Genomic DNA, 72089 nt, shown 5'->3' with positions numbered 1-72089 from the left:
GGGCTGTCTGTACCAAGAAGCATGAAAGTGTCCAGTTCCTACTTGGCAGAGGGCATCACACAGAGCTTGTCCTCTCCACAGTCTCCATAGCATCTCCCTACCATCCTGCAAACCCAAAGCTCTGCCACTGCTGTGAACAGATCATCTACTCCTCTGGCCTGTGGAGAGGCAGAAACACTCCCTGCCAAATGCAGAAATTCACCATAGCACTGCCAGAAACACTCCACAGTACATCCAGGCACTTTGCAGTAGCAAAAGTTCTTCAAATTAACCTTACCCGAAAGCTGGTTGCCTGGCCTTTTAAATAGGTCTAGTGTTGGGCCCCTTTTTTTAAATGAACACTTGACTGTTAGTGAACGATATATGAATTTGAACCTTGGTGGTCCAAATTAGGACAGTGGGTGTCACATACAAACATATGAACAAGGAGCAGGAGTAGGCCATTCGGCCCCTCAAGCCTGCTCCACCATTCAATAAGATCATGGCTGATCTGATAGCAAACTCAAATCTGCATCCCATCTACCCCCAATAACCTATCACTCCCTCGCTTACCAAGAATCTATCCACCTCTGCCTTAAGAATATTCAAAGACTCTGCTTCCACAGTCTTTTCAGAGTTCCAAAGACTCACAACCCCCTGAGAGAAAAATTTTCACCTCATCTTTGTTTTAAATCGGAGACCCCTTATTTTTAAACAATAACCCCTAGTCCTAGATTCTCCCACAAGAGAAAACATCCTCTCCACATCCACCCATCAAGACCCCTCAGGATCTTATATGTTTCAATCAAGTCACCTCTTACTCTTCTAAACTCAAACAAGCCTAGTCTGTCCAACCTTTCCTCATAAGACAACCCACCCATCCCAGATATTAGTCTGGTAAACCTTCTCTGAACTGCTTCCAACACATTTACATTCTTCCATAAATAAGGTGACCAATACTGTACACAGTATTCCAGATGTGGTCTCACTAGTGTCCTGTATAACTGAAGCATAACCGCCCTACTTTTGTATTCAATTCCCTTTGCAGTAGATTATAACATTCTATCAGCTTTCCTAATTATTGCTGTACCTGCATACTAGCCTTTGCAATTTGTGCACTAAGGCACAGAGATCACTCTGCATCTTGGAGCTCTGCAACCTCTCACCATTTAGATAATATGCCCCTCTTTTATTCTTCCTGCCAAAATGGACAATTCCACACTTTCCCACATTATACTCCATTTGCCAGATCTCTGCCCACTCACTTAACCTATCTATATCTTTTTGTAACCTCCTTATGTCCTCTTCACAACTCACTTTCCCAACTATTTTTGTGTCATCAGCAAATTTGGCAACCATCCCATCCATCAATTTATCCAAGTCATTTGAGATCCCAGCACTGATCCCTGTGGCACACCACTCATTACATCTTGTCAACCTGAAAAAGAACCATTTATGCCAACTCTCTGCTTCCTGTTAGTCAGCCAATCTTCTATCCATGCCAATATTTTACCCCCTGTATCATGAGCTTTTATATTCCACAATAACCTTTGATGTGACACTTTATCAAATGCCTTCTGGACATTTAAGTACAGTACATCCACCAGTTCCCCTTTATCCACAGCACATGTGACTCCTTCAAAGAGCTCCAATAAGTTGGTTAAACATGATTTTACTTTCCCAAAACCATGTTGACTCTGCCTGATTACGTTGAACTTATCCAAATGCCCTGCTATAAGCTTCTTTAATAATAGCAGCTAACATTTTCCCTATGACAGGTGCTAAGCTAACTGTCTCCCTCCCTTTTTGAATAAAGGAATAAAATTTGCCATCTTCCAATCTAATGGCACCTTCCCCAAATCAAAGGAGTTTTGGAAAATTATCCAGTAGGGCTGTATGATGTCAGGATAGCACCAGTTCAGCTGCTTCCAGTGCTCACAGTGGTTTCCCATGTGGGCACCCTTCTCAAGATTGCACACTGTAAGTGTGTGGTGGCACAGCATGCACCCTCAGAAGGTGGTTGCCTTCCCAAAGCTACAGAAATAAATTTTGCACCCAATCACCCTTATGAGTAAAAGGAACATTTTGGTTAGCAAAGATGAGATGAGTGGAGTTCCGCAGGGGTCTGTTGCAGGACCATTCCCAATTACTACGCATGCACAAATGATCTGGAGCTGAAAATTGAGAGAAAAATCACAATTAGTTGTCGACACCAAATTTGATGAAGGGGTGGGAGGGTGGGTGGTGAATGGAGTGGTGTGAGTACACAAATTGTGATGGGATTATGGAAGCTACAATGTGGGCAGATAGATGATACAGTTCAATATGGAAAACAGTGAGATAATACATTTTTGGAAGTAGGAGTATGGGAAGGATCTTAAATCTAAAGAATTTACATAAAGTAGAGGAGAACAGGGATTTCAGTGTATAGATTGGGCAAATAGATAATTGCTTAGAGAAGATGAACATAATCTTTTGTTTTTATGTCTCAGAGCAAAGGCATGAAGATTAAGGTTGAACTGGAACAGGCCTTAGTTAGGTTACGATGGGAGCACCCTGTCTAGTTTTGGGCATTCATTACAGTAAAGATATGAAAACAATAGAAAATGTTCAACACAGCTGAGGACTTACAGGTACAAAAAGATATGAGAAATTAGGGCTTTTTCGTTTGAGCTGAGATGGTAAAGAGGTAACCTCTTAGAAGTCTTGAAGATTGTTTCCACTAAATGGCAAGAGGTCTGAAATAGGCTACGCGCTGGGAGCAGATGCACCAGAAATCAAAGTCCTGAGGTGCACCAAATTTGGACATAATGCCAATGAGCCACAGACTCCAATTACACACACAGAGGCAACTCATGGCTCCCACAAGGATAAAAAGCTGGTCTGGTTGCCCCTCCACCCCCAGCAATGGCTCTCAAGTAACTAGAAGGGTGGATAGGGGCAGGAGATTAGGGGACTGAGCAAAAGTCAGCAATGGTCTTCAGGATTGCTGAGGAGCAGCAGCATGCTGCCTGGCTCCACATTCAGGTTGTTACCTTTTTAAAAAAAGTTCCTTCTGTTGGCAGCTTCCAGCAGTACCTTCAACAACCTCGGATTCAGCCACATCTCGACACGATTAGCCTGTCTAGCACTGACTGCAAACAGGACTGCCCCAAGTTTGAGAAGCAGCTTCAAGTCAGGCCTGCTTTTCCAGGGTCTAATATTTCAACCATGAATGCCGAACAGCAATACTGGAGACTTGAGCAATACAGTGCACAGCTCACCTCTGGCACAAAATGAGTGCAAATACATTACGCGTCACATCAGAAGCTTAAATTTTATGTCTCTAAATTGGGTGGAGCATCAATAAATTCATAGGCCATTGCCGCTCTAATCTGCGTACCACACTCTGATCTAAAGCAGGGGAAGCTTTTTAAAATTACATGATTACATTAGTTTAAGATAACTTACAGGTAATTACACAAGTTAAAGTGAGTACCTCCATAACAAGCAATATCTCCGGACTAGCTCATAACTTATTAATATCACCTGGCTATACAAGTCTTGCAAGTTATCTGAATAGCACAATGTAAAACTGAGGTTATGATTCCCTAGAGTTTCTCCTGGGCAATTAAGAAGACTCAGGGACATTCATTTTTAACCAGTCCCTCAAGTCCTCTGCTTCCATACCTTTCAAGTCAGTCCCCATCTTTTGACACAACATGAAATGATCTTTCATTTATTTTTAAACATTGAGATTGGGGAAAATGTGAGATTTTGTTAGTTTCTGTCGTCAAAATTCTTTGATAAGGGAAAAAGAAAGTGAAAAATCTTACTTTGTGTCAGGATCCATGAAATCCTAAATTAAAGAAATAATGTTATTATTCACTGCATTACATTTTCCAGTTTTTATGGATTTGCAGAGGGAATGAAAGGATTTCTTTTTATGCACTACCTTTCATCTTAAAGCATTTGCAACCAATGAATTAAAACAGCAGACAAATGCAGCAGCCAAATTGTGCACAGTCAGACCTCTCTGAGGGAAAAAACTGCCTAAATGATTGGCAAGATAATCTATTTCTGGTGTAGTTGATGGTCAGGAAACTGGGAGAATTTCTTCATGGAATATTTTTTTATTACTCATTCATGGGATGTGGGCATTGCCAGCTAGGCCAGCATTTATTGCCTATCCCTAATTGCTCTTGTTCAGAGGGCAATTAAGAGTGGACCTCATTGCTGTGGGTCAGAAGGCACATGAAGGCCAGCAGATTTCCTTTCCTAAGAGACATGAGTGAACCAGACAGATTTTTACGACAATCAGCAATGGTTTCATGGTCGTCATCAGATTTATTGCCAAATTTTTATTGAATTCAAATTTCACCATCTGCTGAGCATTACCTTAGGTCCCTGGAATACTAGTCAGTGACAATGCCACTATACCACACCTCCTCCTAGCCATGAGATTGTTTACAGCCAATTGAGAAGGCAGGCATGACCCAACAGAATCAAGGAATTTTACAGCCCTATAAACCTTTTTGACTAACAGTGCCTGTGTCGGCTTGTTTTGCCAGCATGACGATATAAAACCAATCATTTTAGTAAATTTACAGAGGTGGAGAAGAGATAGTCCACACATGCTTTGGACCATGCAATGATCCATGAAAAGCACCACAAAGGATGTCAATGGAGAATTAAACCTTCAGTCTCCTGTAGTGGAAGCACATGATGATTCTGAGTTTCGAGTTATACTACTGACTAAATTGCAAGCATTTTATCTGTAACACCGTTGTGTTTTAATGTCACTAAAACCAATTTTTAGAAAAGTTTAAAAGCTTTGGCTTATTTAACTCTGGATTATGCTAAAGAGTCAAGAGGAAGTTAAAGAAAAACAGTCCCCTCCTTGGCCTGGACACCCTTCCTGAAGTAGAGCCCTAAAACAGGACATAACATTCTAACTGAGTTTAACTAATGATTTGTATATAGTTCACATTACCTCTTTGCATTTGCACTCCATTTCCCGATTTATAAAACCTATCACCCATCTGCACTATTTTGTTCTACAGCTTTATGTCCATTCACTCTCAGTATTACAGTGTCCCTACTCCTTTTAAAGTTTTCTTGCACAGTATATATTCCCTTCCCCGCTCCTTCCATCCAAAATGTATCAGATCTTTTCCACAGTAAATTTAGTCTGACTTCAACTTGCCCAATCTATTAACCTCTATTAAAGTCATTTACAGTTTTCATCACAGTTAACCACAGCCTGTCAGCAACACAGAGGTGTCAGCCTTGTTTACGTGTTTAATCCAAAGTGAGATTGCATTTACAATATCATAACTCAAAGGCAGCAGAAATTGTACTGAGCAAAATTCACATTCAAGGTTAATTATTACCCAATTAGAAGATTGAAATCCAGACGCGTCATTTATAAATAGATTTTATATTCTCCCCCATTTCCCCTGTTCCTTCTCCATCCTCCCCCAGCTATGATCATGTCACACATCATTCCTAGCTGCAAATTGGCTAGCAGGTAGCCTGTTTTCAATTCTTTGTTATGGATCCACTCTGACTGACAGTTGACAAAACTACAATAGCCTGGGTTACTACTCTTCCAATTTTCCATTTCACTTTGAAGCCAAGAGTCAAGCCTCAGCTCAAAGCTACACTAAAGTTTAGAAACTTGCTGCATGAGCAATTGCTGGCCCCAAGTGACAGTGCTGCCCTCAACACTTACAATAAATGACAGCCAGAAACATGTGGCTCACTGAGAAAAGAGTGTCCCAGAAACTGACCTCCTTCAATAGCTTGATAACAGACATGCTGTAGAACATTAATTTTCATCTTTAACACACTGATCTCACACTTGTTAAGTGTTGTGTTTAAGCCATTTTATATACTACAATGACCATCTGCATCTATAATGACTTATGCATGCCATTAGGTACAAAAAAACTACAGTTATTTTTTAAATCACTGTTTTCTATAATTTTATAGCAGCATTCTCTGATACATGTAAAACACTCAATTTGGAATGAAAATGCCTCTAATAATAGGTCTCAATGCAATATTGTGTTCTCAGTGTGGGCAACAAGCATGGAATTCATGTTTCAGCCACCAACACGCTCACAACAAAAAGGAGCCATTTTTCTTCTTGTATCTCTGAGTTTATTCTTCCCCGCAGGACAATACGATGTTATAAAGTGTGCCCAATATGAGAGATCACAGCTGTTACTCACCCTGAGGATATCAAAATATCCTTATTTAAATTAGTTCTGCTTGTTACTTACAGCCAAGTACAAATATCTGTACAGAACACAATGCAAAAACTGGCAGTTCACTTAAGTCCGGGAACTACATGGCTCCTGCTGACTTCAGTCAACTTGTATGCCTGTCCACATGACAACAGCCACTACACCATTTATTCTGTGAAGTGTATTTTGTGATTAAGGCCCAGATCTTAACTGGAGGCCAATTTAAAACAGATGAGGTGAGCAGTGGTATGAATTGGAAACTAACCCATTACTCCTGAAAGGAGACCCAGGAGATTTTAACTTCTGAACCTCAAAGTTAATTCCTCTTCCAGGAAGGAAGTCAGCAGAAAGTCTCAGTGCTTGGAGGCCAGGACAGTGAATCACAGAATCACACAGTGCAGAAGAGGCCCTTCGGCCCATCGAGTCTGCACCGACACGTGAGAAACACTGACCTACTTACCTAATCCCATTTACCAGCACTTGGCCCATAGCCTTGGATGTTTTGACGTGTCAAGTGCTCATCCAGGTACTTTTTAAAGGACGTGAGGCAACCCGCCTCCACCACCCTCCCAGGCAGTGCATTCCAGACCGTCACCACCCTCTGGATAAAAAAGTTTTTCCTCACATCACCCCTAAACCTCCTGCCCCTCACCTTGAACTTATGCCCCCTTGTGACTGACCCTTCAACTAAGGGGAACAGCTGCTCCTTAAACACCCTGTCCATGCCCCTTATAATCTTGTACACCTTGATGGAATTGGTTGTGTGGCCATCCCATAGTCATCTCCCTATTGGCAGGGCGATGATCTCATGGTCAAAGCTTTCCTTGTGGGGCCAGGTGGAGCACTCAGGTCGCTTCCCACTCACATCACCTGATCAAAGTTGCAGTCGGCTCCCAACGACATAATCAGGACCTGACGAGCTTTTCATAACAAAAGATCCTGCTGGCTTTGAGGAAGTGTCCTTGTTGCCTGTTGAGGAGAGCAGGTGAAAATCAGGACTGTCAGCTCTGAGCCTCTCCTTGGTGGTTGGGCAATTTTAACCTACCCAGCTTCTGGCAGGTAAGATTAAAATCACCCCAGAGCTGACCTACCTGAAGACTTTGCTGAAGCCACCATTGATGTGTTAATGCCAGGGGAGGTTCTTCCCACTGTCAAATTACCAAGGGCCAGCCAGAACAGTAGTCATATGTCAGCATCTGGCACTTGGTTGAATAAAAGCTTAAGAAATAGGAGCAATAGTAGGCCATACAGCCCCTCAATCCTGTCTCACTATTCAATACTACCATTTCTGATCTTCTACATTAACTCCACTTGCCAACCCTATCCTCATATCCTTTGATTCCCTTCGTGCTGAAAAGGCTATTAATCACAGTCATGAATATGCTCAACGAATGAGTGTCCACAGCTTTCTGAGATTCATAACCCTCTGAATGAAGGAATTTTCCCTCATCTTAGTCTGAAATCCTGAAACTATGTGCCAGATTTTGGCTACCAAGGCGAGTAGCTTGAGTTGGAAAATTTCCCGACTTGCTGGGCCCACCTCAGTGAAAGAAAATCCCAAAACGCGCAATTTTCACTTCGGGGAGAATGGGTGTGGGATAGAATCAAGCCCGCCAACCCAGAAACAGAGCATAAATGGCTACAGGGGCGGGCAAGTGCCAATACAGGCTGGTTAGAAGGTCCACCTCGCTTCTCTGGGACTTCATCCCACTTTTAGAAGCTGTTAGGCCCTATAGACATCACTCCTCATATGCTCTCACCCAACACCCCCCCCCCCACCCCCTCGCCACCATGGCTCTCGTACCCTTCATGCCATCTACATAACCTCTCACCCAGAATCAACCATACGCTGACCTCAGCAGCCATATGGTGATGAGAAAAATAAATTTTGAACAATGTCATACAGCTCTTACTCTTATACACTTGATTGTAAAAAATAACTCCCATTTACACAATCAAATGGAAGCTTTTAAATCTCAAGTGCTTAATCCTTTATAAAAACAAACTTCTATTTAGTAGCAACATCAACAATAGCTAATTCATGCTCAGAACCTCCTGCTGAAATAATTGTAGCTTTTCAAACTCAGCCATGCATTCATAATGCCATAATGATAGCCCTTGGGGAAATGTTAACAAAGAGCTCTATTTAAACTACAAATCCAGATTTTGCTTTTTTTCCCCTAACCAATGCCTGTCAATCAAAGCAGTCCAGCGCTGGATTTTTTTTAAAAACTTTTACTGACAGCTGCACCCTGTGTTTTTTTTAAGTTTAAAGAGTGGGGCATTAAAAAATTTCAGATCTTGACAGTTATATAGACCTTACCCATCCTTCAAGAGAATTTACATCTATTCCACCAATTCATTAGTCTCACACTGTACGTTAAGGTCTTGTATCAGAAAAAATGGGGCCTGTTTTAACTCAGCACTAAATTCAAGTGGTTCTGCTGAGTTTGGATTTCCCACCTGTGTGAATCTCGCCCCATCCCCTTTCCCCTACAGGCAAAAATTAGAGCTGTTGGAAATGGGCGAGACTTTCAGTTCCGATCCCGCCTGTCATTCTTAAAGTTCCATGGATCCAACTCTGTGAAAGTCCGGCCCTATGACTCCTAGTTCTAAACACTCCAACTGGGGGAAACAGCCTCTTAAAAGCTACCTTGTCAAGCTCTCTAATAAGTTTATAAATTTCAACAAAATTGCCTCTCATTCTTCTAGGGAGTATAGGACTATTCTACCTAATCTCTCCACATAGTACAACATTCTCACCTCAGGAATCAATCTAGCAAACCTTTGTTGCATCCCCTCTAAGGGAAACATGTCCTGCTATTGATTAACAATGTCCACAGTGTCAAGGTCAGTAAAATGCCTCATTAACTGTTCCCATTGCAAACATCAGGTCCCTCTTCACCTACACAAAAATGCCTCAACCCGAACAAACTAGTTCAAAACATCATTTCAACAGCTTAAGTTGTATGAAATTCGAAAAAAGGATAAATTTGATTTTATCTTCAGTTGCTAATGCCTCTGTTCTTTTGTTTGATTGTTACAGAACACTTTGGGCAATGTCGGTTTACAGGAGTAAGGGAAAAAACTGCAACCTCCTTCATGATACATCAGTTTCATACACATTTTGGCCACAGAAAGAGGTTGGTTCCAGTGTTTATTTGCAAAAACAAAATGCTGCAGATCTTGGGAATCTGAAACAAAAACAGAAAAAGCTGGTAATACTCAGCATGTCTGGCAGTATCTGTGGAGAGAGAAACTTAGTTAACCTGCAGGCTTTTCCCAGCTCCAGAGTAACTGGCTGGGAGATGGGGAGGGCAGAAAAATAGCAGGGAGCTGCACTGGGACAGCTATGCAACACAGTCCCGCCACCAGCAATGTCTCCCAGCAGTGGGGCCAGAGGCGGTCCAGCTGCCTACCCAACAGAGGTGGGCAACCAATTTAAATAGTTGAAGCTCTAGTAAGGAATGTTGGCAGCTCCCTGGGTTGCCAACATTTTGTCAATGGTGGAGCACCCCACACATGTTGTTCCTTTTATATTTCAGTGCAATACTGACTGGTTACCAAATTGTCAGAGGTGAAAGGCATTTGGATGAAAAGTTAAATTGAAGCCCTACCTAATTGCTCAAAACAATGTAGCAGTTGAAGAGTGGGAACTTATCTCTGTATCCTGGCTGACATTAACCCCTCCAACAAACACCATCAAAAATAGATTAACTAGATATTTATATCATTTCCATTTGTGCAACTTTGCTGTGCGCAAATTGGTGTCATGTTTACCTAAGTAACACAAGTGATTAAGCTTCACTAGTAAATTCCACTGGTTGTGAAAGGCTTTCAAAATCCAAAAGGCATGAAAAAGACCATATATATATATAAATTTTTGATTTTCACTTAATTCTTATCTGGAACTTAATTCATATGAAGGATATGATCTTGTGAACTCTAGTAGAAGTCACAACCAACAGAATGTATCAAGAACCTTAGCGGTTTTTTAATCATAGTCTGTGGAATAGATGGATATTGTTGCAGGAACCCACAATTCAACACAAACTGGCTCTAAACTGGGACACTCACATGGATGAGTGACAACAATGGCATATCTTGGAAGGTGAAATGACACACTGGGAAGTGCTATTCTATGGTTGAAACTGAAGCCAAGGCAATTGTTAAGACAATATAACAAAAAACACTGTTTCGAGCTGACTAATCACTTCCTTGGTACAGGTAAATTTGAAGTCTACAATGCATGTAAAAGATTTAAAAATGTACTGTCACGAAAACAAGCTTTATGCCAAATAATGATTTTTTTTAATCCACTGCTGGAAACCTGAATTGAACTTTTAAAAACAGAGACTTTTTAAAACAAAACAGACTTTTAAAACAGAGAAGTGTGACTTGAGCTCGCAACCAAAGATGGCTACCCAATTTGCATCATTGTATCCTCCACATTCCAATCCACATCCTAAAAGACCCATCAAAGACAATGGACAGAATTTTGCCCTTGTCGGGCGGGCTTAGCACCAGTGGGTGGTCGGGAAGCCGACTGCTGCCCATGATCAGAAAGCCGACCACCGCCCACGATCAGGGCCGGACTGTGATTTCATGCTTGCGGGCCAATTAAGGCCCACCCAGCGTGAAACGCGAGTGGCAGCGCTCAGTGCTGCTTGTGTGGGGGGGAGGAGGGCGAGCGTGCAACTTCACGCATGCGCACTGATGCATGCTTGAAAATCTCCCTGAGGCATAGAGCTGTCTCAGGGAGATGAACAGTTTTCAAAATAAAAAATAAAGATGTTAAAAATGTTATAAAACATGTCCCCTCATATGACTCTGTCACATGAGCAGGGACCTGTTATTAATTAAATTTAAAAATTTGTCTTTTATTTTTATTCGCTGTTGGAAACCTCACCCCGCCCATGGATGAAGTTTCCAAAAAAATGCAAAGGCCGCTTGGCCTTTTCGCCTACCCGCCAACCGTAAGGCCCAGCCCGACCTAACACCGCCACCACCCCCAGGCTCAACTCTCACCCCTACACCCCCAGGCCTGACCCAATCGGACATTCACCCACCGAGGCCTGACATCCCCCGAGGCCCGACTCTCACCTGCACCCCCCCAACCTCTGACCTTCACCCCCACACCTGACCTCTGACCCCCTACCTCCCATTCCTCCGACCCTCGACATCCGACCTCCTGACCTCTGACCCCAACCTCCGACCCCGACCTCCCAACCCCTGACCTCTGAGGCCCCCCACCTCCAAAACCCCCACCACTCCCCACCCCCAAAATCCTACCCACTTACCTTACACACTTACTTTCTCCCTGGCCTTAACTTACCTGGTTTACGGCAGCTATTGCCATAAAAAAGGTGCATGGCCCCCTTTCCTTAGACAGAGCTGCCCTTCAACACTAGACACAGGCATGTGCTGCAGTATTCAGATCTCGCCTGTCTTGAGGCGGAGGGCCGGGCCAGATTGGGTGGAAAAACAAATTATTGCAAAAGACCAGGAGCAGATTGGCAATCCTATCCTGAATGCCAGTCTGAGGATGTTCAGGCCCAATAAAATATGCTCGGACAGACACACACACACACATAGATTACAGAGTGGGGAAGGATAGGTTAATCAAATTAAAGCCCAGAGAAATAAACGGGGTATACGAACTATGTGGATTGGTGACTTGGTTGGATTCAAGGTTAGATTTGTGGTCTTGTGATTCGGTGGTCCCGATGCTTCTGGCGTCGTGATGATTTAAAGATGTACACGGCTGATTCGGCTGTTCTCCTGGAGACAGTAGTGCGGGGTTAAGTTTCTTCAAGAAGTCTCCGTCTGCAGCAGAGACGTCCTGGATGGTCACAGTCGGTAAACAGAGTTCGAAAGCTTGTAAATTTGGGGGGAGAGAGAAGGAAGAAGGAAAACCCCCCCTCAGGTCTTCTCTCATCAGCGTCTTAGATGCTTGTCACCTTACTGCAGAGAAAGCAGAAGTTTAAACACAAAAAGAATGGGCCTGTCACATGGCCATCACCCAGTAATTCAAACATGGTCATTATTAGTATGTTCCCCCTTGTAACTTAATCAGTTCATGTTTGGGAATCCACTGTTGAATATCCCAGATGGCTGCCTTGCTGCCTTGCGAATGGGGACAGGATATGTAACTCACTCATATTCTCCTGAAGTCATGGACTGGATGTTTAGCTCGTCGGGCAGACGCCAGACTCGACCGAGTGTAAAATGACATGTGATGACGTTGGGCGAGCATCTAGGGGTGAGAGTTGGACCTGGGGGTGGTGGTGATGTTAGGTCGGGCTGGGCCTGGGATAGAGGGGGTGAGGGTATGGCCTTGGCGGGAGTGGGTGGCGGTGTCGGGTCTCGGGTAGGAGTGTTGGGTCGGACCTAGGGGGAATAGGGGTGAGAGTTGGGCCTGGCCGGCGTGGAGAAGAGTCCCAGTGTGAATGGGGGAATCCTGTGGTTTTGGGAGTGCCTGTTGGGAGGTGTAGACCCTTGAGGGTGGGGGTAATCCCCTAGGGGCGGGTAGTCAGGAGAGTGGTGGTTGGGGGAGATCCCTGGGTGGTCAGGGGGTCAGGGAGTCCCGCGGAGGGGAGTGGTCAGGAGTGTCACAGTAGACCCGTGGGTCTCTAAAATAGTTACCACCCAGAAGTTGGAAGAGATTTTAATTGTAACTTTTTCTAGGTAACTATTGATATAACTCAATCAGATCCATCCTAAATTTGTGGTTTAAATCTCTTTTAAAACAAAGCAATTGCTCAGGGGAAGTTTGCACTTCTGAGCAATTACCATGTGAACCTTACCTGTGAAATTCCAACACCTTTGGAGTGACACCCCCCCCCCCCCACCAAATATGATGCCTCGGAGCTCGGAAATTACAGCCAAATTGACCGGGTTAAGTATGATAAAGCTCATCTTTGTAAAAACTCGAGAAAACCTGCCTGATTGAGCCTTTTTATGATCACAGCACATCGGCTGCTAAACACTCACTGAATTGGCAAGTGTATCTTTTTCTCAAAAAACCTGTTACAGTCAAACGGGGAGTGAGAAAAGAAGGGAGCCATCTGACCCCACCTCACCTGATTGTAAAAATACATTCTCAACAATGACCTGAATGAACACTAATATTAATCATGTAAAAAAAATTGAATAACTCAATGCCCAAACTTTTCCAGCATTATCAGATTCTATCTCATGGCTCAGTTGTGCATTGCAAAGTAATCAAATATCCAGGTACAGCATATAGGGGATAAATGAGTTAATCTCTTCTGCATCATGCATGACTCCTACATATCTACGGTATAAAAGGCAAAGCTATATTCTTCCTATAAAAGAGTCAACATTTTAGAACAAAAAAGGTTGCATTGTTTCTGAAAGAGCTGGTATTAATCTCCGATATGTACAAGAGTTCTGATCGTGTGTGACTCTTCAAAACACAAGGTATACCTCTCCTGAGATAATGCTGTATTTATTCAGAACCAAGGTCAGAAACCAAAAGCAGTATATATGAATTTTACATACAAAGCAGAGAATAGAATCCCATCAGCCTTGGCTACATGCAAACTGAGAGCACATAGATGGAAGAATTGTTATGATAATGTCACACATCACAACCACCACCCACCCCAACCCCTCAAAAAATCTCAGATATCATTTCCAATTAATAAGAAGCACATCCTTCACTAGTTTATTTGTGGAAGCCATGTGTTCCCGAGGCTTGCACATTCACAACCCTCCTGATTTTGGTCTCTCCATGTACTTTGATTTCCACAATCAACACATCACTACAGCCTGCATCACCACACAATCAATTCCCAAAACACAACTTTCTTTCAAGGAAACCAGTGGAACTTTTCAGTGTTTAGAAAATGTTCACATGCACAAACAGAATGGATCACCACTGACAAGAGTGCACCCTTAGTTATCAGTGGAAAGGGATATCATTATCTGCAGCAGAATCCTCCATAGCTGATTAAGGAACTGTTGAGGGCTTATAGAAAGCTTCACTTGAGTTCAGTGATGTCTCATGTGTGGTCTCTCCAGAAGGTTACTCATTTCATATGGGTATTCTAAATCTGTTATAGACTCTTTGGATGAATTGACATTTGATAATGCTAGTCATGAGTTTATGTATAATTCTTAGGGATAAGCACACAAGTGAGTCTAAGCCAATCTGTGCATGGTTCAGTTTCAATCTGATTAGCCCAGAAATAATTTTGGACTTAGAAATACTATTTTAAAATGACTTTGAAAGATACAAATGTAGAGTGGAATTTAATGCTCTCTGTCTCTGGACAGGAGGAACTGTACAATTGGGCAGGCGGATGCAGGATGGAGACCCTGTTGCTTTCTGACTCCCCCCAGTTAAGTCTGGGCAGGAAGGGTCATGGATGACCTTCTTGCATGGAGTCCAATTGAGGCCCTTAAGTATCCACTTAAGGACCTCATCCTGCTGCCACTGATATTCTACCAGCAGCAAGCAGCAGCAACCTGCTATATAAACCCTGGCGAGCATACCTGCTGTTTGTGGGGTTGTGGCGGGGGGAGCATCGTTTCTACCTTGGCAGCCTGTACCCAATGGGGAGATCCACCTGCAGCATGGGCCACCCACGTGGAAGACCCATGCCTGTCCTTTAAACTGATACCACTCCTTCCCCCACCCCTGCTCACCAGGGCCTCCCTGACTGGTTCTGGCGAGGCCACTTCACCTACCTCTCCTCCAGAGCTCCAATGATGATCCCGTTCCTAAGAGTGGCCACCAAATCCTGGAACTGGACAGCTGCCAGCCTCTGATTGGCTGGCAGCTCTCAGAGGCGGGGACATCCGCCCTGAAGACGCTGACAATCATCACCAATCAGATAAGTACTCAACTGGCAATAAATTGGGTCGGGGGTCCCAGAATGGCCGCAGCGGAGTTGCCACTAGCTCTCCAGCTGGTGGATGGGCCCACCACCATGAACATTAAATTCTGCCCTTAGAAACTTTACAACAGAGAAGAAACCCGTTCAGCCAATCATGCCTGTGTTGGTTGAAGAAAGCTATCCAGCCTAATCCCCCTTTCCAGCTTTTCATCCATAGTCTTGTAGGTTACAGCACTTCAAGTGCATATCCAAGTATTTTAAAAATGTGATGAAGGTTTCTGCATCTAACACCCTTTCAGGTAATGGGTTCCAGACCACAACCACCCTATCTAGGGGAAATAATTTCTCCTCAACTCCCCTCTAATCCTTCCGTGAATTACCTTAAATCTATGCCCCCTGGTTACTGACCACTCTGTGAAGGGAATTAGATTCTTCCCATTTGCTCTATCATAATTTTGTGCACCTTAATTAAATCTCCCCTCAGCTGCCTCTGTTCCAAAGAAAACAACACCAGTCCATCCAATCTTATCTCACAGCTAAAAATCTCCACTCCTTGCAACATCTCCATAAAAGGAAGATGATTGTGGTTGCTGAAGCCCAATTATTTCAGTACCAAGATGTCACTGAATTTCCTCAGGGTAGGCCCAACCATCTTCACCTGCTTCCTCAACGTCCTTCCCTTCATCATATGGTGAGAGTGGGGAAGTCCACTAATTATCGCATAGTGTCCAGTTCTATTCACAATCCTTCAGATAATGAAACAGTCCATGCCCCAAGCAGCAAAATATAGATAACATTCAGCCTTGGGCTGATAAGTGGCAAGTAACAAAAATGCCAGACAATAACCATATCCAACAAGAGAGAATCTAACCATCTCCTCTTGACATTCAACAGCATTACATTGAGCAAATCCCCATACAATCAACATGATGGGAGTCACCATCGATCAGAACCCTAACTGGGCCAGGCACAAAATACCGTGGTTCCAAGACTATGTCAGAAACTGGGTATACTGCTGTGGGTAACTCGGCTCCTGGCTCTCCAAAGTCTTTCCACGATCTACAAGGCACAATTAAGTCAGGAGTGTGATGGAATATCCCATGCTTGCCTGCATGAGTACAGCTGAAGGAGTTCAACACCATCCAGGAGAAAGCAGTCCACTTGATTGGCATTCATTAAACATATACTCCCTCCACCAACTGTGCACTGTGCCTACAGTATGTAGCATTTACAAGGTACACTCCAGTAACTCACCAAGGTTCCTTCGACAGCACTTCCAAATCTAACATCCAGAAGAACAAGGGCTGCTGGTACATGAGAACACCACCGCTTGCAAGTTCCCCTCCAAGTCACACATCATCTTGACTCGGAACTATATCCTCATTCCACATTGTTGCTGGGTGAAAATCCTGGAAGACCCTGTACTGTGGGTAAACCTACACCTCACAGGCTACAGTGATTCAAGAAAGCAGCTAACCATCACCTTCTCAAGGGTAATTAGGGATGATCATGCTGACCTTGGCAGCGACCAGTTCACTAATATCTTCCTGCAGTCTACAGCCTTCTTCCTCACTACCAGCCACACAGGGCCAATTTTTGTACCATCTGCAAACTTCAATAATCATGCTCCCTACTAAATCATGGATACATACCATGAAAAGCAAGTGACCCAGACTGAGCCCTACAGTGCCCCACAGGACACAGCATTCCAGGCACAAAACCTGCAGTTAACCATTACACTTTGCTTCCAGCCATTGAACTAATTTTGGATTCAAGTTGCCACTTTCCCTTGGATTGTATGGACTTTTACTTCTGTGATCAGTCTGTGCAGGATATTATTTTAAAAAATCTTCCTAAAGTACAGGTAGACTACATCAAATGCACACCCATCTCTCCTTGTTACCTCCTCAAAAATTCAAACAAGTTAGTCAGGCACAACCTTCCCTGAACAAATCCATGATGACAGTCTTTGGTTAATATGTGCCAAAACTGACGATTTATAGTGTTCCTCAGAATTTTTTCCAATAATTTGTCCACCACCAAGGTTAGCCTGACTGTCCTGATTATTAAATCTACCCCTTCCTCCCTTTTAAACAGCGATAAAGCTTAACAGTTTCTCCGGTCCTCTGACACAATGCCTGTAGGCAGAGAGGATCGGAAAATGATGGTCAGAGCCTCCACTATTTCATCCCTTGTTTCTCTTAACATATGAGATACATTTCATGTAGGCCTGGCAATTTATCTACTTTCAAAGATGTTAAACCCCTGATATTTCCTCTCACACTATGTTTATCCCATCCAATAGGCGGAATTTTCCAAGCCCGCTGGCGGCGAGCGTGATGGGTGGTGTGCGCGGAAAATATGGCAGGACCTGCTTCACGGCAGCAGGAAGGCAGGTGGTGATCGTCCACTCAGCCCACCAATGGCAGGCCACATTTCCCGTCATCGGCCAGTGGGGAGCTAATTGTAATACATCAGCATATAATTAAAAAGCCATCCCGCCAGGCTCTTGGGACCCCACCGTATTGTCCATCCATGTCGGTGGGAAAGCACGCCGACGCGTTTCACAACAGCGCGCAGGCGACGTGCACTTGGCGGCCTTCGCTTTGGGGGAACTGAGATGAGTGAGCAACAGCGTTCTCCACAGCTCGCCCGTTGTTTGCAGGCCTCAGGGACGCCAGAGGGCCTGATGCCTGGCCCCAGAGGAGACTGCTGAGTCATTGGGCAGGGGTGGGGTGTGTTGATGTCCGGGGGCAAGTGCTGGCCAGCCTCGGAGGCACCCGCTGAGGGAGGTGGGGTCAAGTGCTGCCCTGGCGTTGCATCCCGTGCACAGGCCATTGAGGTAGGGGGCAGGGTAAGCGAGGGGAGTGGCCATGCATTAGGGACACCTATATAAACTGACCATGTCTCTGCAACTAAGACAGATCAGGCGCATCCACAGTTGATATGACTGGGGCCAGGCTCTTCGCCTGCCCGCACATGCAAGCAACACGGAGGCACCAAAGGGCCATTAAGCGCTCCATACCTTACCCACCACCCCCGCACCCCATTCCCCCCCGCCCCCCCCGGCACAGACTTCGAGTCCACCACCACTTTATTGGACCGTGGAGCAGTTGGACTGCACACGTTGTACACGTTGCCGATGCCGGCCATGTAGCAGTCACCGCTGGAGGTGCTCACAGTCCCTTGCAATCTCAGCATCCCGGTTTGGACCAGTGCCCCCCATGTTGTAGGTTGACAGGGCAGCCATGCAGCATACTCATCTCTGGCCATCCGAGGGGTGACCAGCACTCTCCAGGAACCATTAAGGGGCGATCACACAGGGACCAGGAAAAGTGCTAAGTTCAGCCATGTTTACCACGTCTCTCTCTCTTTCATGATGCAGAGGGATCGTGTCAGTTCTGTTGAAGGGTCATGTTGGACTCGAAACGTCAACTCTTTTCTTCTCCACCGATGCTGCCAGACCTGCTGAGTTTTTCCCGGTAATTCTGTTTTTGTTTTGGATTTCCAGCATCCGCAGTAGCTTTTAGCTTTTTGTTTTTATCATGGATCCTGGTGGCCTAGCTGCATGCCTGATGGCCTACAGAGACGGTAGAAGATGGAGGAGAGAGCAACTGGGGCTCCTGCCTGCACAAAGGCAGGAACAGCAACCTCATGAAGAAAGGAGCTCCCGCACACGCTGCCCAGGAGTGACAGTGGTCGGCGCCTAGTGACACCCAGGGTCGACAGACACTGCCTGCCATTCCTGCAGATGATTGAGAATTAGTGTTGCTGAGGATTGCTCATGTCTAGGGACCTGGCGGCTCACATCTACTACTTACTGCAGGACTTGGCGCTAAGGGGACATGGAGGGCATCCACTGCCAGTGGCTGTGAAAGTGACCACAGTGCTCAATTTCTATGCCAATGGCTCCTTTCAGGGCTCCACAGGTGACCTCTGTGGGATTTCACAAGCTGCCACCCACAAATGCATCCATGAGGTCACAGATACCATCTTCTCCATGGCAAAACTTCCTGCGTTTTGCCCGGGACCAGAACAACCAGGATGCAAGGGCCGCTGGACGCGCCCTGATTCTGGATTCCCGCAGGTGCAGGGTGCAATTGACTGCACTCATGTGGCGCTCCGGTCTCCGTCGCTTCATCAACCGCAAGAGCTTCCACTCACTGAGTGTGCAGCTGGTATCCGACCACCATAAACGCATCCTGCAGGTGTGCGCACAGTTTCCAGGGAGTGTGCACCACACCTACATCCTGAGTCACTCGCAGATCCCCACACTTCTCCAGGGTCCACAGAGGCTGCAGGGTTGGCTCCTTGGGGACAAGGACTACCCGCAGAGGCCGTGGCTGATGACACCCATGCAGTGGCCTCAGACTACAGCAGAGCGACGCTATAATGAAACTCATGCAGCAACTCGCAACTTTGTTGAGCAGACCATCGGGATGCTGAAGATGCGGTTCTGGTGCCTGGACCGGTCAGGTGGAGCCCTGCAATACAGTCCACAGAGGGTGTCACGCATCATCGTCATCTGCTGCACCCTTTACAGCCTGGCGCTGCAATGGGGAGAGGAGCTGGGTGAGGAGGAGATGGAGAAGCTGCACGTCTCCTCCAATGAGGAGAACACCAACGGGGATGAGGGCGAGGGGGTCCTCGATGGTGATGATGACAAGGACGAGGTTCTCACACTGGCTAGACAAGGCAGACGCGCTCGGGAGGCTTTCATAGCTACCAGATATGTGGAGGATGATGACGACATGCAGTGAGGTGTCTCCATACATCCTCACATCGCAGTTGTGAAAGTTTGACTTCATCTGTCTGCAACCTTTCCCTCCTGTTGTGAGCCAGTTTGTCCTGCATGGATAGAGATGGGGAGAGTGTATCAGGATGCCTGCCGGGCCAGATGATAAGTATGCCTGGCCTGTGTAGTGAGTGGTCCCATAGATGGGATGAGGACAATGATGGTGTGTGTGAAAGAGTGAATGGTGATGTGCCTTGCACTGGCAGTGAGTGAGGGCCCTGTGGATGTGTGATAGGTTTGTGAGTGTGTGAGTTAGGAGCGATGAAAGAGTGACTTACCCTGGCGGAACGGAGGAGATCATTCATCCTTTTGTGACACAGGGTGGCTGTCCTCTTCTGAAGGGTGTTGGTGCTGACCACCGCTGCCACCTCCTCCCAAGCCGGGTTGGTGACTTTGCTGCCCATCCTGCGGCCAGAGCAGGGGTAGGGCACACCCCGGTGGGTCTCCACAGCATCCAGCAGTCGCTTGAGGGACCTGACATTGAAGCAGGGGCTGCAGTCTTTTTGCCTTTGCTGGCCATGTCTCCCAGGCAGCGGTGGTGAGCTGGTGACTATGAGCACTTTGCTGGCGGCTGCTTTTTAAAGATGGTGGCCAGTGTGATGCAACAACGGGGTGATGGCGGATGGGCGAATGAGAGCCCGCTTGCCCTGGAAATGGCGTGTTTCGCGGGAGTGAATAAATAATGAGGCGGGTTCAGGATGATGTGGCGTGAAAACCCGTCATTTTCGTCGGCGGGTTTTTATTCCATTTACTCCATTTTACCCACCTGCTACTGCACTTAGTGCAATTCTGGGAAAATTCCACCCAATATTTCACTATCCTCTTCTTTAAATACAAATTATACAATGTCTACATTGTCCCACCTTTTCTGAAGACAGGTGCCTCAAATAAATCTCTAATACGCCGACTGTTCCCTTATCCTCTTGTACTTATTGTTTTTATAAAACATTTTTGGGTTTTCCTTTCTTTTACTTCCCAAGTTTTTCTCATGTCCTCCCTTTGCTTGGGAAGGCGATGGCATAGTGGTATTGCTGCTGAACTAGTAATCTAGAGACCCAGGGTAATGCCCTGGGAACCTGGGTTTGAATCCTGCAGACCATTGCAGATTGTTGTTTAAAAAAAAACCATCTGGTTCACTAATGTCCTTTAGGGAAGGAAATCTGCCGTCCTTACCTGGTCTGGCCTTCATGTGACTCCAGACCCACAGCAATGTTGGTGACTCTTAAACGCCCTCTGAACAAGGGCAATTAGGGATGGGCAATAAATGCTGGCCTAGCCAGTGATGCCCACACCCAATGAATAATAAAAAAATATTTTTTTTAATTTCACCCCTGTTCTATTCTCCTCCATGCTTTTGCCATCTTGAGCTCTCAGTATCTGACATAAGCTTCCCTTTTTCTTCCCTTATCCTGTGCTGTATCTACTTTGACATCCATGTTGGTGATTTGACTCCCCTTTTCTTTGTAGGAAAATATTTGTTCTGAACCTTCTCTATTTCCTGCTTGAATGCCTCCAATTGTTCTGACAGTGATTTGTCTTCAAGAAGCTGCTTCCAGTCCACTTTTGTCAAATCAAACTGCAATTTAAAATGTGGAATTTAAAAAAAATCTTCCTATATAAATGCAGATTTTGACCCATTTTCCAGTCCACAACATGACTAAATGTTTCACCAACAGCAGTAAGTGCTTCTAATTTTTGACCTCATTACAGCCTTGCTACAAACATGGATAAAAGAGCTGAACTCCAGAGGTGAGGTGAGAATGAAGGCCTTTGACATCAAGACAGCATTTGACTGAGTGCTTTGAAGGAGCCCTAGCAAAACTGGAGTCAATGGGAATTAGGGGAAAAACTCTCCACTGGTTGGAGTCATACCTAGCACAAAGGAAGATGGTTATGGTTTTGGAGGTCAATTATCTCAATTCCAGGACATCCTCAGGGTAGTGTCCTCAGCCCAACCATCTTGAGCTGCTTCATCAATGACATTCCTTCCATCATAAGATCAGAACTGGGGATATTAGCTGATGATTGCACAATGTTTAAAACCATTCAGATACTGAAGCAGTCCATGTCCAAATGCAGCAAGACATGGACAATATCCAAGCTTGGGTTGATAAGTGGCAAGTAACATTCGCACCACACAAGTGATAGGAAATGACCATCTCCAATAACAGAATCTAACCATCATCCCTTGACATTCAATGGCATTACCATTGCTGAATCCCCCAGTTTCAACATTCTGGGGGTTACCATTGACCAGAAACTGAACTGGACTAGCCATATAAATACTGTGGCTACAAGAGCAGGTTAGATGCTAGGAATCCTGTGACGAGTAACTCACCCCCCTGACTCCCCAAAGCCTGTCCATCATCTATAAGGTACAAGTCAGGAGTCTGATGGAATACTCTCCACTTACCTGGATGAGTGCATCTCAAGAAACTGGACACCATCCTGGACAAAGCAGCCGCTTGATTGGCACCCCTTCCACAGGCTTTCACTCCCTCTACCGCCAACAAACAGTGGCAGCAGTGTGAACCGTCTACAAGGTGCATTGCAGCAGCTCACCAAAGGTCCTTATACAGCTCTTTCCAAACCCACAACTGCTACCACCTAGAAGGACAAGGGCAGCAGATATATGGGAACACCACCACCTGGAAGTTCCCCTCCAAGCCACACACCATCCCGACTTGGAAATATATCACTGTTCCTTCACTTTTGCTGAGTCATAATCCTGGGATTTCTACCTTAACAGCACTGTGGGTATACCTACTCCGCAGGGACTGAAGCTGTTCACAAAGGCATCTCACCACCACCTTTTCAAGGGTAACTAGAGATGGGCAATAAATGCTGGCTAGATAGTGATGCCCACATCCCATGAATGAATTAAAAAAATGCTCAGAGCCATAGACATTCACAGCCCTTTGTCATGTATCTATTCGTACAGAATTCCTTTAGGTGTTCAGGCAGCACACAAGTAGGACAAAATAATCCAGATCTGACAAGGCAAAATTTCTATCTAAAGAATTTATAAGATGCCTCTGGAATCATTTTTACCCTTGGTTAGGCTGACTTAACTCATGTTCACAGCATGGGTTTGTTAGGCTATATTAAACTATCAAGACCTACTCTAAGAATCTTCATTTAAAATAGAAATCACTTATACTTTTCCAATCATTCACTTAGTAAGATTACATCCTCTGTAAAATATTGAGTTTTGTTTAGCCCTAATGACAGAACAATATGTTGTAGAATAATATTAAGTTCATTCAACTACGCAAATTAAGCAAAGGTAACTCATACTATTCAAATCTATTACTCTCTCTAGTAGCATTTGACCCCATCGCTCAGCTAGTCATTAAGCTGTTTAGAAAGTAGTGTGGTCTTCCATTTAAGCAAATGAAATATTATGCTGCAAGATGATTTATGTCATTATACACCAAAGAGCAATCCCTCTTCTATCTGAGAAAGCATGTACAAATTAAATCAATACCGTATCATTTCCTTACTTACTAGGACTCTGAACAAGAACTCATAATTTATTGGAGAAACCAAACGCATCATGCAGACAGCGTTGGCAAGGAAACCCCGCCATTTTAAAAATCCTGGCCCACTTCTCTGTCAATATTCACATAAACCTACGTAACCAACAAGAAATTGGGATTAACAGGGCAGGAGTCAAACCAGAGTTTTCAAGTGTAAAAACGATTCAAAATATCGAATCACAAAGGCACCAACAAACCTGTAGGGTATCTGTAAAGCCAAAACAAATCATATATATATGTGTACACACACACACACACAAACACACACAAACATGTAAATAATTACATGATAAATGTTGTCAGTTAATTACAGTTAACATCTATTATTAATTGCACAGAATATACAGCACAGAAAAAGGCCATTGCACTAACTAGCCTGTACTGGTGTGCCCCCATTCCATCTACCTCATCTCAACCTTATATGTTTCTATTCGCTTTTCTCTCATATACTAATGATTTTTGCGGGGGCAGCATATCAGTTTATCATGTTATTCATGGAAATTAAAACATGGAGCATGTGACTGAGTCCACAGCAGGGATAAAGTGAGATCAAGTGACCTAATGACACAGAATGGGTGACTGCTGCAGTAAAGCTTTGCAAATTACATTGGGCACCAGGTAGAAAACTTTGGATGAGGTGGATGCAGTAATTGCATCAATTAAATATGTGATTAAAATGAAGATTAAATTTTTTAATCACAAGATGAATTGTGATTTTTTTTTTTAATTGCTTGTTGGCTCTAATATACATGTGAGGCCATCTGGGCAGACAGAGCCCACAGGAACCCAGCAAACTAAAAAGGCTGCCACTTTCAACTTTAAACCCAACAGTAATCACATATATTGACACAACTATTTGCCAAAAACTGTATAAGTGTAAGTATAGTTTATGAGGAAATTCCAGATCTTTAAATTCAGGGCTCCCAGGCAAGCACAGAACGCAACAGGGATGCCCGGTTCTAGATTCCCTTTGTCGACTGGCTACAATCGAGCAATTGAAGGACTTTGCTCAGCAGCCAGAAAAGAAAATCGTTCTAGTTAAGTAAACTGGATGGTGCCCTGATGGCGATGAGGGATATGCTTAATGGGACTAGTAAGCTACTTTGTGAACTATCACCTGAAGAGAGACAGACTGGACAGTATGCCTGTGTGGTGTTATGGCACAAAACAACAACCACAGGCCTGACAACAACAAAAAAAATGAGCCCGTGTGACATTGTTCGTCCAGAGCTGAAGAGGCAGCAGAAGGTTGCTAGCTCAATGCGGCTGAAATGCTGTGGTTAGCTCAGTGCAGCTAGGGCTCCGAGAAGCCCAGGAGCTGCAGTTACTCAGTGCAGCTGAAGAGATTGGGCCTCAGAGAGGCCCAGGAGCTGTTGTTAGCCGCAGCATGGCTGAGGAGCTGGGACCTTGCCTGTGTTTGTTCTGTGGAATGTAACCTGGCTAAAACAGTAGGACGCAGTCTCAGAAGTAGGTCAGTTCAGCTGGAAAAGACCAAGAATGCTGGATCTGGAAGCAGATCCGAGAGAGACCTACAGTAGTGTGCCTTTTGGTGAGGATTATACTCATGGAACTCAGGTGGAGTAGAACTGCTGTCAGTTGGGGATCTGACCAGCTCTTTGAAGGAGAGGAGCTGAAATTACTTGTGAGGATGACAGGGGTTTATAGGATTTTTTGTGACTCAAAGTGATCACTGACATCTGGGTGGGTTGCTGAGAAAATTTGTGGAATCTGTCTTGATGGCATCTGGCATTGAATGTGCAGTTTATAGTATGTTTGCCCACAGTTTGCCTGCTAATTCATGTTTACCTCATGTTAATTCTGTATGTTTGAGTATAAGATAGGTAATATTGACTGTTTGCTTTGTTGACTCTTGTACAGTAAAATTTCTTTATTTATTTATAAAAAAATTTATTTAAAACCATGGAATCGTGTGGCTTTATTCTCTTAGTTAAAATCTGAGATTTCAAATTTCACTATTTTAACAAAAATGTTCCCTAACCAGATCGTAACAAGTTAAAGATATTGGGCAGCCTTTTATATGATTGTACTTGGGCACATGGGCCTGAATTTTTCATTCGGCTGGCAAGCTCGGTGGGAACGTGCAGGGGCAGTCGCAGAGCCGACCACCACCCGCGATCAGCTTCATGCCGCCATTTTACGTGGGCGAGCCAATTAAGGGCCTGCCCAGCATAAGACGCGAGCAGAAGCGTTCAGCACTGCCTGTACGGGCGGGGAGAGGAGGAAGAGTCAGGGCCAGGGCACGAAAGAGCGCTTCAATCTCCCTGAGGCACGGAGCTGCCTCAGGGAGATTGAAGTGCTTTTGAAACAAATAAATAAATGGATTTAAAATTTAATTAAACATGTCCCCTCATGTGACTGTGTCACATGAGATGAGAGATGTTTTTATATTTCAGGGAATTTTAAAATTTAATTAATAAAAGCTTTAGGAAACCTCATACCACTCGTGGATGAGGTTTCCTAAAAATTATAAAGGCTGCTTGGCCTTTTCGCTTGCTCGCCAACCGTAAGGTTGGATGGGCAGCGTGAAGTTAACCTTAATTACTTCTTTAATGGCCTTAAAAGGCCATTTAAATATCGGCGGGGCGCAGCCGGCTCTGGTGCTCGCCCGCCGAACAACACATCACGAGACAGCGCGATGATGTCGGAAAGCACACCCAACATCATCGCGCATCATTTTATGTGTCGGTGTGTCAGGCCCGCCTCCGCACGCCGATTGAAAAATTCAGCCCATAGGATTGTCTTCTACAATGAGGGACACTCTGTGGATTGGCTCCAAGTGTACTATTTTCCTCGACTGAATACGCACATTGCCAAGGTGATTCAATATACCAAAGTGCAATTACCAAATCGCAATTAACAGGATGATCTGCCCAATCTGTTCCTCTGCAGTCATTCAAAGACCAGAGAAAATAAATTGCTTCTTTTTCCAAAGAAGCAACATATTCAGAAATAATTTTCATGGAAGTACAGCCCAGCCCAGAACATTGCCACAAAAATATTTAGTTAAAACAAATGAGACGCTTTGCATTCCTACTTCAGCTGCTTGTGTCATGCTTCCCAATGGTGCATTCCTTTCAAATCCCTCCATGGCCATGTCCTTCCCCATCTCTGAAACCTCCTTTACACTTACAATTCTCCGAGATCTCTTCACTTCTCTAACTTACTCTCTTGCCTACCCTCTACTTTAATCACTCCACAATTAGTGGCCATGCCTTTGGAATTCCTTCCTGAAACCTTTCTGCCCCTCCACCTCTCTTTCCCTCCTTTAAGACACTCTATCAAATCTTTGCCCAAGATTTTGGTCATCTGTCCTTTTGTAGCAAAGTGTCAAAATGTGCTTGTTAGCACTCCTGTGAAGCCTCTCAAGGTGTTTTACGTTAAGGGTGCTCTACAATTGCAAATTGATGTTGTTTTTATTTTTGTATTGGATGTAGGTGCTAGTTCAACCCAAATTATAGGTTTTGCTTTGCCTTACAGAGTGAAAGAGATTTCACAATGATCTGAAGCTTAGTGGCTGAGAGTGATAAAGCTGATCAATTATTTCTTTATTGCAAAGTATTATCATCAAGCATCGCCGTGCTAAATTGGAGGACTTGCCTGTTGAATTACAGACTAATTCCACAGAGTTGAGCAAACCACACAGCAGACGGCCAGATCAGGCCAGGGCCAAGGCAGGCAGGCTAATGTAGCTAATAGGTTGGAAAGATGAAGTCATATGAGGAAAGAGTTGGCGCCTACAGAGGCAGTGGAGTGCTTAGAAAGTGAAATGTGCATCCATGTCAGGCCACAGTTAATGAAGCCAACAGGGTGACTGGCGAGAGGACAGTTTAACAGTTGAATATATTAATCTGGAGACTGTAAAATTTCTCAGAAAACAATTCTACTTTGAAGTTAGATATACAAGAAGAAACTGCTAAAACAAGCAGGGCTACATTATACGGCACCCCCCCTCCCACCACCCCACCACCGGCAGGGAGGGGTGGCTGTAAAATTCTCTGAGTCACATTTGCATCGTCCTCCCGTCCACCCCTGGCCTGCCTGCCTAACCCCAGCTGAGATCCTTAAAGGGGCCCATTATTGGCCATTTAAGGCTATTCCCCACCTGGCCTGAATTATGAGGCTTCCAGGAGGAGATCAGGGGCCGGGCTAACCCGACAGATCACTCTGCTCGGAGGGGTGGGACGGGGGAGGGCATGGTGGAGGTCACCTCTTTCAAGGGCTTACTTTCCAGATCAGGTGCCCCCACCCCCTCCTCCCAAGCTCTGCCCTGGGTAGATGCACCCTTCCCACCTCCCCATTAAGACCCCCACCCCCTCTGGGCCTCACCTCTCCTTCCTGCCATGAGACTGCCACACTTAGTTGGACTAGGCCACCAGATCTTAGAAGCTGGGGGCTACTTGTAGTCCCAGCTCTGGTCACTGCTACCACTGGTGTTGCTGGGACTACAGAGCTTTTGGCCAATCAGATTGGTTGGCAACTCTCTGAGGCATAACTTCCACCCGAGTGCAGGTGGGAAATCCCATCTCCAGCCACAAAATGTTTGCTGGAGTATGGAGCTGTTGTTATCAGTGAGGAAGCGTTGGTTATCGACTCTTTGGGTGATGGGGGTGGGGTGGGTCACAAAACCCTGCCTTCCATAAAAACCTGTCCACAGCCAATTAGGACCCAGCTATGGCCGATGGTGTCTGCAAAGCGGGAGGGAAGTAAAATGGGCAGATGATTTTGAGTAGGAGGAAATGTTAAAATGATTCCAAACTTCAAGCACAGACTCTAAATTAATGCTAGTATTTACAAAGTAGGAATATAAATGAGAAAAGTAACAGGAGCTTTTCTAGCAGAGGCTGGCTGAGAGCTGTTTTCCAAAGCAAATAACCAGGAGATGTAAGAGAGGCGCACAGAAAAAAGAATTTGCACTTGTATAGCAACTTTCACAGCCTCGGGACTTTGCATCCAATGAAGCACTTCAGAAGTGTAATTACTGTTGTAATAATTGGGAAGTGTGGCAACCATTTTATGCACAGCAAGGCCTCACAGGCAGCAAAGGGTTAAATGGCCAGATAGTCTGTTTTTGGTGGTACTGCTCGAGGGGTATTTGTTGATCAGGGCAAACAGAAGGACTTACTCATTTGCTCTTCTCTCAAAAGTGCCATGGGATCTTTTACAAACACCTGAGAGGGCTGACAGGGCCTCAGTTTAACATCTTACCTGAAGGACAGTAGCTCTCACAGTGCAGTACTCTCTCAGTCTTTGTCAGCGTCTTTGTATAGGGCTTGAACTGATGACCTTCTGGTCCAGAGGCAAGTGTGCTACCACTGAGGCAAGGTTGTCAACTAAAAGCTAGGACAAAGCCAATTCATGCAAAAGCGATTGATCTAAAATTCTTTTAATTTTCCCAACATCTTTAAGTTGCAAATCTTATTGATAGCACTGATGCACTGTTTTTTAGTAAACTTCCTACCTGCCCCAATTTGAAAGGTTTTCTGAATCTCCCTCTGCTCAATTTTTCAGTTGGTATTATTTAACATTAGTGTTAGCCAATGGGATCCAGCACACATAGGGGGTGAATTTAATGGCAGTGTCAGTGGCCCAATCTACCAGCCCCAATGCAGCTATGTCTAGAAGCCTCAAGGGATTAAATGCAAATCAGGCAGCTATCTGCCAGCCATTGGGCTTCCTGGTGCCTTTAAAGGCAAAACCGATCAGAGGGCCGAAAGTTCTTTAGTCCCAGCAGCGCCAGGGGAGGTCCCGAACAGCAGCCATGGAGAAGGACCTGGAATTATGTAAGTTGGGTCAGGCGCACCAGGGCCGCTCAGGCAGGCAGTGGCAAGATGAGAGGTTGGGGTTGTTAGTGAGGGTAGGGAGTCCCTTTCAGCACAGGCTGCCCTTGCCTCCAGGAGGACCCTCCGTGGACTACAGGGTGTCCAATTAGGAGGGCCCCTGCAGGCCCATCTCTGGGGCTGATAGAGCACCAACAGCAGCCTGGTGAGGCCCATAAGTGACCATTAATTAGTCACTTAAGGAACTCAATTGGCTTCCAGGCAAGAAGACTGTCCTTGACCTTCCCTGCTGCTGACTTAATCAGGGGGTAGTCGGGAAGGCGATTGTGGTAATCTGATGCGATACACCTTTAAGAAGAACGTTATACTGGAAGACCACATGATCTTAGTATCCAATACCAGAGTAGCGTGGGCTACCTTAGTAATCAGTAGTCAGTAGTGAGTAGTCTAGAGTTAGCGTCTGTAATGTAGAGACAGGGTTTGAGTTGTAAGCACACAAGTGTAGCTGCTGAGTTCCTTTGTAAATAAATAGAATGTGTTCTACATAAGAACTGTCTGCTGTCCTACTCTGTCTAAGGTACCAACTCGGCCATCCAAACAAGCATGCAATCCAGATCCATTAGTCCAACTAATCTAGTGACCAGGATCCAACAAACTGGCGATGAGGAAAAAGCAAGAAAAAGCAAGGAAAGACGGAGAAGAAAGCAAGAAAAAGCAAGGAAGGAAATCAAGTGAACCGAAACTGGCCATACCTCGCATGGTAATTGTAAGTAGAATTTCTGTCCTAATTATCGAAGCAGTCCCCTCGAAGCATGCCGCAGTTTGGAAGAGCTGATTCTTTCAACCCAACTGCGACTGATTGGTCTCATTATACTATTTGCCTCACGTTCTTTTTCCAAGCTAACGACATTACGGGTGAGGAGAGAAGGCGAGCGATCCTCATATCCACGTGTGGGAGTAAGGCCTTTGGATTGATACAAAGTTTGATGGCCTGGATTCAAAAAGTTTTGATGACTTAGTGAACCTTGTGAAGATTCATTACCAGGCCAAGCGCTCGGTAACAATACAACAGTTCAAATTTAACTCAAGAAATAGAGCCCCAAGGGAGACAGTTGCTTGTTATGTGGCAAGTCTGAAACAGTTAACAGAATATTGCGAGTTTGGTACATTTATAAATGATATGCTTAGAGATCGTTATACTGCAGTATAAATGAAGATACAATTTAGAAGAGATTACTGTCTGAAACAAATTTGGATTTTCAGAAGGCTTTAGAAATAGCACTGGCCATGGAAAGCGTAGTGAGAGACTCAAAGGCCATACAGGGAGTGCAAAATGGCGCCATCCTCCACGTTGGGCAGGAAGCCCCAGCCAACAAGGGCACGAAAATGAACAGCTCTGATGAGAAGCAGGAAGCAGCCACTGCTTGCAGACAAATAAAAAATGACTTAGCAGCGAAAACATGGAATAATGGTAACAGAGGTGGAAGCAGACAACCTCATAATGAATGGAAGTTTAAAAAAATTGAACGATTTTACTGTCATCGAAACAGACACCTCATGAAACATTGCAAGGATAAAATCAGGCAGATTTTCAATCAAAAGAAAAAAACCCGTGAGATCCATAATGTAGAAAAGCCTGAAGTAACAGATTCAGATATCTATTTGTTGTATAATTTAAAGGTAGGAAGAACAGAACCTATCTATGTAACAGTGAGGGTGAATGATTGACCTATCAGAATGGAGATGGACACAAGAGCTTCCACTACAGCAATGGGTGAGTATACCTTTACATACCTGAATTATGGGGAATGTAAATTAAGTTTGCAAGAAACAGGTACCAAATTGAAAACCTACACGGGAGAAGACATCAAAATCAAAGGCATAAGCAGGGTTACTATACAGTATGGAAGTCAATCAGTAAAATTACCCTTGATGGTGGTAGGAGGTGAGGGGTCAAGCCTCCTTGGATGAAACTGCTGAAAGAAATTAAATTAGATTGGGCTGAGATCTTCCAGCTGAGAGCCAGTGGGCTACCTGAGCTACTACAAAAATATGCCTCAATTTTCCAAGATAAACTCAGGAAGATCCAGGGGCTACAAGCAAAAACTCATGTGGATCCAGGTGCTACCCCCTGATTTATGAAGGCAAGACCAGTACCTTATGCAGTGCGGGAAAAGGTAGATCCTGAATTGGTTAGATTAGAGAAACTGGGAGCTATACAACCTGTGCAGTCCTCAGAATGGGCAGCACCAATGGTCCCTGTATTTAAACCTTCAAACTGACTGTTAATAAAGTGGCTAAGTTGGACAGACACCCTATACCAAAAATTGAAGACCTGTATGCTAGGCTGGTGAGTGGAACCGCCAACACGAAGCTTGATATGAGTCATGCTTTTCAGCAATTGGAGTTAGAGAAGGCCTGCCAGAAATTTGTCACAATTAATATACATAAAGGGTTGTACCAATATACCTATTTGCCTTTTGGTGTATCCTCAGCTTGCGCCATATTCCAGAGAAGAATGGAAAGTTTACTGCAGGGGCTGCCTCACGTTGTAGATTATTTAGATGACGTTCTGATGACAGGACTCACTGAAAAGGAGCATTTAGCGAAATTGGAAGAAGTTTTGAAATGTTTCTCACAGGTGGGAGTGATTTAAAGAAAAGAAAAGTGCACGTTCCATGTGAAAGAAGTAATTTATTTAGGTTACAAGGTAGATTCACAGACCCCCCACCCAGTTAAGGAAAAAGTGAAAGCCATTAGAGAGGCATCAGTGCCAAAGAACACCTCTGGGCTCAAATCATTTTTGGAGGTGATCAATTAATTACTATGGATACTTATTGTCTAATTTTTCAACAGAACTGGCACCCCTGTATTACCTACTCAAGAAAAACTAATGTTGGTCTTGGCAAACACCATAGAAAGAAGCTTTCACAAAGGTTAAACAACTGTTGCACTCATCCACCCTATTAGTACATTTTGACCAAAGAGTTAGTTTTGGAGTGGGAGCAGTGCTCTCCCATTGAAGGGATGATGACTCAGAACGGCCTATTGGATATGTATCAAGAACGCTCAACACAGCGGAAAAGGGATACTCACAGATAGAAAAAGAAGGCCTGTCAATCAAAATTGGTGTCAAGAAATTTCACCAGTATGTACACGGTCGTCATTCTACTATCGTTTTGGACCACAAGCCTTTGCTAGGATTGTTCAGCGATGACAAGGCTATTCCACCCATAGCCTCAGCAAGAATACAGAGATGGGCATTGATCCTGGCAACGTATGAGTAAAATTTCATCCACAGGCCTGGAAATCAGATTGCAAACGCTGATGCACTTAGTCATTTGCCTTTGAAAGAAAACAATGAGGATGTTCCAGTTCCTCAAGAACTCATTTTACTATTGAGCTTAATAAAGTCAAATTTAGGGGGGAAGGTGGAAAGGAGTCAGGGAAGTCAGAAAACTGGACATGATTGGCATAGTTGTGACAAAAAATTTACCGTAGGAGAGACGGTATATGTGAAAAACTTTGCAGAAGGACCCAAATGGTTACCAGGTGTAATAAGTGCAGTGACTGGACCTCTTTCTTACCACGTGAAAGTGGAAGACCGAGTCATACAGAGACACATAGATCACATAAGGAGATGAGAAACAAAATATCAGGAAATGATTCCTCCAGCATTCATGACTGCGTCAATGTCTCCTGTTGAAAGAACTCAACTGAGTACAGATGTGTCTGAAGGATTGGCTGAACCTGCAAGAGTTGAGGAAACAGGTTTGCAGGTGCCCACCAAAGAACCTGGTGTTCGGACAACAGCAGAAAAGGAGGTTCCTGACAAAGCATCTGAGGCTGGAGAGCTGAGATGTTCCACACGCATAAGGAAACCCCCAGAAAGACTGAATTTGTAAACCACTTATCTGTGTAAATAATTTGATATTTTGAGAAAAATTGTAATTGTAGCTGTAAAATGTATTTCTGAGTAAAGAGGGAGAGATGTGGTAATCTGATGTGTAATATACCTTTAAGAAGAATGTTATAATGGGGGATCACAGGATCTTAGTACCCAATAGCAGAGTAGCGTGGGCACCTTAGTAGTTAGTAGTCAGTAGTCTAGAGTTACAGTCTGTAATGTAGAGACAGGGTTTGAGTTGTAAGCACACAAGTGTAGCTGCTGAATTCCGTTGTAAATACATAGAATGTGTTCTACATAAGAACTGTCTGCTGTCCTACTCTGTCTATGGTACCAACTCGGCCATCCCGAAACAAGCATGCAACCTGGATCCATTAGTCCAACTAAACTAATGACCAGGATCCAACAGCAATGGACACATCAACCCTCAAACCTTCCCACCTGATTCTACAGCCACCCCTCCCCCTGCCTTCCAGCCTGGTCCTGGGAGGGAATTAAATTCTGCCCATAGTAATAATGCTGACCGAAAAATCCAGGCACTTTTGTCTCCTTTCCAAGCCTGGGGGAAGTGAGTAGGCTATCAAAAAATAAACACAAATATGTTTCGCGTTGCAACAGAAATAAACTACTTTCCTTTAATGTGAGTAGATAAAGTTAGACATGCCCTGTTTGGATAAGTATTATTCTGCTTTGAGAAACTGCATTGAGAATGGAATCAAATTTAAGCCCTGGAACAAAATAAACAGGGTTCCAATGCACAGAAGCCACTTAATGTTCCAACAAACCATTACATCCATCTTTGTGTATTTTTACTTAAGCTGCACCTTTGAGGATTAATTTTAACTACCAGTGAGATTTGTGAGTGTGGGCAGGGGGTCAGGCAAGTGCAAAATGCAAGTGCAGGCTGAGATTGCAGGTCCCGGTATTTTAACGGCTGTATACCAACAGTCAGCTATCAGCTGAAACGTTTGGAAAATAGTTGCTGGCTATAAAGTTTCCAAGCCTTAAGGTGTATCCCAGGATCTCCAAGAATTAAAGAATGATCTCCCAAAATCTGCTGCATGTATGCTGGGAAAAATCCATAGAGATATTTTAAAAGAAGCTTTACCTTTTGGACCAACAAGTTAAACATTTTTGTTTCTTAGTTATAAAAATAATGAAGATGGGCAGAAAGGTTGCATTGGGTAGTTGGAGGCAGTACGTCTTGTGATTAATCCTCTAGGATTATGTATGATCCAAACTGGCCTCTAAGCAGGAAAAGATGGTCAGCAACTGGAGGATGACAAACAGCAATAAAAGAAAACAAGCAAATTAATATAAAAGCAAAATACTGGAAATCTGAAACAAAAACAAAAATAGCTGGAAAAACTCAGCAGGTCTGACAGCATCTGCGGAGAGGAACACAGTTGATGTTTCGAGTCTGTATGACTCTTCATCAGAACTAAGGAAATGGAGAAATGAGGTGAAATATAAGCTGGTAGAGGGCAATGGGACAGGTAGAGCTGGATAGAAGGAAAACAAGCAAACAGGTAAGCCGTGGGGAGAGAGTTTCAGAAAGGCTTCACTATAGAGAGAAGGGGGGAGGGATGAGAAGGAGCTTGAAGCAGAGGAGGCTGTGGCTTTCTTTCTGTAGCCTGGAGGAGCACTCCTATTGCTCTTAGCACCAAACACATTAGATTTTGGCTTACCTTGGAGGCCCTCTCTGTTCTCCTGACAACTGCTGATCTCCTTCGCCTAGTAGGAAGACTTCAGTGGTTCACGTTCTCAGGCTTAATGGGACCTCAATTTGCAAAAATTTATGAGGTTTCTATCTCAATACCTCAGTGCTTCAGACACTGAACTAGCATGAGCAGTTAAAATGGTGGTCACCAGGACAGTAGCAGGAACAGAGCTACATGGTTGAATGCTCCATTTTAAAAGCCACCACCTTGTCCCCACTGGGCAAGGGGGTTTAAATTGCCCCCCTTCTTAATTCAGCATCAGTACAGCCCATAGACTCTTTTTATCAAAGCCGCTTCAGGAAAAATTATCCAAGAAGAAGCTCCTCTGAAGAAATGCGGCAAGGTTATAAAACATCATTTCCCAATTTCCTGATTTATATCAAACGCATTTATTGCCCTTGTCATTAATGAGCCAGTTGAGAATTGGACTCATCAAAAACTGTTTCATCATTTAGGTATTATTCATTCAGGGATGGGAAATTGATACCTAATCATGATTTAAGGATCCTTGCAGAAGAATATTGATTTTATTACAAGTGGAGAATGTTCCGATTCAAAGATTGCTCCAATTAAGGCAGAACTGAAAATATTCCATGCAGTTCCATTGGATTTAGGAAAGGTGAATTTAATTGGGTTATGTGCAAAATTGTGCCCCTTTTGGAGACTGCTTAAGGCCAGAAGAGAGAACTTGCTTCAATTTAAAAAAATATGAAAGGAACAATGCATGAACTCCATTAAATTCTTTGTACCAGTTGGCAATAACACAAGGAGAGTTTCTGCATTGCTCCTCAATAGAGAAGTGGGAAATTGATAACTGCTTTACACTTTCACCTGTTATCTTTTAGAGCAGTCTGCCATCTAGTCAGCAAAGCTAACTTTGAAGAAGGAAGTGCAGATTTGTCAGGGAGTAGAGCTGAGCACCAGAGCAAGAAGAAGATGGCAGTGATCAAAATGGCTCCTGAACAGATAGTTAATTAGTGGTGACAAATGTATGGATGCGATTCTTATTCTCTATAAATGTTGCACATCCATTTGTATGGAAAAGTTTTACTGTTGGATGAAAAATAACAATTTAGAAGGAAAATAAATATGTATCTGAATATGTATTTGGATATCTAATTTAATAAATCTGGTTATTGGCCTCTGAGTGGCTTGGTAACAAGAGACACATTAAAGCAATTAGCATCCAACAATAAGGCGGCTTGGCATTGATGAAACCAAAACAGTCTATTTAAGAGTTGCGGCTGTCAAATCTTCAAGATAACAAATCACCTGTGAAAGGAGCTACAATAAATTTGGTATCCACTACTCAAGTTGATGCTGGGCAATGTATTTCAAAATGATCAGGTTGAGCTTAACTGTTCATTGCTTCCTAAAGCAGCCAGGTTTTACCCAACCCTTATTTTTCAAAAGGCCTTGGAAAAATCAGGGCTTAATTCCCAAAACAATTAGGCACATCTTTGGATCCCCAACCCTAGAATAAGATTACTCTTGACCACTGTTCACATTCTAAAGGGAGCAGGATGACACTGACGATCACTGCTTCTTTCCATAAAAAAAAACTAGGGTCCATGTGCAACAGGACCAATTTAGCACTTATACAAAAGCAAAATGCTGCGCATGCTGGAAATTTGAAATAAAAACAAAAAATGCTGGGAATACTTAGCAAGTCAGGCAGCATCTGTTCAGAGAAAAGCAGAGTTAATGCCTGGGATTTTCCAGCCCTGCCCACTGCAGGGAATGCAGTGAGCCGGCCAAAGTCCATTGACTTTCGGTGGGACCAGAAGGTCTCAGTGGCAGGCGCGGCTGGAAAATCCTGACCAATGTTTGAATTCAATGACCTTTCATTAGAACTGTGCCAGATTTCAAAGGTGGCAACTGAACCCAATTCTGATCAGCTATGCCACTTCCATGCCACCCGTATCCTCCATAGTCCCTCACCTAGTATCCACTATGTACAGTCTGCAGGAGCCATGCAATAGCAATGGGAATTATTTTAAAATCATTGGCAAAAAATAAATCTTTAACAATCTAATAAAACTCTGAAATCACACCCAATACCATTGATACTGGAAAGAAAGAAAAACCTACTCCAGTGCAAAAAACTTGAATCCTTAGAAACCACATCAAATGCATACTCTGTTATTACAGTTTCCTCAAAGTGTTAATCATTCTTAGATCAACAAGCCTGCTAAGTTGAAGCAATTAACAGCTTTTGAAACCCCACCAAGCATTAATAATGGCTACAGCTGTCACAACAAAAGCTTCCAGATGCATTGCCTGAAATTGACAGAACAGAATGGCTGTCCCATTTTCATTTGAAAGCAGAGTGCCTGTCGATCAATGGAGGCAAGCAGATGTTGAGACTTCTTCCAACTTTTAAAAGCAGGGTTTTTTTTTAAACAACTAGAGCTGCCAGTCAAATTAAACCACAGCACATGACATGATAGCAGAGGATGACAGGACTTTTTTTTGCAATTTTAATGCATTATGGCACTTCTTCAATTGAAAAAATACTGTAATGCATGACAACACATATACAATGGTGGTGAATATATGGGTCAACTTTCCAATGCAAGACAGATCCCTATGATGAATCACTGCATTAAAAATGTACCTACATTTATTATGAATTGGGAGATGATGTAGCCAGGTGGATCAAATCCACGAGGGAAACTCGACCGTGCTATCATAACGATTTTGCAATTAGTATTTATTTCGAGATGCGTGCCCTGAATTCAGAAATAATAAGTCCACCAGGACTTAGAGATTTTTTTTTAAACTAAATTAAACATTTATTAACAAAAGAAAAGATCTCAAGCACATACATAGGTCTACAAATTACCACTATAATAACTCCTAGAACCCCTAATTAACCTGGCTTCCAGTTACACCCCTGTTAAGGCAATGGTAAAAAAAAAATGATTTTAAACAGATGCCAGCAAGTTAACACAATGCCCTGGACAGCAGAATTCAAAATGGCTTTTCCCAGCTTTGGTTTCTATACACAGCATGCTTAATGCACTAATACTGGAGGCTTCTCACACTTCTGGTAGATCTTACAATGCCTCTCTTGACACATAGCCTCATTCTCCTTTATACATGTTTCTCCCTTTTAATGTAAATTCCATTGATCCCATATGAATTTGGAACTTTGCCTTTCTCATAATATAAATCTATTCATGGTGCTAATATTGTCAGTAACCTTTGGGAAAAAAATAAACACACTGCTTGGCCTAGCTTCTCTGGGTAGGTGTAAACTTCCTACCATCTCTTTGAAATTCGAACTGCCCTGATTTATCTAAAAAATGCAAATTCTCCTCACCTTACATTCTAAGACTTCAGCCACGTTTATTGTTTAGTATTTCAAACCTAGCTTCTTGTGACGAGCCAAAGCCTCCAGACCAGCTGTCTCCAATTCAATTAAATACCAACCCCCACCCCACACACACAGAAACTATCCAAACTCCATTATTAACCTACTTTTACAATAAATCACAATAATATTATGAGAATTATCATACTTCTGTGACAGTTACAAACAGCTACTAATAGTGACATTTGAAAGCGTCAAAACATTTTACCCTTACTTTTCAGAATGTTTTCAATTACTCAGCAGGCTTCCCCTAATGGTCACAAACTCTCTAAGGAGATATGGTTTTTTTTTAGGGCTTCCAAAACCCCTGACATGGAGGTCTTGTGGCACATTAGGTAGAGTCCCCACCTCTGAGCCAGAAGCTCTGGGTTCAAGTCCTGCTCCAGGACATGATGGCAATGGAAGGTGCACTCATATCGATGCCAAACAGGTTGATTGTCAACTTGCAAATTCTTCCAACATGCTTTTGGCAGGCGGTGAGAGTGGGAGAGACTCCTGGTCAACCGTGCCTGATGAAAGGTAGTGCTCCTCAAGCTATAGCCCCTGGCTTCAGGCTAATGACCAATTCCAGGGAAAACAGGCATGAGTGTGCTCTCTCTGCCTCATGCATCTCTAGATGCAGGAAGTGCTGTGTGCAAGAAGAAATGCAATTTTCCTGTGGTCCTTACAATGTGGACCTTGACCTCGGAAGAGGTATATGTTTTGCACCCAAGGCCTTCACAACCCGCGAAAAGATCACACGAAAATGGTGTGGGGTCAGAAAAAAGAGGAAAGTTATTTTTTCTCCAACAAGTAACAAAATAATGACACCTCCATTGGGAGATGAAAATCCGGCCAGTTAGCTCTGTTTCTCTCTCCACAGATGCTACTTGACCTGCTGTGTATTTCCAGCATTTTCTGCTTTTTTTTTAAGAATTAACAATTTTATTGTTTGAGTCAGAAATCAGGTATTATAAAACACCAATGTTTAAGGTTTAATGTTTTCTATCAAAATACTTCAGTTTTCCAGCTGGATCCAGAATTATCGTATCGCTTCCAGGTTTCCAACCAGCCGGGCAAACTTCACCGTGTGCGTCAGTATACTGGAATGCTTGAACTAAACGAAGCGTTTCATCGACTGAACGGCCCACTGGAAGATCATTCATTGTAATTTGTCTCAGTATTCCTTTGTCATCAATGATGAAAAGGCCTCTAAGTGTGTGCCCTTGATCCTCCAAATACACACCGTAATCCTTTGCAATTTGGTGTGTAAGATCTGAGAGTAGTGGGATCTTCATTGGTCCTAGTCCACCTTGTTTTCTTGGTGTATTTATCCATGCCAAGTGTGTAAACTGAGAGTCAACAGAACAAGCCACTATGTTAGAACCAATTTAGCCTACACTGATCACCAAAGTGGCTGAAACTGCCCAAGCCAATGAATCATGCTTTACTTAAAGGGCAGGATTTTTCGGATAGCAGGGTTTCCCCCCCCCGCCACTCAAACAGTCAGTGAGGAATGCATCCCCGCTGATATTGGCTAGCCCAAAGTAATTTAACTTTCAGCAGGACGTTAATTAACTCAGGGCAAGACTTCTGCCCCCATCTGGGGAGGAAGCCCCACTTTAGAGAGCTGCCAGCTAATTGGATGGCTGGCAGCCTTGTATTCCCGGCAGCACCAGGTTCAAGCAGTGGTCAGTGCTGGGAATATAGCCAATCCCCAAAGAAGAGAAGCTAATGGAAGCCGGGCTGAAAGTAAGTCCAGGGTATCGACAGGTCCTGGCTCAGCAATGGGGGTGAGGGGTTGGAGGGGGGGGCCGGGTTTGAGAGGCCAGGTGACGGGGGAGAGCTAAAGGGAGGTATGACCTTGGGCGGGGTGCTGTTGATGGGCACAGGGGACCTTCAAAGGAGGTAAACCCCTTTGCCTAACACCAGCCCGTGCAGCTAAAGAGGCCGGGCTACCCGCTTGGTGTGGGCTGCCCCCTGCTGTGAGTAAAGTAGCAGCAGGGCAGGATGAGGCACTTAAATGGTCATTAATTGCTCAATTAAGGGACTCATGCCCGATGCCTCCACCGACCCCTATAGCATGAGAGGCAGGTCAAGGGCAGGTAGCGGGCAGGCCAGGCGCTGCATTTTCTGAGCCCCCAACCCGTCCCACCCACCCACCGCCTTAAAAGCCGCCGGCAGGGGACTGTAAAATTCCACCTAATTTGTTTAACACATTAGATACAAGCAACTTATATAAAAAAAAGTGGATATTTACAACAAATAATATTTAGTAATTGTAAAATGTCCTTCCCGGAATACCAGGTTGGTCTGACAGTACAGTATCTGGATGCAGACAGTACCTTATGCAGTACAATTCCTTAACACTTTATTGCTTAAATGGATTACCTGTGTGGCAGCTACCAGGAATTATAATATGTGTTCGGCTCTAATGATGCAGGGCTGCTCACATTCTAACTCCCACCAAATCCAATTTAGCCAACAGCTCGCTGCTCACTGATCTACATTGACTCTCGATCCAGCAACAGCTCAGTTTTAAAACTCTCATCCTTGTTTTTAAATCCTACACAGCCTTGCTCCTCCCTATCTCTGCAACCTTCTCCAGCCCTACAAACCTCCAAGATCTTTGTGCTCCTTTAATTCTGGCCTGCAGAGCCCGATTTTCTTCGCTCCACCATTGGTGGCTGGGCCTTCAACTGCCTGGGCCCTAAGCTGTGAAATTCCTTTCTTAATGCTTTATACCTCTCTCCCCATCTTTAAGTGGCTCTTTAAAATCTACCTCTTTGACCTACGTGTTGGTCACCTGTCCTAATGTCTCTTTATATGGTTCAGAGTTAAATGTTTTTGTTTTGATAATCACCCCTGTGAAACAGCTATAAAAGCAAGTAGTTGCTGTGTATGTTTTACACTCGCATATGCGATTGAAACCATGCATTATTTCAAATGTATTGCCCTCTGGAATTGTAATTATTTTGCATTCAAAAATAAAACTTTTGTCATCGTGGCTCCAAACCCACCTACGACCCTGTTTCTCAATCAATTCAAGCATATAGCAATCAATTGCTGGCTGAGTTTGAATATATGAAATTGGCTGGAAATTGACTAAGAGACTGCTGTTCAAAATGATAAAGCAGCTTTATTACTCGGCTTTTGTAGCAGTACTTACAAAACCCCATCTCACTTTGATACAATATTATTGGACAACAATCCACTTTAATTGCTACTTTGGAAATCTGAAGGAAGAATGTTCTGCCTGGTTATTGATTTCACATTAACTTTCCCTGAATCTAAGTACAGTGAAACATCACGTAACACTTCTGCTCACATCGCGTTTGCAGTTCAAATCATATGTTTCAAGTTAAAGTGAAACAAACAGAGGTTTGCCCCAGCTAGACTTAACCAAAAAGATTTCAAAACAAGCAAGCAAATACTGTGATTTAAAACAATGTTGAAAGGTTGCCATGACATCGTAGACGGGTAGCATCTCATCAGGAATGACAGCCTTGTAGAATAACAATTTCCTCCTTCACCAGACAAATTACAACCACACCTCTGGCTTAGTCTAATGAAAGATAAACAGCTGCCTGGCTCTATAAATGTGAGTGAAATTAAGCCTTGTGCATATCTGCATTTCAGTTCAGCTTCTACAGTGATACAAGAATGAATGCCCTGCAAAGCTTAAACCATAAGGTGCACCAAACAATAGGATAAACAATTGTATAAATAACGTCAGGTAAAATACAAGAAAGCACATTGGCTACACTAAGTGAAAGGATCAACCTCACAATGATACAGTGAATTGTAGGACACAGCCACACAAAGTACACTATACATACATTAGACAACACAGGATATAGCAGAAAACAGAATGGAACCCACATGGAATATCGTCATCATCATTTTCTAAGTGTCATACTGAGTGACATAGGCTACCATGGTCTTCAAAACCTTACCATCCTAGCAACAGTGGAAGACCTTGTTGTTCAAGCTCAGGCTAAGCCAGTCTTCAATATTGTCAAGCTGCTTCCTTCGCTGTCAGCCTCCTACTCTTTTCCTGTTAATCTTTCTGGTGGTGTGATTATGTATATTAACCCTTCTGCATGAATAAGATGACCAAATAACTCCATTTGTCTCCTTTGGATATTATTTAAGGTTACATGGATTGTAATGGAGTAGAAAAGTCTACAGTAATAAATACCAGTGCACAGAGGAGGACGCAGCTCCACAAATATCTCCAACCTCAATGACAGCGCATCAGTACAAAAGACAAGGCTGAAGCATTTGCAACAATCTTCATCAGAAGTGCTAAGTGGGTGATCCATCTCTGCCTCCTTCGGAGGTCCCCAGCAGCACAGATGCCAATCTTCAGTCAATTCGATTCACTCCATGTGATATCAAGAAACGGCTGAAGGCAATGGATACTGGGCCCTGATAATATTCTGGTAATAGTATTGAAGACTTGTGCTCCAGAACTAGCCGCACCCCTAGCCAAGCTGTTCCAGTACAGCTATAACACTGGCATCTACTCAGCAATGTGGAAAATTGCCCAGCTATGTCCTGTACAAAAAAAATAGGACAAATCCAACCCAGCCAATTTACCGCCCCATCATTCCACTCTCGATCATCAGTAAAGTGATGGAAGGGGGTCATCAACAATGCTATCAAGCGGCACTTGCTTAGCAATAACCTGCTCACTGACACTCAGCTTGGGTTCCATCAGGATCACTCACCTCCTGACCTCATTACAGCCTTGGTTCAAGCATGGGCAAAAGAGCTGAACTCTAGATGCAAAGTGAGGGTGACTGCCTTGACATCAAGGCACCACTTGACTGACTGTGACATCAGGGAGCCCTAACAAAACTGGAGTCAATGGGAATCAGGGAAAAACTCTCCGCTGGTTGGAGTCATACCTACCACAAATAAATTGACCAGTTAAAAAGTCATTCGTCAATGGCAAGGATCTGAAGTTGATCAAGGCTATCCCCAGGTTTCTCCTTCATCAACATTTTGATGGATTCGACCCCATGTTCTGCTTCACTATTCGTCTGTGGATGGTGTGGTGAACTGGTAACATCATGGAAGCCATATTGTGCTGCGACTAGACAGAAATGATCGTTCACAAACTGTGGATCATTGTCCACCACTATCCCCATCTCAGATGCCACTGACTTTTTGCCGGCTGATTTATTGATGGGCAGAAGGCTAAAAACACAACTTCCTTCACTCCAACACCAATTCAGACCCATTATCACTTTACAAGACCATGATCGAATAAGATGCCATGAGCAAATGCTCAAAGAGGAGCAATCCACTTGGTATAACTGCTGACATAGGGCATGAACACTGCCCACTCTGGCACTAGGACAGAAGGTCTGGATCAGTGGCTGTCAGGCGCAGGTGCATTTCAGAGCTTTCACCATCACTTCTACGGTTGTGGCATGGAGTCTGCTGATTTCCAACTGTGAAAATAATAGTCCATGACTAGAAGGTAGACCTTTCTTCCGAAGTCAAAGAGATCCATGCCAAGCCTTTGCCAGGACCATGAGGGGAATGGTGAAGGTAACAACAATCAGTTGGTTCTTGCTGTTAATGGCACAAGTATGGCACATGGAAATAAATGATTCGATAGATTTTGAAATTCCCGGTATTGTCTCAATGCCTGGTTGCTAGGGGCATACTCAGGCCAGCCTTCACGGCAGTATGTTCAGACCTGGCAGCATTCTATGTCCTTCAGCTGGGCATTCCTGATCTCCGGTGTCTGTTCAGAGAGGCCAGTAGGATGCCTGTAATTGATGAGAAATATGCTTCCACCTCGAAGGCAAGTGTCATTTGATACTCTGTGGCCTGGTCGGCTGTAGCTCTCAACAGTGTATTCTGACTTTTGCCTGGCACATACTCCATGGTATAGTCGAAGCGCATGAGTCTTAGCAAAAATGCTGTATCCTTGGTGGCATCTTAGAAATCTTCTTAGAGCTTAGAAGGGTGACCAGAGATTTACGATCCATCCCATTTTTAAATTGCAAGCCTATGAAATAATCGGAGAATTTTTCACAGTCCCATGTTGCAGCCAATGCCTCCTTCCCAATGGTTGTACAATGCTGTTCCATTTCTGCTAATGATCGAGAAGCATAGTAACTGGTTTTCTCCTGTCATCCTCCTGGATCTGTAGCAGAACTGCCCCAAAGCCAGTCGCTGATGCATTGACCACTACTATCAGCGGCCGCTTTGGGTTGTAAATGTTGGAAATGCTCAGCAGGTCAGGCAGTATTCGTGGGGAGAAAAACAGAATTAATGTTTCAGGTCAAAGATCAGTTAATTAATTTACCTAACCCTAATTTGTCAGCCACCTAATCAATTTGGCTGAAAATCAATCAGTCAGAATATTTTCTAGTTATCCAAATGACAAGTCAATGTTTAGGGATAAGCAGATGGACTGAGGGGTAAAGGTCTCGACAATTCCTCTATATATTGAAAGGGATTTAAACATAGATTAAAACAACAGCACTAATCAATTGGCTTTGCTAACAATGGGCAGGGTTTGCCTTTTAGTTTACCAACTGAGGATGCAGATTTATTGTGAGATTGTGCTTTTCTTGGAACTATTATGAATTTCAACATCCCCAATAAGGTATACAGAGCACAATGGAGAATACATTGGCATAAAGTCTATTATTTTCAACAGCTCATTTACACATTGCAGATGGCAATCAGTACTAAAGAACAAATAGTTTTGGATTTCTCACGGCTTTTATAATCTCTATGCAGGGATTTGAGTTTCCAAGTCAATAAATGATGCTGGTGGAGAGGCTACTGTGTAGCCTTAGAAACATATAGAAAATAGGAGCAGGAGTAGTTCATTCAGCCCTTCGAGCCTGTTCCATCATTCAATATGATCACAGCTGATCCTCTATCTCAATGCTCTCTCCCCATACCCCTTGACACACTTAGAGTCTGCAAATCTATTTCCTTCTTGAATATATTCAGTGACTTGGCCTCCACAGCCCTCAGTGGTAGAGAATTCCACAGGTTCACCACCCTCTGAGTGAAGACATTTCTCTTCATCTCAGTCCTAAGTGGCCTACCCTGTATCCTGAGACTGTGACCCATTGTTCTAGGCCATCCAGCAAGAGAAAACATCATCCCTGCTTCCAGTCTGTCAGAGTTTTATACGTTTCAATGAGATGCCCTCTCAATCGTGTAAAGTCCGGTGAATATAGGCCTCGTCAATGCAATCCCTCCTTATACGACAATCCTGCCATCCCAGGAATCAGTCTGGTGAACCTTCGCTGCACTCCCTCAATGGCAAGTATATCCTTTCTCATGTAAGGAGACCAAAATTGCACACAATACTCCATATATGCTTGCTCCTGTACTCAAGTCCTCTTGCAATGAAGGCCAACATACCATTTGCCTTCTTAACTGCTTGCTGCACCTGCGTGCTTGCTTTCAGTAATTGGTGTACAAGGACACCTAGGTCCCTTTGTACATCAACATTTCCCAATCTATCACCATTTAAATAATACTCTGCCATTCTTTTTTTCTTACCAAAGTGGACAACTTCACACTTATCCACGTTATACTGCATCTGCCATGTATTTGCCCACTCACTCAACTTGTCTAAATCGCCCTGAAGCCTCTTCACATCCTCCTCACCATTCACATTCCCACTAATTTTCATGTCATCAGCAAACTAGGAAATATTACATTTGGTCCCCTCATCCAAATCATTGACAAATATTGTGAATAGCTGGGGCCCAAGCACTGATCCCTGCGGTACCTTACTAGTCACCGCCTGCCATTCCAAAAGAGGCCCATTTATTCCTACTCCTGTTTCCTATTGTTTGCTAACCAATTCACAACCCATGGTAATATATTACCCCCAATCCTATGTGCTTTAATTTTGCACACTAATCTCTTATGTGGGACTTTATCAAAAGCTTTCTGAAAATCCAAATACATCACATCCATTCATTTTCCCTTATCTATTCTGCTAGTTACATCCTCAAAAATACTCCAGTAGATTTGTCACAGAATCACAAAGTGCAGAAGAGGCCCTTCGGCCCATCGAGTCTGCACCAACATGTGAGAAACACCTGACCTACCTACCTAATCACATTTAACAGCACTTGGCCCATAGCCTTGAAAGTTATGATGTGCCAAGTGCTCATCCAGGTACTTTTTAAAGGATGTGAGGCAACCCTCCCAGGCAGCGCATTCCAGACCATCACCGCCCTCTGGGTAAAAACGTTTTTCCTCACATCCCCCCACCTTGAACTTGTGTCCCCTCGTGATTAACCCTTCAACTAAGGGGAACAGCTGCTCCCTATCCACCCTGTCCATGCCCCTCATAATCTTGTAAACCTCGATCAGGTTGCCCCTCAGTCTGCTCTGCTCCAACGAAAATAACCCAAGTCTATCCAACCTCTCTTCATAACTTAAATGTTTCCCTATCACTGACGTGAGACTCACTGGTCTGTAGTTCCCGGGCATATCTCTACAACTCTTCTTAAATAGCAGAACCACATTAGCTGTTCTCCAGTCCTCTGGTACCACCCCAGTGGCCAGGGAGGAATTAAAAATTTGGGTCAGAGCCCCTGTGATCTCCTCCCTTGCCTCCCTCAGCAGTCTGGGACACAAATCATCTGGACCTGGAGATTTGTCCACTTTTAAACCTGCCAACACCTCCAATACCTTGTCATTCCCTATATCAATTTGTTCAAGAACCTCGCAGTCTCTCTCCCCGAGTTCCATACCTTCATCCTCATTCTCTTGGGTGAAGACGGATGTGAAGTATTCTTTCAACATTCTACCAATGTCCTCTGGCTCCACCCATAGACTGCCCCCTTGGTCCCTAATGGGCCCTACTCTTTCCCTGGTTATCCTCTTCCCATTGATATACTTATAGAATATCTTGGGATTTTCCCTATTTTTACCAGCCAGGGTGTTCTCATATCCCCTCTTTGATCTCCTAATTGCCTTCTTAAGCTCCACCCTGCACTTTCTGTACTCCACTAATGCCTCCGCTGATTTGCTTCCCTTGTACCTGTTAAAAGCCTCTCTTTTCTCCTCATCGTATCCTGAATATCTCTGGTCATCCATGGTTCTCTGGGCTTGTTACTCCTTCCTATCACCCTAGAGGGAACATGTTGTGCCTGTACATTCCCCTTTCCTTTTTGAACGCCCCCCACTGCTCTTCCCCACAAGTAGCTGTTCCCAGTCTACCTTGGCCAGATCCTGCCTTATTTACTAAAATCCACTCTCCCCCAATCCAAAACATTTGTTTGCAACTTGTCTATTTCTTTGTCCATAACAAGCTTAATTAGTACCATGTTTTGCTCGCTATCAGTAAAATGCTCCCCCACTACCACCTCAGCCATCTGTCCAGCTTCATTCCCCAGAATCAGGTCCAGCAATGCACCTTGTTGCACCCTCTACATATTGACCTAAAAAGTTCTCCTGTACACATTTCAAGAAACCCACTCCATCCAAGCCCTTAACACTATGTCTAACCCAATTTATGTTGGGAAAGTTGAAATCACCTAATATAGTTACCCTATTGTTGTTGTTTTTACACACCTCCGCAAATTGTGCACATATTTGCTCCTCAATTTTCTGCTGACTATCTGGGGGTCTATAATAAACACCTAACAATGTGGCTGCCCCTTTATTATTCCTAAACTCTACCCACAAAGCTTCATTCGATGCCCCCTCCAAGATATCATCTCTCTTTACTGCAGTAACTGACTCCTTAACTAATAATGCAATGCCCCCTCCTCTTTTACCCCCTTCCCTGTTTCACCTGAAGATTCTATATCCCGGAATGTTGAGCTGTCAATCCTGACCCTCCCTCAACCACGTCTCAGTGATGGCTCCTCTATCACAATTCCACGTGTTAATCCTCACCCTTAACTCATCCGTTTTACCTGTAATACTCCTGGCATTAAAGTAGAGGCCATCCAGCCTTGCCTTACTCCTTTGAAACTTAATGCAGCCGTACTCCCTCTGACTTGATTGTTTTACTGTATTATGATGTGTCCCTATTCTGCTAACATTATGTGTCCCCTCCCCCTGCTGAATTAGTTTAAACTCCTCCCAACAGCACTAGCAAACCCACCCGCAAGGATGTTAGTCCCACTCTGGTTCAGTTGTAGACCGTCTACAGTTGTACAGGTCCCACCTTCCCCAGAAATGGTCCCAGTGATCCAGGAATCTAAAACCCTCCCTCCTGCACCAACTCTTAAGGCACGTATTCATCTGCGCTATTCTATTTCTGAGTTCGCTAGCACGTGGCACTGGGAGTAATCCAGAGATTACAACCCGAGGGGTCTTGCTTTTTAGTCTACTGCCTAAATCCCTGAATTCTTGATGCAATACTTCATCCCTCTTTCTATGTCATTGGTACCAACATGTACCGTGACCTCTGCCTTATTACCCTCCCACTTTTGGATGCCCTGCAGCCATTCAGTGACAAACATGATTTCCCTTTCGTAAATCCATGCTGACTTTGTCAAATCCAGTTGGTATTTTCTAAGTGTCCTGTTATCACACCCTTTATAATAGATTCGAGCATTTTCCCTACCACCAATATCAGGCTAACTCCTCAAGTCAGAGGGAGTACAGCTGCATTAAGCCGCACCTCCTTTTCAAAAAGTGGGCTTACAATTGCCACCCTCCAATCTGCCGGCACTTATCCAGAATCTACAGAATTTTGGAAGATGACAACGAATGCATTCAGTATTTCCATGGCCACCTCCCTTAGCACCCTGAATGTAGATTATTAGGCCCTGGGGAGTTTTTGGCTTAAAATCCCATTAATTTCTCCAGCACTGTTGTTTTAGTAATATTAATTTCCTTCAATTCCTCTTTCTCACTAGACCCTCAATTCCCTAGCATTTCTGGGAAGTTATTTGTGTCTTCCTCCGTGAAGACAGAACTAAAGTATTTGTTTGCCATTTCCTTGTTCTCTATTATAAGTTCTCCTGTTTCAGACTGTAAGGGCCTGTTATGCCCGATGGAGTTGGTACTGCTGAGTTATTTAAAAATTCCAGAGGGAAAATGACTGTCATAACCTATATTTTAAGTGGTATGTTTGAGATGCAACTCTAAATTCAGGAATAAGACCACCAGTTATCAAGGTTTTACATTAAACTAAATGAAACATTTTATTAATTTACACAGGTTAAAATATATATACACATGACTACAAATTACGACTATCATAACTTTTAACAAATTCCCAAACTAATCTCCATTAAGGCAACAGCAACCCATAAACTTAACCAGACACCAGGAAAAGCATTTTCACCTTACAAATTCAAATTAAGTTCTTTTCACTTTGGTTCCTGTGGAGACAGTTGGAGGCTTACAGCTGCTGTTGATCTCACATTGCCTATGCCCTACATACAGAACACTGCTGAATTTATATCTAGCACCACTCATTGAATGTAAATTCTCATTATATCACAAACCTCTCCAAAAATAAAACCCCTTTCATGGTACCAATTTTATTAGTAATATAAACATATTGCTTGGTATCCGCTAGATAGGTATCAGTTTTCACCCCACTTCATGAATGCTCTATTCAAAAAATGCAAACGCACTCTACCTCTGTGTTTATATCTCAAAACTAGAACACATCAAAGCCCCCAGACTAGCCGGCTTTAATCCAATTAAGACTCACCCACAAACTACAGCTCTATTTTTTAAAAAAAATATTTTCCAATAATATTATATACATTAATAGCTTCATAACAAGAACCTACATTTGTTTTCATTAATCTTTTTTCTTTTTACATACTTACAGAAGCTGTTATAGTCTGCTTTTATGTTCCTTGCAAGTTTACTCTCTTACTCTATTTTTTCTATTAATGCTGTGAACAGTTTTGGTCCCCTTATCTAAGGAAAGATATACTGGCATTGGAAGCAGTCCAGAGAAGGTTGACTAGGTTGATCCTGGGTATGGAGGGATTTTCTTGTGAGGAGACGTTGAGTAGGTTGGGTTTGAACTCTTTGGAATTTTAAAAAATGAGAGGCGACCTTATTGAAACATATAAGATTCTTAGGGGGCTTGACAGGTTAGACACTGAGAGGTTGTTCCCCTTGTGGGAGAGTCTAGGACCAGAGGGCAGAATCTCAGAGTAAGGGGGCGCCCATATAAGACAGTGATGAGGAGGAATTTCTTCGCTCAGAGGGTAGTGAATCTGCAGAATTCTTTACCGCAGAGAGCTGTAGAGGCTGGGTTGTTAAATATATTCAAGGCTGAAGTAGGCAGATTTTTAACCTGTAAGGGAATCAAAGGTTATGGGGAAAAGGCAGGAAAGTGGAGTTGAGGATTATCAGATCAGCCATGATCTCACTGAATGGTGGAGCAGACTCAATAGGCTAAATTGCCTACTTCTGTTCCTACATCTTATAATGTTATGGTCCCCTCTTAATCAATTTCTTGGTCCTCATTTGCTGAATTCCAAACTGCTCCCAATCTTCGGGCTTGCTACATTTTCTAGCAAATTTATATGACTCCTCTTTGGATCTAATACTGTCCTTAATGTATTTTGTTAGCCATGGTTGGGCCACTTTTCCTGTTGTGTTTTTGTGCCAGAAAGGAATGTATAACTGTTGCAATGCATACATATGCTCCTTAAGTTTAGCCATTACCTATCCACTGCCATGCTTTTTAATGAAGTTCCTCAATGTAGCTTAGCCAACTCTCACCTCATTCCTTTGTAGTTTCATTTGTTTAGATTTAGGATCCTAGTTTCGGATCGGGCTACTTCACTTTCAACCCTAATGAAGAATTCTATCATGTTCTGATCACTGTTCCCTAAAGGTCCCCATAAAACAAGATTAATTAACACCTTCTCATTGCACAATACCAAATCTAGGATAGCCTGTTTCCTAGTTGGCTCCTTGACATACTGGTCTAAAAAACATTTCATACACACTCCAGGAATTCATCCGCCACAGTATTATTGCTAATCTGGTTTGCCCAGTCTGTATGTAGATTAAAGTCACCCATGATTACTATAGCATCCTTGTTACATGCATCTCTAATTCCCTGTTTAATGCTGTCCCCTACCTTACCACTACTGTTTGGAGGTCTATAGACAACTCCCATGAATGTTTTCCGCCCCTTGTTGCATCTTAGCTCCACCCAGAATGATTCTACATCTAGGTTATCTGAGCCAATATCCTCTCTCACTATTGCACTGTTTTCATCCTTAACTAACAATACCACCACACCTCCTTTCCCTTTTTGCCTGTCTTTCCTAAATATCGCGTATTCTTGGATATTCAGTACCCAGCCTTGGTCACCCTGCAGTCCTGTCTCCGTAACCACAATCATATCATACCCATTTACAAGTATCTCTCTGGATTTTGAACAACTCTGCCTTTACCTTCGGCTGAGTCATAATAACTGGGGGCTCATCCGGGATATATTTGTAATTCCTTGATTTATTTGGAATTGGTGAATCTTAAGGCTATGAGTACAAGAAGCACTTTGAATTCAAGAGTTGGTGAGGTTTTTTAGAAGCAGTAAGACTGCAAAAATAGCTGCATCCATGGCCAAATCTTTTTTGGAAATGGAAGATATAGCTCCGATTGTGTTACAAAAAGTAAGCAAGAGTAAATTAACAGAGTTAGTGGATAAATCACAACTGGGGTTACCTGCCAGGAAATCAGACATAACTGAAGTGATAGAACAGCATTTGAAATTGGAAGGAATACCTGAGGGGCAGAGTTCTTCAAGGGGTGGTTCATTGGAATGGGCTCAAATTCAGTTGCAAATGAAAATTATTGAATTGGAAGAAAATGAATGAGACAGGGAATTCAAAAGGGAACAGGCAGAAAGGAAGGGGAGAGAAAGAAAACAGGAAAGGGAATTACAAATTGTGAAGATAGACAGCGAGGAAAGAGAAGAGAGAGAAAATTCCAACTAAAAACGTTGGCAGTTAAAAAAGAGACACCAGGAGGTGAGGAAGGACTTATCTCCAGAGTGGAGAGATGTTTAAATGTGTACAGGTTCTTCAAAAGTTTAAGGGAAATGATATTGAAATATTCTTTATTTCATTTGGGAAGATAGATAAAATGAAGAAATGGTCACAGGAAAACTAGACATTATTGTTGCAGTCCAGCTTGGTGGGTAGAGTGCATGAGGTATATGCTTCACTATCTGAAGAGGTATCGGTGAATTATGATGTGGTATAAAAGACTATTCTGAGTGCATATGAGTTGATTCCTAAAGCATACAGGCAGAAATTTAGGAATATGAGTAAACAGCCTGGGCAAACTTATATTGATTTTGAAAGAGTAATTTTGACCGGTGGATATGGGTTTTAAAAATAGAGACAATATATGCAATTCTTAGAGAAGTAATCCTTCTGGAAGAATTTAAAGACTCAATCCTTTTGGTAGTGAGAACTCGTGTGGAGGAACAGAGTGTTGATTCTGTAAGGCAAGCCGCAGAGATAGCTGATGATAATGAGTTAGTTAATGGGCCTAAACCTTTTTTTGCATCACCGGTGCATGATTTTTATTAAAAAATCTCCTACCCGCCTGCCCTTTGGGCCCGTGCACCGACCCAAAGTTCGCACGGGCCCCTCAAAATCCTGGACAATTGGCCACTTAAGGTCCTTAACAAGGCTTTTAATTAATGGCGGGCGCACGTCCTCCTGTGCACGCCCGCCAACCGAAATATCGCGATGCCGCGCGCTGACGTCGGGACGCTCACGCGACATTTTAAGCGCGGACGTGCGGGCTCCACCACCCGCACGTCAGCCAGAAAATTCTGTCCATTGCTTGGTAGCTGTTGGAAAGGCGTCAAGTTTTCACCCCACTTCTTGAATGCTCTATTCAAAAAATGCAAATACACATTATCTCACTTACATATCAAAGCACCCAGACTAACTGGCTTTAATCCAATTAAGACATACCCATAGACCAAACCTCTATTTTAAAAGGAAAATATTTTCCAAAATATTATATACATTAATAGCTTCATGACTTCCCTCTCATTATCGAAAAATGAACCAATATGATTCTAAAAGCCGACTTCATTTTAATAACCCATCTCACACTATCTCCTATACTTATTGCACTATTACATTACCAGATGCATGCATTAACATAATTGTATATATATATATACAAGTCCTTGGTATCAACAGAAATCATTCCAGTTCAGTGTCCAGGTTTTTTTTTAAATGTCCCAATTTCCTTTAAGCTTCAAACTCTTGATAATGCATCTGCAAACAGATTTTCTCTTCCAACAATATGTATAATATGTATATTAAATAGTTGTAACAACAGAGTCCATCTGAAAAGCCTTGCACTTTTGTCACAAAATTTGTCCAAAAACTTCAAAGGATTATGGTCTGCATGAACAATTGTTTCTGATGAATTGTTTGCAACTTAAATTTCAAAATGCTGCAATGCTAACACTAAACTCAAAGTCTATTTTTCGATCGTTGAATATCTTCTCTGTTGTATATTCAGTTTTTGTGAAAAATACCCTATCGGTTTTTCAATTCCAGTGTCATCTTCTTGTAACAGTACAGCCCCAATGTTTATATTGTTTACTTCAACGGTCAACTTGAATTGCTTGGCATAATTGGGTACAGCCAATACTGGTGTCATAGTTAATACAGTTTTCAAACAACCGAATGACTTCTGACACTCCAGTGTCCATTGAAACTTCTTGTTCTTTTTTAATAGTTCAGTCAGTGGAGCAACCACTCGGCTAAAATTTGGTACAAGTTTCCAGTAAAACCCACTCATGCCCAGAAATCTCAAAACTTCTCGTTTTGTTGTAGGCACTGGGAAATCCATGATAGCCTTGACTTTCATTTCTCTTGGAGCCACCTTACCATGTCCAATGGTATAGTCAAATTCACTTTTAGCCAAGTTCATCACCAAATTAGCTTCTTGTAGTTGAGTAAATAATTCTTCCAGGTCCTGTAAATGCTCCTCTCATGTCTGACTGAAAACAATTAGATCATCAATATAAACAGCACAATTGCTTAGACCCACAATTACTTTGTTTGTCAGTCTTTGAAATGTCGCAGGTGCATTCTTCATACCAAATGGCATGACCTTAAACTGATATTGTCCACTTGGCATTACGAAAGTTGATATCTCCTTTGCTCTCTCTGACAATGGTACCTGCCAATATCCTTTTAGCAAGTCAACCTTTGTGATAAGTTTCGATTATCCCACTTTCTCAATGCAATCCTCCAACTGTGGTATGGGATATGAATACACTTTTGTCACCGCATTCACTTTTCAATAGTCCACACACAGTCTTTGTGTTCCATCTGTTTTCTGTACCAGTGCAACAGGCAAACTCCAGTTACTGCAACTAGGCTCAATGATATCATTTTGAATCATGAAATCAATTTCTTTTTGTCCTTGTGATAACTTTGCTGGATTTAATCTATAAGGTTGTTGCCTTATCGAAGATGATAGCTCTCTACATACATCATGTAAAGCTAAATGTGTCTTTTCCAACTTATTTCCACAAATAGGTTTGTGTGACTGCAATAGCTTTTCCAAATCACTTTGACACTTGCTTGGATGGTAACTCAATATCTCATTTAAATTTTCAAGCACCCCCTCATTATCCAATTTCATTAGAGAAAAATCAATTTCAGAGTCCTGCACTTCTGCCTTTTTCTCCTCATCCACGATCACTAACACCTCTTATTGTTTCTCTTCCGTCAAAGTACTTTTTTAAGCATATTTATGAAACAGACCCTCTTCTTCTTTCTTCTATCTGGAGTATTTATTAAATAATTTATTTCACTCAATTTTGTTTCAATCCTGTAAGGCACATTAAATCTTGCATTTAAGAATCCCTCAGTGCTGGTAACAAAACTAATACTTTCCCTCCAGAAACAAAGCTGAGAATTTTAGCCTTCTTATCTGCTTTCACTTTCATCACTTGCTGTGAGATCTTTAAATGCTCCCTAGCCAACTCACACGCCCTGTGCAATCTTCCCCTGAAATTTGATACGTAATCCAGGAGAGCAGTTTCTGAATAAGTTTTCTGATTTAACTGTTTTAATTGCAAATCATTTTTCTGTAACTCCACTAATCTCTTTGAGTTAAACACTTCAATTGAACTATCTTGCATTCCTTCCTCCTTAACAATGTTATCAAACACAGAGCCAGCTAATTGGATTTCAACACCTTCTTCTTGCCTTTGAACTGCCTGCTTATCCTGTTTATTTTGTTCTTCCCGATGGGCCTTTCATCTTGTTATAACACAATCAGGAAACAATCCAGGATGTTCCTTCTGTAGCACTTCTTTTGAAAACACTTCTACAAGCTGCTTAACTACCATAGGCATCACCCACATTTGCGATCCAGCTATATCATTACCCAGAATAAATTGAACCCCTGCAATGGGAAATTTTTCCACTACTCCAACTATAACCTCACCCGTCTTCCATCTGCTCTTTAAATTTACCTTCCACAACGCAATAGATATAGCATCTCCATGAACCCCACTTACCTTCTCCTGCAGCACTTCCTCTGAACAACAAATATCACTATCCCACACCATTAAGGATTGACTAGCCCCTGTGTATCTTAATATTTTAATATCTTTCCCTACTCCACCCTGTACACAAGGAAAGACTTTCCCTTCATATACAAAGTCTTTAAACATTTTTGCAACCTGCTCCCCAGAATTTTCTTGAGTAACTGTGAACACATTCCCACTTCTTTATCTTTCACTGATTCTCCGTGTTTCAGCTATACACAAACCACTGGTTTCTTCTGTGCCTGAACCTCAGAACCCACAGTACTTTTAAGTCCAGAGCTTTTCTGTACCCCAATAATTCCTACAGATTTTCCCTGCAACCTCCAACACATTGACTTCGTGCGCCCCACTTTATTACATAGAAAGCACCTGAATTTCTGAATGTCACTTCTACCTTCAGTACTTTCCTTTCTCTTCTGAGAAAAAACTTACTGGGAACGTTCAGCTACTCCTTCTCTTGCCTGACTACCTGCCTTCCTTTCACCTTCCCATTTTTCATTCTTTTCCAATTTGAAAGGGTGACATAAAAAAGGGTTAGCTCTATGAACGAACTCATGATCATTAGCTATCTCTGCAGCTTGTCTTACAGAATCAACCCTCTGTTCCTCCACATGAGTTCTCATTAGCGAAGGGATTGAATCTTTAAATTCTTCCAAAAGAATGACTTCCCTATGAGCTGCATATGTTGTCTCTATTTTTAACGTCCATATCCACCGGTTAAAATTAATTTGTTTTACTCTTTCAAACTCAGTATAAATTTGCCCAAGGTGTTTTCTCATGTTTCCAAATTTCTGCCTGCTTCAGGAACCAACTCATGTGCACTCAAAATAGCTTTTTTCACCACATCATAATTCACCGACATTTCTTCTGAAAGCGAAGCATATACCTCAAGCCCCCTACCTAATAACCTAGATTGTAATAATAATGTCCAGTTTTCCTGTGGCCATTTCATCTGTTTAGCTAGCTTTTCAAATGAAATAAAGAATGCTTCAATGTCTGTTTCCTCAAACTTTGGAAAAGCTTGTACAAATTTAAATATCTCCCCACTGGGTTCTACTCTAGAGATAAATACTTACTCATCTACTGAAGTCTCTTTTCTAACTGCCAACATTTTCAGTTGGAATTCTCTCTCTCTCTCCCTTTCCTCCTTCTCCATCTTCGCAATTTCTAATTCCCTTTTAAAAGCCATTTCTCTGTCCTTTGCTTCTAATTCAAGCTTTTTTATTTGCAACTGAAGTCTCACTACCTCCAGCTGTGACTCACTGGTGTCAGGTTCCACTTCCAACGTAGATGCTGTGCTGTACTTTTAACTATATCAGGTTTCCTAGCTCCTGCAGGTAACCCCAATTGTAACTTATCTGCCAACTCTGTTAACTTACTTTTGGTTATTTTTTCCAACCCAATTAGAGTTATCTCTTCTACTCCCAGACAAGCCTTAGCAATTGCCAAAGACATCTTGCAGTCTTGCCACTTCTAAAATATCTCACCAACTCCTGAATTCAAAAGTGCCACTCGTACTCATAAACTTTATGATTCACCAATTCCTAACCAATCGAGGAATTCAAAATATAATTCATCCCAGCACAGCCCCCAATTGTTATGACCAATGCAGTTGGCAAAGCGGAGTTATTTAAAAGAATCCCAGAGGGAAACTTTAAACAACTGTCATAACCAATAACTTCAAATGTTACGTTTGAGATGCGACTCTAAACTCAGGAATCAGACAACTATTTCTTGAGGTTTTACCTTAAACTAAATGAAATATTTTATTAATTTACACAGATTAAAATATATGTACACAAATTACTATTATCATAGCTTTTAACAAATTCCCAAACTAATCTCCATTGAGGCAACAACAACCCAGAGACTTTACCAAACACCAGGCAAAGCATTTTCACCATACAAATTCAAAATTTGATTCTTTTCACTGTGGAGCCATTTGGAGGCTTGCAGCTGCCTTTTGATATTACATTGCCTCTGCCTGCACACCCGAAAACTACTGAAGTTATACCTACCAGCCCCATTGAATGTTAATTCTCATTGTATCAACAACCTCTTTGAACTTTACCTTTTAACAATGAAACCCCTTTCGTAGTACCAATTTTATTAGTAATATAAACATATTTTGCTTGGTAGCTATTAGAAAGGCGTCAAGTTTTCACCCCACTTCTTGAATGCTCTATTCAAAAAATGCAAATGTACATTATCTCCCTTACATATCAAAATTTGTACATATCAAAGCACCCAGACTAACTGGCTTTAATCCAATTAAGACATAGCCACAGACCAAACCTCTATTTTAAAATAAAAACATTTCCCAAAATATTATATACATTAATAGCATCATGACAAGGAGTTAATTACATTTTTTTACAACATATGGTTTACCTAAGGAAATACAATCAGATCAGGGGTCAAATTTCATGTCACAGCTGTTTAAGGAAGTAATGAACAGTTTGGGGATAATACAGTTTAAGCCAACAGCTATCATCCAGAGTCATAAAGAGCTTTAAGAAGATGGCATCAAATTTTAAAAGCTATGAGAGCGTACTGACAGGATTATCGACCGGATTGGGGAGAATATTCCATTCTTGTTATTTGCTATTAGAGACACTCCTAATGCATCAACTGGTTTTTGCTCCATTGAACTTGTTGATGGTCATGAGGTAAGGGGACCACTGAAACTAATTAATGAGAAATTGGTGGGTCAAAATTCAGAAACTATTCTCTTGGATTGCATATCAAATTTCAAGGAAAGATTGAACAGAGCATTTGACTTGGTTAGGGAACATTTAAAGATATCACAATGAGTGATAAAGTGAAGGCAGATAAGAAAGCTAAAATTCGCAGTTGTGTTTCTGGAGAGAAAGTATTAGTTTTGTTACTGATTAATTAAATGCAAGATTTAGTGGGCCTTTCAGGATTGAAAATAAATTTAGTGAAGTAAGTTATGTGATAAATACTTCAGATGTAAGAAAAAAGCAGTTGGAGTGTCATGTAAATAAAACGTACTTTGACAGGGAAGAGGAACAAAAAGAGGTGTTAGTGATGGTGGATGATGAGAAAGTGGTAGAAGTGCAGGGCTCTGAAATTGATTTTCCTCTTATCAAATTGGATAATAAGCAGTGCTTGAAAATTTAAATGAATCATTGAGTTACATTCCAAGTAAATGTCAAAGTTATTTGGAAAAGCTATTGCAGTCACACAAACCTATTTGTATTAGGAAAGACAGATTTAGCTATACATGATGTCTCTGTACAGGTTTCATCTTCAATAAGGCAACATCCTTATAGATTAAATGCGGCAAATTTATCATAACTACAAAAAGAAATTGATTTCATGCTTCAAAATGATATCATTGAGTCTAGTTCGCCTATTGCGCTGGTACCAAAATCAGATGGAAAACAAAGACTGCGTGTGGACTATCGAAAAGTGAATGCGGTGACAAAAGTGAATTCATATTATATACCACGGTTGGAAGATTGCATTGAGAAAGTGGGACAATCCAAATTTATCACAAAGATTGACTTGCTAAAAGAATATTCTTAGGTACCGTTGTCAGAGAGAGCAAAGGAGATATCGGCTTTTGTAATGCCAAGTGGACTATATCAGTTTAAAGTCATGTCATTTGGTATGAAGAATGCACCTGCAACCTTTCAAAGACTGACAGACAAAGTAATTTCAGGTCTAAGCAATTGTGCTGTTTATATTGATGATCTAATAGTGTTTAGTCCTACATGGGACAAGCATTTACAGCATCTGGAAGGATTATTTTCTCAATTACAAGAAGCTAATTTGGAGATGAACTTGGCTAAAACTGAATTTGCAAAAACACAAGTTACGTATCTAGGACATACCATTGGTCATGGTAAGGTGGCTCAGAGAGATGCAAAAGTCAAGGCTATTGTGGATTTCCCAGTGCCTACAACAAAATGAGAAGTTTTGAGATTTCTGAGCATGAACGGGTTTTACCAGAAACTTGTGCCGAAGACAAAGGTGCAAGGTGCTTCAGATGGAGTTTATTACTGCAACCATTTAATCTACAGGTAATACATGTCACTAGATGAGAGAATCTGATTGCAGGTGTGTTATCAAGAGTTTGAAGATTAAAGGGAAAATTGGACATTTTAAAACCGGGACACTGAACTGGAATGATTTCTGCTGGTACCAAGGACTGGTGTATGTGTATGTATGTATATATATATATATATATATATATATATTAATGCATGCATCTGATTATGTAATAGTGTAATAAGTATAGGAGATAGTGTAAGATGGGCTATTAAAAATGAGGCTGTCTTTTAAAATTATGACGGTTCATTTTTCGATAAGGAAGGGGATGTCATGAAGAGATTAATGCCTATAATGTTATTGGAAATTATTTTTTAAAATATAGCCTAGTGGTGTCTATGTGTATGTCTTAATTGGATTAAAGCCAGCTAGTCTGGGTACTTTGATGTATAGTAGTTTTGAGATGTTAATTAGGTGAACAGTAAGGTAATGTAGTCATTTGCATTTATTGAATAAACAATTCAAGACTTTGGGTAAAATCTTGCCCCTAGCTAGAAGAAGCCAAACAATGTGTTTATTTTTTCAGCTTACTAATAAAATTGGTGCTATGTAAGGGGTTCTATTGTTAGAAGAGCTGAAGTTCAAAAGACCTAGTGATACAATGAAAATTTACATTCAAAGGGAAAGCTAGGTATATAAAAGGGGTTTGTGTATGTAAGGTAAAGGCATTTAAGACATAACTATCCTGTATGCCTCCAATCAACTTGCAAAGGAGCCTCATTTGGAATTCATAAGGTCAAATGTACTTTGCCTGGTGTCTATTTAAAGTCTGCGGATTACTGTTGCCTTAGTGGAGATTTAACTGGGGGTGTTTAATTTAGGGGTTTGTTAAAAAAGTTATGATAGTAGTAATTTGTAGCCATGTGTATGTGTTTAATTTGTTGCTAAATTAATAAATGTTTAATTTAGTTTTGTATAAAAACCACGAGACTCAGGGGTCTTATTCCTACTGAATTCAAAGTCTGCACCTCGAAATTACAAATGGCAAAAATGGATAATGACAGTTGTTTCACGTTTTCCCCTGGGATTTGAATAACTCAGCCTTTACCATTGGTTGTGTCATAATACCCTCACATTACTAGCAAATACCCCTGTGCAGATAATGGTCCCAGTCCTGCTGGGGTGCAACCTTGTAGAGATCCCATCTTCCCCAGAATCTGTTCCAATGCCTCAGGAATCTATATCCCTCCTTCATTCACCATCTCTCCAGCCATGCATTCATCTGGTCTATTCTCCTACTCCAGATCTTGCTAGAACATGACACTGAGAGTAATCCTGAGATTACTATCTTTGAGGTCCTGCTTTTTAATTTATTTCCTAGCTCCCTACATTCTGCTCTCAGGACCTCATCCCTCTTTTTGCATATGTTGTTGGTACCGATATGGACCACAACCTCTAGCTGTTCACCTTTGCCCTTCAGAAAGTCCTGCAGCCGCTCAGTGGCATCCTTGACCCTGGCACCAGGGAAGCAACAAACCATCCTGGTGTCATGTCTGCATCCACAGAAACATCTATATGTTCCCCTTATGATAGGATCCCCTATCACTATTGTTCTCCCACTCTTTTTTCTCCCCCATTGTGCAGCTGAGCCATTCCTGGTGCCATTGACTTGGCCCTTGCTACATTCCTGAGAAACCATTTCCCCCAGCTGTATCCAAAACAGAAAATCTGTTAGGGAGGGGGATGGACCCTGTGGACTCCTGCACTACCTGCCTAGTGTTTTTACTCTGTCTGGTGCACACCCATTCCTTTTCTGCCTGTCGTGTGACCACCTCACTGTATATGCTATCCATAAAGATCCCATCCTTGAGGATGCTTCATAGTGACTGCAGCCACAGGTTCAGGCCTGAAACGTGGATTTCAAGTAGCTGCAGCTGGAGACACTTCCTGTACACGTGGTCATCCTGGACACTGGAAGTGTCCTTGACTTCCCACATCGCACAGTAGGAACATTCAATGTGGCTAACCTTCCCTGCCATGATTTACCCTTAAATTACTCCCTTTACTTATTAAGGACAGTAGAATTGCTCACCAGGTCCTATTTACCAAGGCCATCACTCCTCTTTCTGAGGAAAGGTAGAAAATTAAAGGATCACCTCCTTCCCTCTTCACCAGACTCCCTCACTCACCAAACCCCAACTTAAGTACTCTAATGCAGCCCAAAACAGCACTGCAGGGCAGACAAGGCAGCACTGTAGATGCCCTGCTTTTATGTTCTCCTAATCTAGCTTTTGAAAACCTGTTTAAACCAGTTATCTAGTTAACCATCTGCAGCTGCAAGCAGAGCCTGTATAACCCCTGTTTAAAAGCTGGACTAAAACTTACCTTCTCCCAACCCAAAGAGCAGCTTTTAGTTAATTGCAAAATTAAAGAAAGACTAGACTTTAGATAAAATTAGATTAACCCTTAAAAGTCCCTCACTCACCAAATTCCAACTTAAGCACTCTAATGCAGCCCAAAGTATCACTCTAGGTCAGGGAAGAACAAGCAAGGAACTAACTTTAAAAAGAATTGCATCCTCCCAGAAAAATCCAATCTGAGCCTTTAATATATCAATACACTCAAGCTCCTCAGAAATTCTATCAGAAGTTACTTAATCTAACTCTATGCTTTTCATATTTTCCAGGAGGAACCTATAATGAGGCCTAATAGATTTTTATTTAGCCATAGTAAAGCCTTTGAAAGTGGAACTCTATAAAATTAATTCATTCAAAGTTGCTCAATATTTATGATCATTATTTCAGCACAAAATTGCTCAGGCCACATTGTGCGATTATTCAGGTGATGGGTTCCAACATTGGGTAATTTATTACATTTCTAGCTAATATCAGCATCTTGTTCTCCAAGGACTGATCAGCATATGCTTCCCCTAAATATATCTTAACTTCAAGTGCACCAGTGCAAATATTACTACACCACACAACACGGGCTACATTTTACGTGTCCCCGCCAGGTGTGTTTTTGGTAAAGGGGGGTAACCTAGGGCAGGTGCCCACCTCACCATCTGCCCACCCATCTGAGCTCAGCCCCAAATTACGGGAGGCTGGGTAGGTGCCGAAATCGGCAGCCCGCCAGCCATATTTAAATAGATAATCAAAGGTCAATTAGGCTTGTTACCAAGCCAACCGCCCCTCCCACCCTGTGATATTCAGCCTCACATATCCATGTTTGTGTCAACTGCTGCTGAATTTAAGCTAGATATCCACTTCCTTTTGTAAGTAGGTTGAGAGTACACATAGCAGAAATAAGAGATTGCATCATACAGTATAAGATTCAAACTCAGACTCTGTGACTAAGAAGGCAGTGCACTAAACTACTACACTACCTAAGCAGATCTTTCCATTTAAGCTGGGTCAACATGGTGGAACTGCCTTCCAAAAGCACTTTACCTAGAGCACCTGGACTGCAGTGGTTCAAAAAGGCACCTCATCATCACCTATTCAAGGGTAAGTGGGGATGGGTAATAAATACTGACTGTGTCTGCAACGCTCACATCCCAGGAACACATAATAAAAAAAATTACCATCATATTTTGAGATTTCTTGACTATTTAGCAAAATAAAGGATAGGGAGGAAGAGTTGCTTTTAAATGTTTGGTCTTAAAGAAAAGTGGGTTCACAAAAGTATTCTATTAAAAAGGCATTGAAATGAAAAGTGGTTAAAATGCTAATAAGCAGAGCTTTGAATATTAAACAGTAAATACCACACACCAATTGTGTTGATCCCAGGCATTCAGTAGGCATAGTTTGGCAGGCCTTCCTTTCTGGCTATGAATGCAGAATGATAAAAATAAAAATAGGTACATGGGCAGTCAGGCTTTTATGCAAGGCCCAGTCTCAGAAGGAAATTGCAGGAAGAGAGTTAAGGAGTATCTCGTTTAAGTCAAGCAAGATAATAGATGGGAGAGTTACCCTTGGTTATATCATCTGGTTTGGCACATTCTTGGGTTACACTATTGTATAGTTAAATATTAGGTGGCATGGACACACCCCTAAACATAAAGACACTCAGACCACTTGTGCGGGTCTCTAGCACCGCTGTACCCAAACAGCATATCTAAGGCAACAATCCAAACTTGCAACATGATAAAAACTATTGTGTATATTCTACGAATTCAATTGAAAACTTTCTTTGAGGAAATCTCCCAATGTCTTACATTTACAATTTAATTGCAGTATTAAAAATGCCCTGAATTAGATTATTCTTTTTTACTGAACCTGCCTTTTAGATTGGTCAACTTAGAAATTCAGCAAAACCATGTGACAGTATAATACAAGAGCACATAAGGGGTTACAGTGAAGCTAACTGTACATTAGGAAATTGCTTTACAAATTTCTAAAAGAAAATCTATATTGAGATATGAAAATGAAACCTATGTTGTTTCTCATAAATAGCTGTAGATTTCAAACTTCTTTTAGCAATTGCTGAACACTCATATATTACAATCTTTTTCACCCAAAGATTCTGCCCCCCCCCACCACCTTAAGAATAAGAATAATTTCAGCTGATGTAAATTTTAAAGACTTTGGTGTGATTGCTACTCCCACACATGCTACTGATGTACAAATGTAGCTATCCAATATCGAATGGTACACAATGTCATTAGCTATTTGAAAGCAAAAGCAATGAAAATGGGATCAATTGCTCCCAAAGTATGTACAAGTTCTTGGCTTTTTTTCTCCTCACAAATCACCATCACTTCTCAAGCAATTCCTTTGACAACAGTCAATCTTATATTGATTTGAAGCAATAGCGAACCTTGGAGATAGAAGGGGTAAGAGGTTAAATAGTGAATGGAGCAGGCACTTGGGACAGGATTTGAGACTGGAGCCAAGGCTCAATGGGGTTCAGAAGCTCACACTGTGAAACAGTCACTCACTGTGATTTTCCCCGAACTGGCTGATTCGTGACCTGAGGGCAGGCTCGCCATTCAATCGAGGGTGGTGGGTGAGCTCTTGAAACTGGAGGGCCAATAAGAGGCCTTCCAGCTTGAAAGCAGCAGCGGGATGACATGCCAGATAAGGGAGAAAGAGGCCAATTTGGGCGCAAGCACTGTAGGGATGAGGGAGCTGTTCAACCCATGCAGGTTGGGAGGGTCTCTAATCCTGACTGGAGCACCCCTCTACCCCGACACCCACTCCCAGGGGATCTGGAAGCTGACTAGAAAATCTCAGGAGCGGGGAACTAGTACTCTGTCTGGTGGTGCTATTTGGTGCCTACCCGCCTCCATTCCCAGCCCCAATCAGAGCCAAAAACCCAGCCCCAACTGTCTGATACAAGTTATTGTGTTTTCTGTGAGTTTCCTTCACATATCATTTAAAATCATTATAAATAACTCCAAAGGATGACACTAGTGAACATCCAGTACTGGATGAGAAGAAATTTCCTCCAATTAAGTTTTGGGGAGACCAAAGTCATTGGGCAGAATCGTTCCAGAATTGTACAAAGTGTGCTAGTGGGCGGGAAAAAAATTTGTTTTACCTGCCAACCACAATGGAGGGTTTCTGCGCCATATCGTCCCAATCTCGCCTCATTAATTATGAAGACACAGGAAACACAGGCGGCCTCCGATTTGCCTGCCACACTGTTATCTCACTGTTTCTTCATGCAGGGCACCATATTTAAACTGCAGCTGTGCACAAACTTCTCGATGCTTACAGCCCAGGACTGCTCCAGTGAAGATATGGCCTCAAAAGCCAAGAAGAGTGCAGCTCCCTGATTCAGTTACGCATCCCTTAGATGCCTTGTGAATGTTGTGGAGGGTCGCGTTGTCCTCTACCTCTGCTCTGTCTCACCACTCCGGCTTGGGAGGTGGTGGCAGAGGTGGTTGGTGCCAATGCTGTACACAAGAGGTCGGCCATCCAGTGCAGAAAATGGATGAACGATCTCATCCCTGCAGCCAGGGTAAGGCAACCATCTCATCACTCTAAACTCACACACTCACAAGGCCATCACACATTCACTGGCATCTCACTCACTGCCAGCTCAAGCGACATCACCACTCACTCTCTCACACATACCCTCACATCTCCATCTGGCCTCATCTCCTCTGGAGGCTGCCTTCTCAGCCCTCATCATCTTGAGACCACTTGCACAGATCAACATGTGCCCCCCCACACACCCTGGGATATCCCCCTTCCCCAGTAATGCACTCACCCTGCAACCTCTTCCCTTGCCTGAGGCTACTTCTCCCCCTTCCCCAAGTAAGTCCTCGCCCTGCAGCCGTTGAAAGGCCATCCCCACCTTACAGCTCATCTGGTAGGTAGAGACCTGCCTGTGAGCCCCCCTAAAATTGATGTGGTGCTGCCTGCGAAGCCTGGTGCTGATGACTGCGAGTACTGCCCGAAGCAAGGTGGACAAAAAAAACCTCGAAGTCCCAAGCAAAATGCAGCTCGTCAGGCGCACATTGCTTATGTACAGTTGTGAGACACATCGGCATGATGTGTCTGGGCGATCCAGTGCAGGGGGATGATTCCAGTGAGCTCGGCATATAATGAGATGCTAAAGTATTGAAATTAGGTTCCCAATGTGCGGCAGAGGGGAACACAGCCCATCATTGATGGGTGGAGTAGATGATCGCCAACTGGTTTCCCAACAGCGTGATACTGATTTTTGGCCTCCTCGCCATATTGTCTTCTCTTTGCCCGTCATGACAACTGATGCCAACAGGGCTGGAAATTTCCGGCCATCGTCTTTGGTCCACTTTACAAAATCCACTCTCTAACCATCCTTCTGCCTGACAAGTATCTGAAGTTCAACCAGACTGTTTGCAGCTTTGGTATTATATTTGACACCAAGTCGAGCTTCTGACCACATATCTGAGCCATCACTAATTGGCATCCTTCCATCTGCGAGAGATGATGGGGTGCAGCCTCTGAACTTCAGTGAGGTTAGATGAGATCATCTGCTGCACTTCCTTTAAGGGCTGAGCAGACCAATTCTGGAGAGGCAAAGTCTGCCACAAGTTCCACATATGGGGCAGAATTTTACGGCCCCGTTTCGGCGGGGGCAGGGCCGTAAAATGCGGCGAGACATTATAGACCCCATTAACTTCAGCGGGAATGTAAAATCCCGCTGCCAAAAAATTCTGCCCATGAAGTTGTTCCTTGCCATGGTGCAGGATAATCTCTGCTGACACCTTGCTGAGATTCTGAAACCATAAGTCATCAGAGTGGCGAATTCCTGCCCGCAGCTGGCCTCACCATTCATCAGCTAGGGCAGGATCTTCCCCCCAGCTCCCCCCGAGATAGATAGGTTCTTGATTGGTAAAGGGATCAAAGGTTACGGGGAGAAGACGGGAGAATGGGGTTGAGAAACTTATCAGCCATGATTGAAATGGCGGAGCAGACTCGATGGGCTGAATGGCCTAATTTCTGCTCCTATGTCTTATGGTCTTATGGGTTGTGCGGGAGCGGGCTCGAGGGGGCGGGTTCCCGATCGGTGCCCCTGGTCGGGGGCGCATCACCATTTTACGTGGGCGGGCCAATTAAGGCCCGCCCAGCGTGACATGCACCAGGAAGCACTATGCGCTCCCTGTGCGGGCGGTGGGGGGGGGATTCCCTCAGCCGGGAGTGTGTTCTTTCACGCATGCACGCAGAAGAGCACACAGATCTCCCTGAGGCAAAGTGCTGCCTCAGGGAGATCGGTTCAGGTTTCAAACATTGAGTAAAGATGAGAAAAAAAATTATTGACATGTCCCCTCATGTGACACTGTCACATGAACTGGGACATGAACTGGGGCATGTCCGTTACTTATATTTAAAAATTTCTGGAACATTTTAAATCCCTCATGAAACCTCATCCCACCTATGGATGAGGTGTCATTTTCTACGGAAGCCCACCTGGGTTCCCAGCCTGCCCGCCAACCTTAAGGTTGGACGGGCAGTCCATTGATTACTTCAATTACTTCTTTAAGGGCCTTAAGTGGCTGTTGACAGGTCAGCAGGCGCACAGCCAACTCGGGCTCCACGCCCACCAACCTGAAAATGTAAATGGTGCGGGGTGACGTTGGGATGCACACCCGATGTCACTCCGCATCATTTTACGCATCGGTGAGCAGGCCCTGCCCCCGCTCGCCAACCTAAAAATTCACCCCCTAGAGCTTCACTGTTTTCATGATTGACGTTGAAGGCTTTCATGTCCCTTCTGACAGCATCCTTGAATGGGAGCTTTGGGCACCCTGTTGGTCACCTGGGACAAGCCACCTCCATATCCTTGGAGATTCAGCCATCTTCCATTGTGAGCACATGCCCAAGCTAACAAAGTCTTCTTTGCTTTCTTCGGGCTAATGAGCTTGGCATGTTTTCCCTAGGAAGGACTGCTTCATTGGTGAATTTGTCTTTCCAGGTGATGCCAAGGATACGTTGTGGACACCGGAGATGGAAGCTATTGAGCCTTTCTATTTGGTTGGTTTAGGTTTTCCAGGCTTCGCTGCCATACAGCGATGTGAAGATACAGGCCTTACAAGTAAGTACCCTGGTTTTGCGGGTCAGTTTGTTGTGTTTCTATGCCCATTTTGTTAGTCGGTCAAAGTTAATGGCTACCTTTCCAATGTATGTGCATTGTCAAGGGACAGGTTGTCTGCCACAGTAGATCTGAGATAGCAAAATTTTCTAATTGCTTCTAGTGGTGTGTTGTTTAGTCTGATCGCAAGTGGAGGCACAACACCCTGTACCGTAACTATAGTTTTCTTGATAATATTGGTGAGTGAGAACATGTCACAGGCATGGGACAGATGACCAATGAGCCCCTGGAGCTTGTCTTCTGTCTGGGCACCTAATGCCGCATCATCAGCAAACAGAAGTCCTCTGATCAGGACATTCCGCACTTTTGCTTTGGCTTTCACTCTTGATAGGTTGAGGAATTTCCCAACTATTGCACCTATGTAACATTGCCTGGCTCTGCCCTGCTTCAGTTCATCTAATACTGAATCACTCATACATGCCTTTGTTACCTCTAGACATAACTATTCCAGCACACCGTGTCCGGCCCATCTCCCGTGCATCTGCCCTCACGCCTTCTCCTCCCTCCCAGAAACATGATAGGGTCCCCCTTGTCCTCACTTATCACCCCACAAGCCTCCGCATTCAAAGGATCATCCTCCGCCATTTCCGCCAACTCCAGCATGATGCCACCACCAAACACATCTTCCCTTCACCCCCCCTGACGGCATTTCATAGGGATCGTTCCCTCCGTGACACCCTGGTCCACTCCTCTATCACCCCCTACTCCTCAACCCCCTCCCACGGCACCTCCCCATGCAACCACAGAAGATGCAACACCTGCCCCTTCACTTCCTCTCTCCTCACCGTCCAAGGGCCCAAACACTCCTTTCAAGTGAAGCAGCATTTCACTTGCACTTCCCTCAACTTAGTCTACTGCATTCGTTGCTCCCAATGCGGTTTCCTCTACATTGGAGAGACCAAACGCAGACTGGGTGACTGCTTTGCAGAACACCTTCGGTCTGTCCGCAAGCATTACCCAGACTTCCCTGTTGCTTGCCATTTCAACACTCCACCCTGCTCTCATTCCCACATGTCTGTCCTTGGCTTGCTGCATTGTTCTAGTGAAGCTCAACGCAAACTGGAGGAACAGCACCTCATCTTCCGACTAGGCACTCTACAGCCTTCCAGACTGAATATTGAGTTCAACAATTTTAGATCATGAACCCTCTCCTCCATCCCCACCCCCCTTCCGTTTCTTCCCCCTCCTTTTTGTTTTTTCCAATAATTTATATAGATTTTTCACTTCCCACCTATTTCCATTATTTTTAAATGTATTTCCACCCATTGTTTTATCTCCAACTTTTAGCCTTTTTAGTATTCCTTCACCCCACCCCACCCCCACTAGAGCTATCTGTACCTTGTTTGTCCTGCTTTCTACCCTTAATTAGCACATTCCTTTAGATAATATCACCACCTTCAACACCTCTTTGTCCTTTTGTCTGTGATATCTTTTGGTTATCTCCACCTACTACTGGCTTCTTGTCCCAACAACATCCCCCCACCCCCCCCCCTTAAACCAGCTTATATTTCACCCCTTTCTTATTTTTACTTAGTTCTGTTGAAGGGTCATGAGGACTCGAAACGTCAACTGTGCTCTTCTCCGCCGATGCTGCCAGACTTGCTGAGTTTTTCCAGGTATTTCTGTTTCTGTTTTTGTTTTGGATTTCCAGCATCTGCAGTTCTTTGCTTTTATATTCCAGCACATTCCTGGCTGGCCTACAACATTTTACTCTCTGCAAACTTAAGGTCATCCAAAACCCTGCTTCCTGTGCCCTAACTCACACCAATCCCATTCGCCCATCACCTCACTGGCCTACATTGGCTCCCAGTTATGCAACAACTTGATTTTAAAATGCTTATCCTAGTTTCCAAATCCCTCCATAGCTTCATCCCTCCCTACCTCTGTAATCTCCTCCAGCCCCACAACCCCATGAGATATTTGCACTCCTCTAATTCTGGCCTCTTGAGCATCCCTGGTTTTAATTGCTCCATCATCAGTGGCGTGCTTTCATTTGTCAAGGCCGCAGGCTCTGAACTCCCTCCGTAAACCTTTACACCTCCCTACCAATATATCCACTTAATTGTTTTTTTTGCAGTGCTCAGCCAATCATTTAAGTGTGTGATACCTTTAACTCTTTTTTGTCTGGTTGCATACCTGGGTTAATTTATGAGGGGCTAACCTGTGTGTGAGAACCTTCAGGCCACGCAGCTTAAAGGGAACATTGCTCTCTACCTCTCTTATCTCCTTAAAACCTATATCTTTGACCAATCTTTTGGTCATCTGTTTAAATATCTCCTTACGTGGCCCACTGTCAAAATTTGCTTTACGGTTCTCTTACAAAGGACTTTGGGAGGTTTTATTACATTAAAGGTGTCATTTAAATACAAGTTTTTTTAATTCATTCATGCGATGTGGGCTTCACTGGCTGGGCCAGCATTTATTGCCCATCCTAGTTGCCTTTGAGAAGGTGGTGGTGAGCTGCCTTCTTGAACCGCTGCAGTCCATGTGATGTAGGTACACCCACAGTGCTGTAAGAAAGGGAGTTCCAGGATTTTGACCCAGCGACAGTGAGGGAACGGCAATATATTTCTAAGTCAGGATGGTGAGCGGCTTGGAGGGGAACTTCCAAGTGGTGGTGTTCCCACCTATCTGCTGCCCTTGTCCTTCCAGATGGTAGTGGTCATGGATTTGGAATGTGCTGTCGAAGGAGCCTTGGTGGAATTCTTGCAGTGCATCTTGTAGATGGTACACACTGCTACTATGTGCGTCGTTGGTGGAGGGAGTGTATGCCTGTGGATGTGGTGCCAATAAGTGGGCTGCATTGTCCTGGATGGTGTCAAACTTCTTGAGTTTTGTGGGAGCTGCACTCATCCAGGCAAGTGGGGAAGATTCCATCACACTCCTGACTTGCGCCTTGTAGACGGTAGACAGGCTCTGGGAAGTCAAGACGTGAGTTACCTGTCACAGGATTCCTAGCCTCTGACCTGCTCTTATAGCCACAGTGTTTATATGGCCAGTCCAGTTCAGCTTCTGGTCAAGTTGTTGCTGTTCAATCTAAGTTAATGGGTGGGATTTTCAGGCCCCTCCCACCGGCCTGATCTGAAGTTGATGGGGATTGGAACAGCCCGTCACATCCACCCGGGGAGACCCGCTGGCGACAGGGCCGGAAAATCCCGGACAATGTTCTCTCAATCACCGGATTCTCTCAATCTGAGTTAGTGGTGATTGAAGAGGGCCTTCCAATTGTACTAGCTGGACCATCAGACAACTTACTTCACCAAAGCCCTTTCTCAGTGAAAAGTTATCATTTTCAGCTTTCCGTTTCTTACTTTGAGCCATGGCTGAATTTATCGCACCTGCCTTACTGTCTTCTCCCAACAAATGCCTTGTCCCAAAAATTCTGACAACCTCCTCCCCATCCCACTCACTTCTTTAATATGTCCCTCGAAAATGTTCACTTATTTGTCGACAAGACCCACGCTATTTGACAGCCCCTTGGTGAATGATTTCATCAACATCTTGACATTGTGGTATTGGCTTTGTTCTTTGTGTCACAGTATATATGTGAAGGAAAACAACTTTACTTACAGAAATGGCCCCACTTCTTTTAATGCGCAAAGCTCCAGAATGCAGATGTTATACCTGGTCAGGTATCTGAGGGAGCTGGGAAACCATTCAATTGAAATACAAGCATTTTGTACACATTTTTTGTCTATATGTTTCATTGGCAGCTTTTTTCCTTTAGTCCCAGTCATATCTTTTCATCCAATGTCAGGA

The 72089-nt window shown here is 43.2% G+C and overlaps 1 pseudogene; it reads right to left on the bottom strand.

Annotated features, from left to right (window-relative positions):
* Positions 1-39102: 39102 nt before the first annotated feature.
* LOC144686105 (peroxiredoxin-4 pseudogene) lies at positions 39103-44110 on the bottom strand (annotated as a pseudogene).
* Positions 44111-72089: the final 27979 nt, after the last annotated feature.

Source organism: Cetorhinus maximus, chromosome 10, assembly GCF_964194155.1.
Source record: "Cetorhinus maximus chromosome 10, sCetMax3.hap1.1, whole genome shotgun sequence".
NCBI classification, from domain to species: Eukaryota; Metazoa; Chordata; class Chondrichthyes; order Lamniformes; family Cetorhinidae; genus Cetorhinus; species Cetorhinus maximus.
The sequence above is the reverse complement of the archived record's forward strand: the minus strand, read 5'-3'. Positions and strand labels throughout refer to the sequence as shown.